The sequence below is a fragment of the Eurosta solidaginis genome, unplaced genomic scaffold, assembly GCF_040869045.1.
Source record: "Eurosta solidaginis isolate ZX-2024a unplaced genomic scaffold, ASM4086904v1 ctg00001203.1, whole genome shotgun sequence".
Taxonomy (NCBI): Eukaryota; Metazoa; Arthropoda; class Insecta; order Diptera; family Tephritidae; genus Eurosta; species Eurosta solidaginis.
Window position 1 is genome coordinate 7949 of NW_027137019.1, and position 72089 is coordinate 80037.

Genomic DNA, 72089 nt, shown 5'->3' on the forward strand with positions numbered 1-72089 from the left:
AGGTCTAAAATGCCTTTAGAGAAAATTTTTGTGGCTTGAGATGATTTCGGTATTCAGTAAACGAAAGTCACAAAAACAATTCACCATATCAACGAAATTCACCAAAAAGACAAAATAATATAGCATTGCATTTTGTCAACATAACGCTGTATTATGGCTGAGGTTTCGAAGACGCCGTTCACAATTTTGTATAGAAAATCTCTAAATGTGTAGGTTCGAATCTCAGAGGCGCCACATAGAGTTCAATGTTTTTTTTAAGTATTTTCTGTTTTTTAATTTTTTCTATGCCTATTTTAATTTGAGGAATAAAGTAACATATTTAAAGCGTTTTTCGCAAATAATTTTCATACGTTTTCTGAAATTTTCATGTTTGTGATCTGCCCCGGCCCAGCTCACAAATTAGTGATTGCTTTTATGAGGCTGGATACGCGAAACAGCTTACAGAATGGCGAATTGTCTCAAAAGTGATTTTCACTCCAAATAGTCTCTAATAGTGACTAGAGACGGCTTACTGAACTCAGCTGTTATCATATAAAAGTAGTAGACATTGAGATTTTAGTTCTGCTATTTTCAACGCAGAGTTATTAACACGCTTTTATTAGCTTGGCCTGTATGTAACGGAATCTTTGAGCTTAATTTTAACCGGTTTCAAGAAGTCTGATTAATTTGAAACTTTGCACACGTATCAAGTCTCGATGACAATGCATTAATGTGATGGTGTGTTGACATAAGGTCAACGGCCATAAGGTCAATTGGCCTTATTACCACTTTTAATAGCCATAAGTTTGATTGAAACTTTGCACACGTATCAAGGCTCGATGACAATGCAATAATGTGATGGTGGGTTCACATATGGTTAACGGACATAAGGTCAATTGAACTTGTGACCACCCCAAATGGCCATAGATTTGAAATCTTGCACATAATGCGAAAAACGCATTAATTTATTAATGATAGAAGTGTATGCATGGCATATCTACGAAAGAGCATACTGGAGCCCTTTTTAACACGCTTTTAATAGCTTGGTCTGTATCTTTCTATGTATCTATGTATCCATGTACGTATGTAACGGAATCTGGAGTGGAACGGAGAGACCCGGTAATGCAGAGCTCCGAACTCTGTTGCACCTTTTGAAGCATTTTAAGATAGGTACTTTTAGCTAGTGCAGGCCACCTGACCAAAGCACCATAAAGAAGAATCGGGCGCACAATTGCTGTGTAAATACAGTAGGTCACCTTAGCGGAGAATCCCCAGGAGGTGCCAATTGCCCTCTTGCAGGTGAACAGCTCTGCTGCTGCCTTCTTGGATTGCTCCACTATATGGTCACTCCATAATAGCTTCCTATCCAGAATGACTCCCAAATACTTGATTTGGTCGCTAAACGCTAAGAACGTGCGCCCAATTCTTCTCGATGTAAGATTTAGTACTATGTACCTCCTCGTGAAGAGAACAAGCTCGGTTTTATCCGGGTTGCCTTCCAAACCTGTGGCGGGTTGTACTCCTGGAGGAGCTCCAGGATGCCAGCTGGGTCCGTTGGCGTCACTGGAACCCATGCTCTATCCCTTGGTCGTGAGGGAATATCACGCGCCTCCACTACCTTGAGGCGCGCGCCCGGATATACCACCCCTATCAGCGTTACGGCGGCCCTATAGAGGTTGACCGACCTGGCGTCGTCACAGGCAATTAGCTTGACATTGCCCTGGAACCACCCTGCATCGGTGTAAGATGGCGGTGGACCAGGGTTGTCTTTTTAACCTTAACGGCCACCGTAGCGAGCGCGGCCTCGATCCACTTCCACTGTTGTTTCGGGATCCTGCCGTCTTCGCTGCTCTCGTCTATAATGCCAATGATCTGCCGACCCTTGGCAATTTCGGCGAAAGACCGCGTCCAGCCTTCCTGCGCCTTGGCCCTTTTCGGTGCCGTGGGGTTGGATTCATCCATGGACCGCTGGCGTTTCGAGATTTAATCACTCTCGACTAAAACTTTTAAAATTACTTGAACTAAAAAATTAAAAATAAATAATAGTTTAAAAAACACGCTTTTATAGCAAACCGAACTGAAAAATAAAAAATAATTTTCAATTAAAAAGAGTTTACATAACAGTAGTAGAAGGTAAAACAATCGTTTATAGTTAATAACCTCAAAATAAATTATAATAACATTTAAGTTATTAACAGAATAATTTAATTCACAGTAAAAAGCGTGGGGGGCTTGATATTGAATGTTACAATCATTCTATTGGCAAATATCTGAGAGGAAAATATGAAATGTAGTCAAATGCACCCCACGCTTTTTACTCTGACTTAAATTATTCTGTTTATAACTTAAATTTTATTATAATTTTATTTTGAGGTGATTAACTATAAACGATTGTTTTACCTTCTACTACTGTTATATAAACTCTTTTTAACTGAAAATTATTTTCTATTTTTTAGTTCGGTTTGCTATAAAATCGTGTTTTTTTTAGTTTTTTTAAACTATTATTTATTTTTTAACATAAAGTAAGGAGTAAAAAAATGATTAATGACTACATTTATAGTGTTTCATTTATTTTCATTGAGGAATAAATCGTAAAAATAAAAATCATGTTATTATAAATTATATGTGAAGCCCCATAAATAAAATGAGTGATAGAATGAACATTGGTTTATATATTACATTTTTAAAATAAAAAATCGCCTGTTAAAAAAGTAATAGAATGAATATTTGTTTGTATATTACATTAAAATGAAAATCTCCTGCTAAAAAAGGATCAAAACCTAACTACATATTTTCATTTTCGTATTTAACTACACTCCCATTTCTGATTCAGGATTTTGAGCAAATTTTGAAAAACTCCGACCATCATTCCTTCATTATACTTCATTCAAGTGCTTTCTTTCACTGAATTCGAGTGCCTTCCACTCTATTTGCAACATATCCTTAATTTAAGCTGCCAAACTATATAGTAAACAATGATTGACTGTTTTGATTTTCAGTGGCTGTCGCAAAATAATAACAAAGCAAACAACTCGTGCATTTGCCAAGAGCGAAATGACGCACTCTCTTTGGCTGTGAGTATATGTATCTCTTCACAAACACAAAATTGTTTTTGTTGGCCGGCTGTAGCTTGGGTTTGGCCATCGAAAAGTCTTATGCTTGTATTATTTGGAGGTTTTCATCAATTTAACCCAAAAGCAAAGGGATTTATTTATTAATAATTTGCTGACCAGTTTGGTATTTATTTGAATTTTATTAGGCTTTACTGGTCTAGTGTATTTAGTCCAAGTAAAAGCTCGTAATTTTTCTCCAATATCACCCTACGATTCGCCAAGCTCCTTGGCATCCTCAGGGGTATAATCTTTATTTTAAAAAAAAGTAACAAAAAACCAAACAAAAACAAACAGAAAATCAATTTTTGAAAACACATAAATCACTATAAGAAAATTGGTGCCAACTTACATAAAAAGTATTAGCTTAACGTGTAAACATCACACAACATAAAACAACAAACACTTAAAACTAAAAACATCCATCAGTACCATGGCCATTGGGTACTTTTGTCATACTAAAATGTCATAAATAAGCCCAATAGCTAGCAGCAATAAACTTGGTGTCTTCTTTTCTGTTCATCGTTCTCTCCCTTCTTTGTAATATATGTAAGCTTTCCAATGTGTATCTCGTATTTTCTCTCTTCTCCACGTCTATTATTGTTGCATTTTTTAGATCAAGTGTGTGTCCGTGTGTTAGTGCGTGTTGAGCAAGTGCAGTGCTGGTCTTCTTTTTTCTTATATCGGCGTCGTGCTCTGCCAGTCGGGTTCCTAGTGCCCGTTTCGTAGTTCCAACGTAGATTTTGTTGCAGTTCTCGTTGTCTCCACCTTTGCATGGAATTTCGTAAACCACGTTGTTTTGTTGGTGTGGTTGTATACGGCTTTTTGTACGTGTAAAAATGGTAGAGAGTGTGCGTTCGATTTGCATGCGAAAGATATGTTCGGTTTTTGTTTTTTCATGTCTTGATTGAAGTTTTCGTAAGCTTAGGAATGTATGTGACACTGTGGTATTGCTTTGTCTCCCTTGTGTTGTCAGCTGATGTTATTTCTTGCGCTCTGTTTACTTCTAATAATTTGTGTAGTATTAGGGATGTAATTAAGTGGCTCGGGTAATTATTGTTTAATAGTATACTGTATATTTTTGTTTTATTTTTTCCCCAGAACTGTTTGTGGCTTAACGTAAATATTTTGTGCATGAGGCTTTTTGCTGTATTTGCTTTGTATTTTTTGGGCTGCGAGGATAGAAAGTTTATTATTCTGTCGGAGGATATGGATTTAGAATACCAGTCCAGGACTATTTCGTTATTTTTCCTGTGATTAAAGGCCATCCAAATACGGGATCATCAAATTCTCTTCCTTCTCCATCGTAAATTTCAGTTTGTTGTGGTATCTGTTCAATGTGTTTAGAATTATGTCTAAGTCGTTTCGTTTGAAGATCGCAAAAACATCGGCCAAGTACTTTACTATAAATTTCAGCTGTATGTTGTGGGTTTTCTTCAGTGGGTTTCCCATTGGCATTCCGAAACTTTGTGTGAAAATTTGGTCATCATACATGAAGTAGTTGTTGTCGTTCAGGCAGAAGTTTAAAATTTTAAGGAACTTGTTTTTTGGTATCATTGAATGTATTTTGCTGAATTTGGTCATTATTATTTTGATGGCTAAGTATATTGGTATGTTGGTGAACAACGATACCACATCGAATGAGACCAGTACCAGACAACACCATCTCCGAACTGAAGCAAACCCACAACATACAACTGAAATGTATAGTAAAGTACGTGGACGATGTTTTTGCGATCGTCAAACGAAACGACTTAGACATAATTCTAAACACATTGAACAGATACCACAACAAACTGAAAATTACGATGAACTGGACATGTCATGATTGTCGTTCCGTAGAAAATGATATGCGAGCTTTTATGAGGCAAACTCAGAAAGAGTTCAACAACATTTTTATTGGGTTTCGTGACCTTAACGAAAGATTCAAAACGATGGAGGGTCACTTTTAAAAAATTGAAAAGTGATATCTGAATCCCCAAAACGAAAGAAATGTATGCCCAATAATGACTCCAACTTGTCTTCGAGTCAGGGGCAAAGCTGTCCTCCTACGAATGTCCCTTCAACCGCGTTGACTAATACGAACAGGCTAACCAAAGACGTTATGAACAATGCAGCTCAGGAATCTTCACAAGAATCTACACAAGGTTGTGTCGAGACTTCCAGTGAGACGATCTATGGCAAATTAAACGATGCACGAACTAATAGTGGTACTTTTGCGGCTGTTTGTTCTACGTCACCAATGTTGATTTCGCTGGACTCCCCAATTCATCCTACACCTCCACCGGTATCTTTAGCTCCAACAATAACAGTTACCGATACTGGGGTTTTGCTAGCGATACAAGTGTACCTGAAAAAAATAGTACGGGCTCGATAACCAACGCTATAACGGCCGCACCTTCCCAGCTCTCTGGTGCGCTATCCGCTACTCCTTTGCAGGTGACTGCCATGCCACGTAGGGCTGTATTTGTGTCCCGATTACACGCCTCGCTTACCGAAAATGACATTGCTCATTACGTTTGCTCTAAACTTGGTGTTGCACCCACTAGTAACATCAATGTGTATAAATTTAACTTTAAATATGAGAGAGACATCTCCTCATTTAAAATATCCCTTTCAGATGAATATTTCGATAAGGTACTTGATTCCTCTTTTTGGCCCAAGCATACTGTGGTTCACTTGTTCACGAGAAAGGCGAGGGCCGAACCTGTTTTATTACAGCCAAAAAACGGTATGACGAACACAGTAATTACAACACAAAGGTAATTGCTGATCTGTCCCGTCTTCTCATTAATTATCAAAATGTTCGTGGTTTACGATCAAAACTTGTTCCATTCTTCCTTAATTCTTTCAACTTTTCTGCACAAGTTGTAGCTTTTACGGAGACCTGGCTAAAGCCTGATAATTACAATTCTGAGGTTTTTTCAAATAAATATGCTGTTTATCGGCGTGATCGCATCTCTAGAGCGGGAGGTGTCCTTATTGCTGTTGAATCTAACCTATCATCTGAGTTGATTTCGCTGGACAATATCTCTCATATCGAATTCATAGCAGTTAGGCTTTCATTCGGTAGCTATAGCGTAATTGTTTGCTGTTCGTATATACCACCTCGTTCGGATATGGATGTTTATGCTAGTCATAGCTCGGCCATCTGTGATTTGCATTCGCAGTTGGGAGATAACGATCGACTTGTTGTTGTTGGTGACTTTAACTTGCCAACAGTTAGTTGGGTTAATATAAGTGATTCAAACTTTTTAACTCCCACTGCTCAACATGAGTTTCTCAATTGCTTGTTAGACTCATCTCTTTTACAGATTAACAATGTTCCAAATAGTGGAAATAAAATGCTGGATTTAGTATTTGTGGATGGCTCGGTGGGTACTGCCCTTACGCAAATACCACCTTTATCCCTCCCAGAAGACCCTCTTCACCCTACGCTAGAGATATCACTTGATATCAGTCTACCCCGTAGGATTCAAGTACAGTCTCGTCCCCGATCTAGATGCTTCTACAAAGCGAATTTCATTATGCTCAATGATCTGTTGGCTTCCCATGATTGGTCGGATCTCTATGCTTGCACTGATGTCGATTCGGCTATCTCTATATTTTACAGTACGCTTGATAGCTTCTTTGATACCTGCATTCCTACTCGCAATACCCTATGTTCGAATAAGCCCCCTTGGTTTTCAAGGCAACTTATCAGACTTAATAACATCAAATCTAGGCTTTATAAGAGGTTCAAGAAATCTGGAGCATCTGCAGACCTCTCTAAATATCTAATAGCTCGTTCTAAATTTCACCGTCTTAATCAGCTTTGTTATAAAAATTACTTGAGTTGTTGTAAAGCCCAATTTTTTAGAAATCCAAAAAAGTTTTACAGTTTCGTAAATTCAAAGCGGAAAACTTCTGGGTATCCTTCCTCATTAACCTTTGCAGGTAAAAAAGCTTGCACTGATGACGACGTTGCTGATCTATTTTGTGAGTTCTTTAAGTCCACGTATTCATCCAGTGGTTTTCATTCTGGTCAATATCCCTATCGCTTAGATAGCTCGAATTACATTAGGAATCCTGCTATTGATGGTAATATTGTTCTTCACAGTCTTCAATCTTTGAAGCCCACCTTTTCTTCGGGACCGGACGGTGTTCCTAGTTGCGTGCTTAGGTACTGCGCCGAAAACATGTATGAGCCTATTTTAAAATTATTTGAGCTATCTCTGGGATCTGCGTCATTCCCGGCACTTTGGAAACAGTCTTTTATTATACCCCTGCATAAAAAAGGTAGTAGGTCAAAAGTTGAAAACTACAGGGGTATTGCTAAACTTTCAGTCATTCCTAAAGTCTTTGAACAGATTGTCACCAATCAACTGCAATATCAGTGTTCTAGTCTTTTATCTCCATGTCAACACGGTTTTATTCGTCAAAGGTCTACCACTACAAATTTGCTTGTATTCACCTCTATAGTTATGGAAGGATTTTTAGCGAACAAGCAAACGGATGTCATCTACACGGACTTCAGCAAAGCATTTGATACCGTCAACCACGAGTTGCTTATTCATAAGCTTGATTTACTGGGCTTTCCGTTTCACCTACTAATGTGGCTGAAAAGCTATCTTTCTAACCGGACCCAAAAAGTCCTGTTCAAGTGCAATCTGTCGGAATCGTTCGGAGTTTCCTCCGGCGTACCCCAGGGAAGTCATCTAGGCTCTTTGCTCTTTGCCCTTTTCATTAATGACTTGCCACAGACAATATTATATTCCCATACTATAATGTATGCGGATGATGTAAAACTTTGCTACACTTACTGTCCTACCGATTTGAGTTCCTTGGATCTTCTTCAGGCCGACTTGGACTCGTTCCAATGTTGGTGCACAACAAATTTACTAGCTTTAAATTGCTCTAAATGTAAGCATATCACATTTCACCGAGTGAAGCCAGCATTGAAATCTTATGTAATAGATGGTACGCCTTTGGAGCGTATATCTATTGCAAATGATCTAGGTGTCCTTTTTGATCCGAAATTGAATTTTAACATGCATATTTCATCTATAGCCAACAAAGCGTTGGGTTTACTTGGATTTGTTAAAAGATGGGCTAAAGAGTTCGATGATCCGTACCTCACTAAGGTTCTTTACACATCGCTGGTTCGTCCAATACTCGAGTATTGCTCATGCGTTTGGTCCCCTGTTTCTCAAAAGCATATAAAGCGTCTTGAGTCAGTTCAAAAGCAATTTTTGATATTTGCATTGCGCGGCCTTAATTGGGACTCAAGTCTCCACCTTCCTCCATACAGAAGTAGACTTCTTCTTATTAACTTACCCACTCTGGAAAATCGGAGGATATTACTGGGGATATTGTTCATCCATAAGCTCATTATTGGAGAAATTGATTCCGCGGACCTCCTCAGCCTCCTCCTTGTTTTTTGCGGTTCCCCCTAGAGTATCCAGACACTACGTTCCTTTCTATTTACCCCTTTGTCGACTTTGCTAAAAATAATCCTCTTCTTATCTGGTGCGCGCACTACAATGACTTGTATAGCTGCATCAGTCTTGAATGTACTTTTGCCACTATACGTAATGCAATACTTGCTATCTAATTTAAGAGATACAAGCTAATTTAATTTGCCGGCATTTTATTCCTTCGATAAAAAACAGGAACTATCTCGCTTAAGGATGGAGGAACATTTATCAACATGTATCATTAAGAAGGAACAAGACAGTACTGTGTTGATTGGAATCTGGTGCATTCCAACAACGTAAAAAACATGCTTTTTCATGAGTCACTGACCGGAATCGTATGCATTCCGGCAGTATAATCTTATGGGTCAGGCGTCGAGCTGATTGGAATCCGGTGCATTCCAACAACACAGGTCATGTTACTTTTTATGCCTTGTGATGGCGTATCCTCATTACACTACTCTTAGCACTGCCGGATTCCCATGACATGCTGATTGGAATCTTGTTGCATTCCAACAGGGAGATTGGAATCCACTGCATTCCGAAATCATGCTGAGCGGAATCTGATGCATTCCGCCAGTATAAGATTTCGGCATAAGATCTTATTTCTGCTCATATTTCTTATTATTATTATATTCTGAAATTAAATAGTAATGTTCATTAATATTTCTTTGTTTGTAATATAACATTGTTGAAAGCTCGATATATCTTAAATTTTATCTTTTGAGTTGTATATTTATATATCTTTTATATTATTCAGTCGACCATAGTTTGTCGTCGACTTTAAATAATAAATAAATAAATAAATAAATAAATAAAGGAAGCGCTTTCCAAGGCAGTCGGTTCTATGTACCGGAGCGACACGGGATTTTTCCCGACCAAGGACTGTCATTTCAGTGTGACCCCATCTAATTTGTTTCGTCCCTCCCACAAATTGTCATCCTCCCAGCAGCTCCTTGCAGCAGCACTGCTCCATATTCTCTTACTCCGGGAAGGCATCGAATCCAATCCGGGTCCGTCTCCTGACCCCGGTCCTGAGAAATGGTTTTGCTGCATCTGCCGGAAAAGAATCTTTTTAGGACGGTCATACTCTGTTCAGTGTGTCTCGTGCAAGGGATGGTTGCATCGGACAGGTTGTTCTGGGCTTGATCCCAAAACCCGACGTCCACGTAACTTTTATAAATCTTTTGTGGCTCCTTGCTGTTCACGCCCAAGGGCGTCCTACGTAGTCTACGTCTAAGCGCCCCCCCCCCCCCCCCACCCACTACCTTCCAGCAGCCCCGCTGCTCAGCAAGCCACAACAAGTACCCGCTGCTGCTCGCGCCCCACGGCGCCAACAACTCAAACAGCTGCTACCACTCATAACTACAATCTTCGTTGTAGAGTCGGAAGCAATGCTGAGCAGCAGCCCCTGCCCCCGTCTTCTCCCCCCTCTTTTCCGGCAGCAATCGTGTAGGTCAGGGAAACAGACTCTTAGTCCCTACCTCCGTTTGCACCGTTTGCCAGCACAGAATATATATGTTTGCGACATCCGCCCAATGCAGCTCCTGCCTTGGGTGGTGCCACTTCCCTAGATGTTCTGGTCTCCGCGACGGCAACCCCCCGACGGGTTTCATCGCGCCATGTTGCCAGGCCGCAAACCCAAATCATCCGGGTACCCCAATGCTTGCCCAAGGACGCCCAGTCCTAGGGCCACAACAGCAATTGCGTCCTGGCCTTCCCCAACCCAGGCGTAGTCACCCGTCACTTACCCCCAGAGTGGCGACGTCCCCCCTTATGCACTTCAGAATTCTGCAGTTAAACTGTAATGGACTAACTGGGAAGATTACGGAGATAGTCGATTTCATGAAGCGGCACAACATCCGCATTGCTGCGATTCAAGAGACTAAACTCCCAGCAAGATCTGCATTGCAGACCTGCTCTGGGTATAACGTCCACAGGAAAGACCGCGAAAGCGGAAATGGAGGCGGTCTCGCGTTTTTCATACACCACTCTGTGCAATATTGTATATTTGATTCTGGCATCGACCGCAGGGACAATGTCTTAGAACGTCAAGGCCTATCTGTCCGGTCAGGCGATGCAAACCTAGAAATCATCAACATCTACATCCCTCCTGCCACCTGTTGCCCCAGTGGATACCGCCCTAATATCAGGGCCTTACTCACTGGCAACAATCGCATTATCTTAGGCGATTTCAATGCCCATCATGATCTATGGCATTCAAACTTGCGGGCGGACAGTAGGGGTGAGATGTTGGCGGATCAAATAGAAGAAACGACGTTCTGCACAATAAACGGAGACGCCCCCACACGTATGGTAGGAAGCTGTCACAGCTCGCCAGATATCTCAATCGTGAGCGCAGAACTCGTAAACTGCGTCAACTGGCAGCCGATGGTAACATTGGCATCCGACCACCTGCCCATACTTATTTCGCTTGAGCGTAACGCCGACTTCATCGTCACTGAAAAACGCACTTTCATAAACTTCAAAAAAGGAAAGTGGGAAGAATATAAATCTGCAACAGACAGCAGCTTTGCTGCCCTCCCTATCCCGACTGATGCCCGCCAAGGGGAGCGTGCCTTCCGTAATGTCATTAAATCCGCCTCGGCACATTTCATTCCCGCCGGGAGAATTCCCGAAATCCGGCCCACTTCCCGGCGGAGGCCGCAAACTTAGCGAGAGGACGTGACCTTATAAGACAGCTTGACCCAGGCGACCCCCAAATAAGGGATATAAACCAACTCATCAGATTGCTTGTAGATGAACACAAGCGGGCGAAATGGGAGGAGCACCTAAGAGGTTGTAACCTCTCTACCGGTGTGGGTAAACTTTGGTCCACCGTAAAGTCCCTATCGAATGCGACTTAGCACAAAGACAAAGTTTCCATCGCCTTTGGCGACAAAGTGCTGTCGGACGCGAAAAAATGCGCGAGCGCTTTCTGCCGACAATATATAATGCATCCTACGGTCGACAAAGATAGACGGGGAGCCAATAGACGCGCACATAAACACAAATTCAGCGCGTCACCAATCACCATCACCGCTAAAGAGGTTGAGGACGCCATTGGTCGTGCTAAACCATCCAAAGCAGTGGGCCCAGACGGCATAGCCATGCCGATGCCTAAAAACCTAGGGAAAGAGGGGTTCAAATATTTAGCACATGTCTTCAATCTGTCTCTTTCCACCTTTGTCATACCTGAGAAATGGAAAATGGCCAAGGTGGTCCCGCTACTAAAGCCTGGGAAAGCAGCTAACATAGGTGAGCCGTATCGTCCGATATCTCCCCTATCGGCAGTGGCAAAGACGCTTGAAGCCATTCTGCTCCCTTATTTCCAAGCAAATTTGCAGCTAGCCCCTCATCAGCATGGCTTCAGAAAACTCCGTAGCACTACCACCGCGCTGAATGCCATTAGCACCCAGATAAATTGCGGTTTAAATCAATACCCCACCATAGAACAGTACTCGTAGCGCTAGACCTATCATAAGCTTTTGATACGGTCAACCATGGCTCGTTACTGCAGGACCTGGAAGGGTCTACCCTTCCCCCATGTCATAAAAGGTGGACCGCAAATTATCTGGGTGGTCGGCAGGCATCGGTGCAATTTAGAAACGAAACATCAAAACCAAGGAGAATTAAACAGGGGGTGCCACAGGGTGGTGTCCTATCCCCACTTTTGTTTAATTTCTACATATCTAAGCTACCTTCACCACCAGAAAGTGTCACTATCGTTTCCTACGCCGATGACTGCACAATAATGGCCACAGGCCCAGGCCCAAAGATCGATGCGCTTTGCAATAAAATAAACGGCTACCTCCCTGATCTCTCCAGTTTTTTCGCCTAGCGAAACCTGGCATTACCACCGACTAAATCTTCCGCGAACTTATTTACAACATGGACGCCCCAAATGTCGACCATTTTGAACATCCACGTCGATGGCACTACGCTACCGACTGCCCGACACACCAAAATCTTGGGTGTGACGTTTGATCAGGATCTACATTTTGGTGAGCACGTAGCAGCAAATGCTCCGAGAATTCAGAGCCGTAACAAAATCCTCAAATCCCTCGCTGGCAGTACTTGGGGAAAAGATAAAGAAACGCTCATGACTACATACAAAGCAATTAGCCAGCCGGTTACGTGCTACGCGTCACCCATATGGTCGCCAAGCCTAAAAATCACCCACTGGAAGAAACTACAGGCCTGCCAAAATACTGCTCTCAGAATTGCCACGGGCTGTCTTCTTATGTCCCCAGAACACCATCTGCATAATGAGGCGAGAATACTCCCCATCAGGGAGAGAAATGAGATGCTGACCAAACAGTTCCTGTTGAATACCCAGAAACCTGGGCATCCCAACAGACATCTGATTGCTGAACCAGCACCGCCTAGGGGCTTAAGGAGTCATCTCCGTAAGCATTTTGAAGAAATACGGCACCTGAGAACCCAGCCGTATGAACTGAAAAAACACAAGCAGGTCCTTGGTGAACTCCATAAACAGGCGTCGGACCTTTATGCCGGGAATTGCCCGGTGAATCCAGTACTTAACGAAAATTATCCAAAACTTGCGGAAGAGGAACGCATACTCCCCAGGGAAACGCGTGCCACTCTTGCTCAACTTCGTTCTGGATACTGTAACAGGTTAAACTCTTACCTATCCAGAATCAACCCTGACATACAAAATGTATACCCCGCTTGCAATGTGTCCCCACATGACACCAACCATCTCTTCAATTGTAATGTGGAACCAACGCCTCTAACACCCCTTTCCTTATGGTCCACCGCTGTTGAAACGGCAAGTTTCCTTGGACTCCCGTTAGAGGATATTGATGACAATTTTTGATCGGTCGCGGCTATTAGGTGGGGCGACCATTGCTACAACAACAACAACAACATGGAGAAGGAAGAGAATTTGATGATCCCGTTTTTGGATGTCCTTATTCACAGGAAAAATAACGAAATAGTGCTGGACTGGTATTCTAAATCCATATCCTCCGGCAGAATAATAAACTTTCTATCCTCGCAGCCCAAAAAATACAAAGCAAATACAGCAAAAAGCCTCATACACAAAATATTTACCTTAAGCCACAAACAGTTCTGGGGAAAAAATAAAACAAAAATATACAGCATACTATTAAACAATAATTACCCGAGCCACTTAATTACATCCCTAATACAAAACAAATTATTAGAAGTAAACAGAGCGCAAGAAATAACATCAACTAACAACACAAGGGAGACAAAGCAATACCACAGTGTCACATACATTCCTAAGCTTACGGAAAACTTCAATCAAAACATGAAAAAACAAAAACCGAAGATATCTCTCGCATACAAATCGAACTGCACACTCTCTACCATTTTTACACGTACAAAAAGCCGTATAGAACCACACCAACAAAACAACGTGGTTTACGAAATTCCGTGCAAAGGTGGAGACAATGAGAACTGAAACAAAATCTACGTTGGAACAACGAAATGGGCACTAGGAACCCGATTGGCAGAGCACGACGCCGACATAAGAAAGAAGAAGACCAGCACTGCACTTGCTCAATACGCACTAATGCACGGACACACACCTCATCTAAAAAATGCAACAATAATAGACGTGGAGAAGAGAGAAAAGACGATATACGCATTGGAAAGCTTACACGTATTACAAAGAAGGGAGAGAACGATGAACAGAAAAGAAGACACCAAGTTTATTGCTGCTAGCTCTTTGGCTTGTTTGCGACATTTTAGTATGACAAAAGTACCCAATTACCATGGTACTGATGGATGTTTTTAGTTTTAAGTGTTTGTTGTTTTATGTTGTGTGATGTTTACACGTTAAGCTAATACTTTTTATGTAAGTTTGTCACCAATGTTCTTATAGTGATTTATGTGTTTTCAAAAATTGATTTTCTGTTTGTTTTTGTTTGGTTTTTTGTTACTTTTTGTTTAAAATAAAAATTATAATCCTGAGGATGCCAAGGAGCTTGGCGAAACGTAGGGTGATATTGGAGAAAAAGTACGAGTTTTTACTTGGAATAACTACACTAGACCAGCAAAGCCTAATAAAATTCAAAGTAAAGGGATTTAGTTTGTGAAAATGGAAAAAATAAAAAGCGCAGGGTGTTTATTTGCGCCAATACTTTCTTAAAAAAAAATTCAAAAAAATCGGTTTGGTACTTCTTGAGATTAGCCGTTCCAAACATTGTCCATATAAGCATATTTATATAACTAGTATAGATACCAATTTGAAAACCGAAAATTTGAAATTTTTGCAATTTTAGGCAAATCATAGAAACTAAAAAAAGACGGGCCAGGTTGAACAACCGGGTCAATAAAGACCCCACATACATTGTATGTGTCGTTAGTATTACCAGAATTAGTTTGAGACCAAACGAAAAAACCCAATTCAGGTGCCTGGACTAATGTTATAGAATAATCCCGTTCTCTTAGCAAACACTAGAAGTTTTCTAGGACATAGCTTAATTGCTGCCATGGGATCTGGCAACTCTGCCGCCGCTGATAGCTGGTGCCTTGACTTGGTGAGTGCAGGATACAAACACTGAGCGTGCTCAACAGTTTCTTTCTACAGCTCGCACTTCATGTGACGCCAGAAGACACTGTCCTGTTAGTATGCCATCGCGAGCATACAGTCTTCTCTCTTCAGAGATATGATCCACTTTGTGAATCTAACATCGTAAGCTTTGCACATGATCTTAGAAATTTTGCAGTCCTGCGCTTTTGCTCACGCCTTGCCTGCTTGACCATATCACATCTATCTCCTTTTGATTTCTCCCAAACTGATTGAGACGTCTATAGTCGATGTAGCGAGTGTTGCACCCTCCTTTGCCAACTCACCGGCGATTTCGTTACCTTCTATCCTTTATGACTGGGAACCCAGTATAGATGTACTGTCGTCCAATGCTTCTTTGCATTCCAGAATAGTTCTTGATGATTAATGCCTTAATCCGGCTCAATTGTGGCGCAAGAAATCTTTCAAAGCTCAGGCACGGGACCATATATTCCGTTTGACCGATATTAGATGGCGCTATATTGCTATGGCCATAAGGCCTGCACTTAAGCAGCCCGGGGTCTTAAGCCTTGTTGCAGTTGCTAACGCGATGTTTGTGGTCATTAAGTCTGCAGGCGGGATGAGTAGAATGCCATGCAATGCTGCTTTTGGGGTACTTTTTAGGGCTCCAGTTATGATAATTGTTGATACTCTCCATGCCCGCTCTATTTTCTGGTATACGTACTTTTTGTGTGGCTGTCCATCAAACAAGAACCCCATAGTAAAGTATGGGTTTGACAATTGCCGTAAATGTCCAAAGAGAGAGTTAAGGTGATAGGCCCCAAGTACATCCTAGCATCCTCTTGCATGCATACAGTGCCGCGGAAGCTTTCTTCACCCTCTCCTCCACATGGAGTTTCCACTACAACGTACTATCTAGTATAACTCCTAGATGCTTTGTGCTATATTTATACTCAGCGTGCTTCGCACACAGAGTATATTAACTTTGATTGGAAAACGGTTGGTTGTACAGGTATAAAGGAATCGAGATAGATATAGACTTCCATATATCAAAATCATCAGTATCGAAAAAAATTTGATTGAGCCATATCCGTCCGTCCGTCCGTCTGTCCGTTAACACGATAACTTGATTAAATATTGAGATATCTTCACCAAACTTGGTACACGAGCTTAGCTGGACCCAGAATAGATTGGTATTGAAAATGAGCGAAATCGAATGATAACCACGCCCACTTTTTATATAAAACAAATTGGAAAACACAAAAAACCTGATTAATTAGTAAATAATACACCTAGAATGCTGAAATTTGACATGTGGACTGATATTGAGACTCTTGATAAAAATTTGAAAAAAAATTTTTAAATGGGCGCGGCACCGCCCACTTGTGATAAAATCAATTTTACAAATATTATTAATCTTAAATCAAATTAAACCTATCGTAACAAAATTCGGCAGATAGGTTGCCTTTACTATAAGGAATGCTTTGAAGAAAAATTAACGAAATCGGTTAAAGACCACGCCCACCTTTATATAAATGATTTTTAAAAGGGTCGTGGACGAATAAAATAAGCTATATCTTTGCAAAAAAAAGAGCTTTATAACAATGGTAATTCATTTCCCAAGTGGATTTATAACAATAAATATGAAAAACTTCAAATTTTAAAACAATATAGCAATGGTATTTCGTTTCCCAAGTGGATTTATAACAATAAATAGGAAAAATTTAAAATTTTAAAAAATGGGCGTGGACCGTCCCTTTTATGACTAAGCAATTTTCTATATTTCGGGAGTCATAACTCGAAGAAAAATTAACGGATCTTAATAAAATTAGGTACACAAATTTTCCTAATAGCAAGAAATATTTCTAAAAAAAATGGACGATATCGGTTAAAGACCACGCCCACTTTTATATACAAGATTTTTAAAAGGTTCGTAGGCGAAAGTAATAAGTTATATCTTAGCGAAAAAGAGCTTTTGTATCAATACAATTTTACTTTCTAAATTGAATTATAACATTAAATTGGAATACACTTAAATTTGAAAAAATTGGTGTGGCACCGCCCCTTTTTTGTCTAAGCAATTTTCAATGTTTCGGGAGCCATAACTCGAAGAAAAATTTACATATCGTAACAAAATTGGGTACACATTTTTTCCTTGTAGCAGAAAATATTTCTAATAAAAATGGACGGGATCGGTTGAAGACCACGACAACTTAGATATAAAACAAGTTTAAAAGGTTTAAAAGGGTCATAGACTAGAATAATAACCTATAACTTAGCAAAAAATTGTTTTGAATCAATGATATTTCACTTATCTAGTTTATTGTAAGAGGAAATGGGGAGATTTTTTTTTTTAAACGGGCGGCGCCACGTGTTATGTAGAAAATTAATTTATCTGAAATGAAATGTGCTATTGTAGCTCACGCTGAGTATATAATGTTCGGTTACACCCGAACTTAGACACCTTTACTTGTTTTCTTGTAGGGTAACCCCTCCAAGCTAAGGCTTAATCCAATTAGAGACCTTATTTATTCATTTAGAAGTCTATGAAATACGGTCTTCTTACAGACTACAGCCTAGGGAATAAAATAATTAACCTTAAAAGTAGAAGTTCAATTACAAAACATAGTTCAAAATATTAATAAATTAGTTACTAGACATAGGGAAATCAGTCAATGAGAAATCAGTCGGAAGTTCGAGATCTTATTAAGCTCGTTAATAGCCCCAGCTATTGCTTTGCTGACAATATAGCTAATGTGTTTATTTAACAAAAATAAGAATTAAAAACAATATCGAGATCTTTAGTTTCACCTAGAGTATCCAATGAAGAGTCCCCAATCACATAGGATGTAGATATGATATTTTGAATTTTCGCGTAAGTAACCTTCAAACACTTCTTTGCGTTCAGTGAAAGATATGAATTCACACACCAGATGTGCAGTTTATTAATGTCACCCTGGACCTTAATCATATCACCTTGATTTTTAATGGTAAAATACATTTTTTATTAAATTGCTTGAAGCGGATATTTTGCAAAAGAGAAAAAATTGCATATGTCATTCATAAATAATACAAAGAGCAGCGGTCCTTATATGCTTCCTTGAGGAACTCCAGATCAAGCTAAAAAAAGTCGGGAGATAGCATTATCAACAGTGACCACACATCATCTATTAGACAGGTAAGATTTTATCCAATTTAGAAACTCTGAATGAAATCGCTAATTTGCTTGTTCGTTAATCCACAACAAGTGTGAGACTTTATCGAATGCCTTGGAAAAATCAGTATATATGCAGTCCATTTGGAACCCAGATACGAAAGATTCTAAACAGTATTCACTAAACTCTGCCAGATTGGTGATTGTAGAACGATTATGAAGGAAACCATGCCGGGAAGGTAGTATTAGACTCTTGGCTGCAAAATATACTTTCTCTTTTACAATTAACTCAAAAAACTTAGAGACTGTAGGCAACTTTGATATAGGCCGGTGATTAAAACGTTTTTATACTCAGCTGAACAGAGCTCACAGAGTATATTAATTTTGTTCGCATAACGAGAATCCGTAACGGCATAAACCAATCGAGATAGATATAGACTTCTATATATCAAAATGATCTGGGCGAAAAAAGAAATTCATTTAGCCATGTCCATCTGTCCGTTAACACGATAACTATAGTAAATTTTGAGGTATCTTGATGAAATTTGGAACGTAGCTTCCTGGGCACCCATCTCGGATCGCTATTTAAAATGAACGAAATCGGACTATAACCACGCCAACTTTTTCGATATCGAAAATTTCGAAAAACCGAAAAAGTGCGATGATTCTTACCACAGACAGATAAAGCGATGAAATTTGGTAGGTCAGTTGAACTTATGACGCAGAATAGAAAATTGGTAAAATTTTGGACAATGGGCGTGGCACCGCCCACTTTTAAAAGAAGGTAATTTAAAAGTTTTGCAAGCTTTAACTTGGCAGTCGTTGAAGATATCATGATGAAATTTGGCAGGAACGTTACTCCTATTACTATATGTACGCTTAATAAAAATTAGCAAAATCGGAGAAGGACCACGCCCACTTTTAAAAATTTTTTTTTTAAGTAAAATTTTAACAAAAAATGTAATATCTTTACAGTATATACGTAAATTATGTCAACATTCAACACCAGTAATGATATGGTGCAACGAAATACAAAAATAAAAGAAAATTTCAAAATGTGCGTGGCTCCGCCATTTTTCAGTTAATTTGTCTAGGATACTTTTAATGCCATAAGTTGAACAAAAATTTACCAATCGTCTTGAAATTTAGAAGGGGCATAGATTTTATGACGTTAACTGTTTTCTGTGAAAATGGGCGAAATCGGTTTAAGCCACGCCCAGTTTTTATACACAGTCTTCTGTCTCTCCTTCCACATGGCCGTTAACACGATAACTTGAGCAAAAATCGACATATCTTTACTGAACTTAGTTCACGTACTTATCTGAACTCACTTTATCTTGGTATAAAAAATGAACGAAATCCGACTATGACCACGCCCACTTTTTCGATATCGAAAATTACGAAAAATTAAAAAAATGCCATAATTCTATACCAAATACGAAAAAAGGGATGAAACATGGTAATTGGATTGGTTTATTGAAGCGAAATATAACTTTAGGAAAAACTTTGTAAGATGGTTGTGACACCTACCATATTAAGTAGAAGAAAATGAAAAAGTTCTGCAGGGCGAAATAAAAAACCCTTGAAATCTTGGCAGGTATTACATATATAAATAAATTAGCGGTATCCAACAGATGATGTTCTGGGTCACCCTGGTCCACATTTTGGTCGATATCTGGAAAACGCCTTCACATATGCAACTACCACCACTCCCTTTTAAAAGCCTCACTAATACCTTTAATTTGATACCAATATCGTACAAACACATTCTAGAGTCACCCCTGGTCCACCTTTATGGCGATATCTCGAAAAGGCGTCCACCTAGAGAACTAAGGCCCACTATCTTTTAAAACACTCTTTAGCATTTTTCATTTGATACCCATATCTTACAAACACATTCTACAGACACCCCTGGTCCACTTTTATAACGATATACCGAAAAGGCGTCCACCTATAGAAATAAGGCCCACTCCCTTTTAAAATACTCATTAATACCTTTAATTTGATACCCATATCGTACAAACACATTTTAGAGTCACCCCTGGTCCACCTTTATGGCGATATCTCGAAAAGGCGTCCACTTTTGGAACTAAGGCCCACTATCTTTTAAAACACTCTTTAGCATTTTTCATTTGATACCCATATCTTACAAACACATTCTACAGACACTCCTGGTTCACCTTTATGGCGATATATCGAAAAGGCGTCCACCTATAGAACTAAGGCCCACTTCCTTTTAAATAATTATTAACACCTTTCATTTAATAACCATATCGTACAAACACATTCTAGAGTCACCCATGGTCCACCTTTATGGCGATATCTCCAAAAGGCGTCCACTTATGGAATTAAGGCCCACTATCTTTTAAAGCACTTTTTAGAATTTTTCATTTGATACCCATATCTTACAAACACATGCTAGAGACACCCCTGGTCCACCTTTATGGCTATATCTCGAAAAGGCGTCCACTTTTGGAACTAAGGCCCACTATCTTTTAAAACACTCTTTAGCATTTTTCATTTGATACCCATATCTTACAAACACATTCTACAGACACTCCTGGTTCACCTTTATGGCGATATATCGAAAAGGCGTCCACCTATAGAACTAAGGCCCACTTCCTTTTAAATAATTATTAACACCTTTCATTTAATAACCATATCGTACAAACACATTCTAGAGACACCCCTGGTCCACCTTTATCGCGATATCTCGAAAAGGCGTCCACCTAGAGAACTAAGGCCCCCTTCCTTTTAAATAATTATTAACACTTTTCCTTTGATAACCATATCGTAGAAACACATTCTAGAGTCCCCCTCGGTCCACCTTTATGGCGATATCTCGAAAAGGCGTCCACTTATGGAATTAAGGCCCACTATCTTTTAAAGCACTTTTTAGAATTTTTCATTTGATACCCATATCTTACAAACACATGCTAGAGACACCCCTGGTCCACCTTTATGGCGATATCTCGAAAAGGCGTCCACCTATAGAACTAAGGCCCCCTTCCTTTTAAATAATTATTAACACTTTTCATTTGATAACCATATCGTAGAAACATATTCTAGAGTCCTCCGTTATCCACCTTTATGGCGATATCTCGAAAAGGCGTCCACCTACAGAACTAAGGCCCACTGCCTTTTAAAATACTCATCAACACCTTTCATTTCATTCCATTTCGTACAAACACATTCTAAAGTCACCCCTGATCCACCTTTGTGGCGATATCTCGAAAAGGCGTCCACCTTGTGAACTAAGGCCCACTATCTTTTAAAACACTCTTTAGCATTTTTCATTTGATACCCATATCTTACAAACACATTCTACAGACACTCCTGGTTCACCTTTATGGCGATATATCGAAAAGGCGTCCACCTATAGAACTAAGGCCCACTTCCTTTTAAATAATTATTAACACCTTTCATTTAATAACCATATCGTACAAACACATTCTAGAGTCACCCATGGTCCACCTTTATGGCGATATCTCCAAAAGGCGTCCACCTATAGAACTAAGGCCGACTTCGTTTTAAAATACTCATTAACATCTTTCGTTTGATACCCATACCGTACAAACACATTCTAGAGTCAACCCTGAGCCACCTTTATTGCGATATCTCGAAAAGGCGTCCACCTATAGAACTAAGGCCAACTGCCTTTTAAAATACTTATTAACACCTTTCATTTGATTCCCATATCGTACAAACACATTCTAGAGTCAACCCTGAGCCACCTTTATTGCGATATCTCGAAAAGGTGTCCACCTATAGAACTAAGGCCCACCTCCTTTTAAATAATTATTAACACCTTTCATTTGATACCCATAACGTACAAACACATTCTAGAGTCACCCTGGTCCACCTTTATGGCGATATCTCGAAAAGGTGTCAACCTATAGAACTAAGGCCCACCTCCTTTTAAATAATTATTAACACCTTTCATTTGATACCCATAACGTACAAACACATTCTAGAGTCACCCTGGTCCACCTTTATGGCGATATCTCGAAAAAGTGTCCACCTATAGAACTAAGGTCCACTTCCTTTTAAATAATTATTAACACCTTTCATTTGATACCCATAACGTAAAAACACATTCTAGAGTCCACCATGGTCCACCTTTATGGCGATATCTCGAAAAGGCGTCCACTTATGGAACTAAGGCCCACTACCTTTTAAAACCTTCTTTAGCATTTTTCATTTGATACCCATATCTTACAAACACATTCTACAGACACCCCTGGTGCACCTTTATGGCGATATCTCGAAAAGGTGCCCACCTATAGAACTAAGGCCCACTCTCTTTTAAAATACTCATTAGCATTTTTCATTTGATACCCATATCGTTCATACACATTCTAGAGACACCCCTAGTCCACCTTTCGGTTCCACCCGAACTTAGCCTTTCTTACTTGTTTTTATTGCCACTTTTGAAAATAGGATTGATGCAAGTAATTTTCCAGTCATCAGCGAAAATGCAGAAGACCTAGTGCTGAGACGTTTTTAAACAAACTCGCGGAAAATCCATTAAAATCAGTTGTATTAGATATTTTAAGTCTTAATGACATTGTTAAAGACATGCATGAAAACCTCATTCAATTTGAAGACTAAAATTAATAAATACACAAATGAGATTGAAATATTGAAATAATATATATATATATATATAAATTACTTACCTTTATACTTACCTTATACTATGATACCTATGTAACTTACACCTTTATGAAGTACTTAGCTTTATACTTACCAAAATATATACCTGAACTATCTTTATATTTACCTTTAAAATAATAACGCATCCTCACCCTGTAAGAAATTGTATATACTCACCTTTATATTGTTGAACATTTACCATTTATGTATAACCAAACACCGCTAGATATTGGAATGCAAAATACTTCCCTATTTACGTACATATTAATGCTAATATTGAAATGAATTATATACACAGAAGTTAGTTAAGCATAGACTATTAACGAAACAAGCTCCGCTATAATCGCCGCGTCCGCATCTCACGGCTCAGTTTGGAAAAGTTTATTATTATTTATTTGTATTATAAAGTAAAGTGAAAGTTTAATAAAAGTTCAAATTGTTGAAGAGCACAGGAAGTGCCAAAATATTGAATATTTAAAAGTGTTGAGCTTGAATTTGAATAGTTATCGCTAGTGCGTAGGCACTCGATTCCCCATCTCCCCAATTTGTGCGTCGGCACATTTAGTCCCAGATCCCCATATTTTATATTTAAACAGACATTTTCAGATAAAAGTATGAGAACCGAAAAATAGAGATAAATTACCTACGCCCACATTGTCGGTATATATATTTCTGTCATCAGGCTTAAAATTTGAGCTAAAAAACAGCACAAATAAATTTGCAACATCAGTGCAGTTACTCGCAGACTCATTATCAATAAAAACCGTAGGCGGAGTGCAACAGCTAGACTTTTTTGACTTGATGAAGCTCCAAGGAGTCATTAAGTATGAAGTTTCTATAAAGGAATTTATTTAAACAGCTAAACTCCTTTCAGTATTTTTGATATAGAAGGGAAAAAAATCACACTTCCAGTAGCCTTATATTAAAAAAAAAAATGTTTTTCTGATTTTTTATCATTTTCAACCGACGAATGTAAAAAGGTAGTGAAGAGATAGAAGCATCTTTGTTTTTAGGCAAGGAGTGCATTGCGGGCACCTCAGCATATAAAGCTTCATATTTAAGACTAAAGCGTCAGTTACCCACGAACGTACGTAGAATAAAAATAATTATTTAAATTTTTAAGTTAGACGGTTTTTCTGAAAACAATACTTACATTAAGTAGTAATAATACTAAAAGATAGAAAATAATTAGGTAGGTCCTAGGTAATAGTCATCACACTCCTCATCAATCTAGGGCGTTGATCAGACAATTAAATAAAAGCGTTGGACGCGTCAAATTTCTATTGATAGTCATAAGTAAGGCCAACTGAACCATAAACAGGTTATGATGCTACGCCTTACATTTTCAGAAATTTGACGCGCCCAACAAAAAAAATTTTTTTTAATTATTTTATTTTCTATCTTTTAGTATTATTATTACTTAATGTAAGTTGGTTATAGGGGTGGTAGAATAGTGTTATCTTTTTGGTTGTAGATGGTTGTACGGTGGCCGCGGATATGACTGCTGCGGTGATGTCGTGAGGATGGTGGCGATGGTGATACTGCGGCGGTGGCGAATGGAGTTGCTGCTGGCTTAACTTCAAAATGTCGGGGAAGACTGGTACTGCTTCCTGACACAACTTGCAATAGAAACTCGTTCCTTTTCTTGTAAGGAAACTACTTCTAACATACAAAAGGCACTTTGTAAAGTTAAAACGCATTATCTCTTTTAATTGGTGGAGGGGTTTCAATCCGATTTACAGTTTTCAATAAAACTGAACTGAACTGTTATACCTTGGCAAAACTTATGAGTCTTAAATATAACGGATTCATAATCTTAAATATAATTAATATCCATTAGATCAGGAGCGTGCGCAAGAATTGTCTATGGGGGCGAGGGTTTTGAACATATGGAAGCTCATAGTAAGCATCCGTTATTGTCAAGACTAGTTTTGCGATACAAATTAATAGAAACGGGAGTAAAGAGAAACATTTACCATATTTATTGGCTATCAGTCAACAAATGCACTCTTCCATCTACCACTATTTATGAAAAAAATTCAGTAGTTGTAAGCCCAAGTGGGGGGGTTTGAACAAGCATCTCGTACTAGGAGGTCTGAAACCTTTCCCCTGAAGGTGGCAGTCTGCAGCCCGGTTGTGCGTCGGTAGCTGGACTAGACCGAGAGATAGCTAGGAGAGAACGGGGTCGCACGATGGGGGCAGATGGTACCTGAGGGGGTACTGCTTGGCGACCAGGCCGGGGTGCCTGTGTATGACGTGAGGGTGCCGGGATTGATACGGCGGATTTTCCAGGCCGGGGTGCCTGCGTGCTGCGTGGAGCGCTTGGGGTAGCGTCCCGTCGATGGATTAGACTGTGATGCCGTGCTCCGCAAATCCTGCATCGATCGTGAGAGCTGCACTCGCAGGTGGCGTGTGATAAGGCCAAGCAATTGAGACAGAACTTGTGAGCTCGTGTGAGCATCCATCTCTGGGGTGGCTTCATTTTTTAAAAATAGCACAATTTCGGAGGGCGTGCTGACGTGTGAAAATCCGGCATCATCTATAGTCCGTTCGCAGTGTCGAGGTTCGGGACTCGTTGGGGTGGTTCGGATCGACGATCTCCGATCGCACTGGCCTTCGGGAATTCCGGTTGAGCGCGATCCATAGCGATCTGTAATTACAGTTGTAAATGCATTTTAGGTGAGAGAAATGTTAATGCAAGGAGTTTCAGTTGGCATTATGATGCGAATAACGACATGGGAGTGAAGATGCTGTTGTAGAAGTGGACAGAGGTGGTTCAGTGGTAGCTTGGTGGGCTTTCTGTGCGTGCCCTATCTAGGTTTCGCTTTGAGGGAGGAAACATAACTTTACAAGTGGGCGTTTGAGGGTGCCGGTTTGAGTGCGAACGTCGACAACGCGTATATGACCGTCTGGCCCTGGGTATAATTTTTCAACGCGTCCCAGACGCCACTCTGTCGGGGGAGTGAGTCGTCGTGAATACAAACGCATTCACCGACTTTGGGTTCTGTTTGTGGATTTTCCCCTTTTGTCTTTTCTGAAGATATTTGATGTAATCTTCTTTCCACCTTTTGCTGAATTGGTGATGGATGCTTTTTACCCTTTCCCATCGGTTCATAAAGGACAAATCTGCATGATCCACTTCCGGGATGGCAAGAACAGGGCAGCCTGTCAGGAAGTGGCCGGGGTGAGAGCAGCGAAGTCGGAGGGGTCTTGAGATACAGGTGAAATCGGGCGAGAGTTTAAGACCGCTTCTATCCTCACTAAGAAGGTAGTGAATTCCTCAAAGGTGAAGGTATGAGTTCCTGCAGTCCTTTTAAAATGGAATTTGAAACTTTTTACTGCGGCCTCCCACACACCACCCATATTGGGAGCACTGGGGGGAATAAACTGCCAATTAATACCTTGAGGGGAGTATTTCTGGATGACTTCTTGGGAGGCAGTTTTCAAAAAGTCGACAAATTCCTTTTCGGTTGCTCTCTTAGCTCCAATAAACCTTTTGCCATTATCGCTCATCATTTTCGCTGGGTATCCGCGACGTCCGACGAAGCGAGCGAACGCTGCGAGAAAAGCGTTAGTTGTTAGATCGGAGCGCAACTCAAGGTGGACAGATTTTGTATAGAAACAGACAAAAATGGCCACGTAATCTTTTAGTAGGGTGTGAGGCCTTACCATAGAGGCTTTTACGTGAAAAGGCCCCGCAGAGTCAACACCGGTGATAGTAAAAGGCGGAGCATAAGTGCACCGTTCCTGGGGCAACGCTGGGATGATTTGTGAGCGCATATGCTGCTTATGGAGAGTACAGGTCTTACATTGGAGTATACATTTCTTTATAAGAGGTTTGAGCCGAGGGATATAGACTTCCTGCCTTAGGCATTGTTGCAAGAGACGGGCCTCGGCGTGGAGAAATAGCTCATGCAGTAAATTAATACAAATAGTCGCGAATCGCGATTTTTCAGGGATGATGATAGGGTGTCGTTCATTAAAAGTCATGGTCGAATGGGCTAGTCCCCCATTCACCCGAAGCAGGCCATCTTTGTCGAGATATGGACTAAGAGCCAATAGGGGGCTTCGTTTGTCTATCACCTTGGAGTTTTCTAAACAGGCCCTTTCACGGGGAAATACGCGCGTTTGCGTCAAGGCTACAATCTTACATTTCGCTTTATGGAGATCATCGTAAGAGAGAGTGTAGGACGCGGAACGTGTGCCTCCGGTTCGATGACTCAGGTTGCGGGTTAATTTTAGGGCATACGCCATTACCCTAAGGGCTCGTCAAAAAGAGGAAAATCGGTCGAGAAAATCCGGTTCATCTTCCGTGACGAGTAGAGCTTCGACTCGGTGTACCTCCGGTGGGTTGGTGTTTCGTATAATTCGTTTTGGCCAGGCTTCCGGGGCAAAGTCAGCCACTCAGGGCCATTCACCCATAACGGGGATCTAGCCAATTCGATGTATTTACATACTCTAGTGCCCATGTCCCCTGGGTTGTTGCGAGTGCCGACATGTGTCCATGACGCATTTCCGACGAGATCCATTATTTCAGCGGTGCGGATAGATACAAAGGCCTTCCAAGTGTGGGGGCGTTTTTCCAGCCATGCTAAAACTATTTCCGAGTCAGACCATAGAATTACTTTTGTAATAGAGAGGTTCAGGTTTGACTGGATGACAGCCACTAGATGCGCCAAAAGAAGAGCCGCGCATAGTTCTAGCCTTAAGAGGGTGGAGGTGCGAAGGGGTGCAAGTTTACCCTTGGAAACCAAGGGATGAGAGGAGGTACTGGTACCGTGAGTGGTCCGAACATATATATTGGCGCAGTATGCCTTTTCTGAAGCATCACAGAATCCATGCATTTTACTTGGGGTTATCTTAATGTTTGAGGTACCGTACACATTTTTAGTGAATTGAGACCACTTTATGAGACGGAGGGGTTAAATTTCTTCATCCCAGTCGGCTCCGTCTATACAACACTCTTGGAGGAGAATCTTTGCCTGAATCATTATCGGCGTAAGCCACCCTGCGGGGTCAAAAAGTTTAGCGACAGAGGAGAGGATCTGACGCTTTGTCCTAGCAGATAAAAGGGGTATAAAGTCGACTGTATACGGGAAGGTGTCGGTGAGGGCGTTCCATCGAATGCCGCGAGGTTTGGCGTTACTCGTTTTCTCGAATTCTAGGAGATTTATGTCGAGCAAGTCCTCTTTGTCGATATCCTTCAGAATACTAGGGTGGTTGGCCGTAATTTTTCGTAATGGGAATCGTTCTGAACCGAGCGCTTAGATGACTTGAGAGAGAGACTGTTCAGCCGAGAGAATATGATGTCTACCAGAAAGAATGTCATCTACATACCTTTCCTTGGTCAAGACATGGACGGCTTTTGGGAAAGTTTCTTCTACATCTTTGTCCAGTTGGTAGTAGTAATTATGGCGAGGTAGAGGGCAGAGTTCACACCAAATGTGACTGTTTTCAGACGATAGTCTTTTATGGGGTCGCTCGGAGACGAGCGAAAGACGATCCTCTGATAGTCTCTGTCGTCTTCGTGCATTATGATTTGACGATACATTTTTTCTACGTCTCCGTTGAAAACAAACTGGTACGTCCTCCATTTCAGAATAAGGAGCATCAGATCCGGTTGGAGGTTAGGCCCGGTATAGAGAATATCATTAAGAGGATATCCTGATGTTGATTTTTTCGAGGCGTTTAATACGACCCTTACTTTCTGGGTTTTTTTCTAGGGTTTTATAACCGCATGATGGGGGAGATAAAACGAGGCGCATTTGCCTTCGTTGAGTTTTTGATGGGAGCCCGTTTCTTCCATATGATCGAGGGTGATGTATTCTTCTAATACACTATCATATAGTTCCTTGAGATTTCCTCTCCTGGGGAGGATTTCATCCCTACCTAAACATTGGCTGAGGGCCGAGGGGCGTGAATTGGATAAGGAGATCGCGTCAGGGAAGCTAGGCTTAAAGGGGAGCCTGAACACATAACGTCCATTATCCGCGGGGGTAGTTGTGCCTGTGTAATAATTTTCACAAAACTCATCTTCAGGAGTTTTGTCATTGAAGTTGGGTATTTCTTCCAATTCCCAAAACTTCCGTAGTAGGGAGCTTAGTTCGCTATTAGTTACCTCTGGGACTTGTATGGAGAAGGAGGTTACTTCCACGGACGTCTTGCCGCTGATGATCCATCCAAAGATCGTGTTCTGAGCTAACAGATGGCGTGAGAGCTTTTAAACACATTCCTTAATTATTTTGGGGATTATGTCACTACCTAGAACAAGATCTATTTGGGATGGAGAGTGACAATACGAATCCGCTAAGTTAAGGTGCGCCCATTTTGTTTAGAGCTCGTTGGCCTGTTGGAAGTTGGGGAGCATTTTCGTCAGCCGAGGTAATACTATCGCTTCCGCATTGATTTTTGTTTGCATGTCCGCGGAAACTAGGGTCAGGGAACACAGTTTATTTGAGGTTTGAACTACTTTCCCTCCCATGCCAGAGATTTCAAACTTGGAGGGTTTATAAGGGAGTCTGATCCTGTCTTGGGCTCTTGTGGAAATGAAGGTTCTTTCAGTTTTGAAAATCTCCCCTCTGTGTTCCACCGGGACGATAGCCGTGGGCAAAATTACTTTACAATCGGTTTCTGCACAGAACGATTGTACTTGGCTTTTCTGAGAGCAGGAAGGCTCTTCATCCATAAGATCAGCCTAATCCAGGGTTTTATCGGATGAGTTTATGGGGTTCGTCGTTGTGGTTTGGGAGGTTGTACTTTGCGCTCGGCAGGGTTGTCTCTTCGGCGTGGGTGAAGAGTCTTCATGAAGCACTGAGTTGTGCCGAACTCGACATTGATTGCAAGTTTGAGTGCTAGGGCACTCTTTCAACATGTGTGACTGGGAGAGGCAATTGAAACACATATTGTTTTCTTTGACAAACTTCCTGCAGTCAGAGGGAGAAAATTTCTTAAGTTTGAAACAATTTATTAAGGGATGAGAGGAGGTTTTGCACATTGAGCATTTGTACATTGTTCGATGCTCTAGACTGAGTCTGAGCTGTCGATCTATTTTGGAACGAATGTGACTGTTGAGATTTAAATGGCGGCCTAGTTTGAGGAGGAGTGAATTTTTTTTTACTTGGGTGCCATTGATCAACTCTTTCTACCACTTCGTATCGCGTTGTGAGGAACTGGCCCATTTGGGGCCAGTTGGGAAGTTCTCTTCTTGAGGTTAGATATTGCTCCCACAACGTGACTGTTTTTTGTGGGAGTTTAGAGGTAACCAGATAAATAAGTATGGAGTCCCAGTTATCTGTGGATACTTGTTGCGTGGCGAGAATTTGTAGGCAATTATTTGCCGACGATTGCAGCTTATGTATATCTTCACTGTTTTCCGTAGTGATAGTTTTTAAGTTCATCAGTGTCCGTATTTGATTATCTACGAGAATTCGTCTGTTCTCGTATCGGGACTTCAGGGCTTCCCACGCTAAAGCGAGTTGGCGTCAGTGAAGGGGAATTTATTGACTCTTTGAGCGGCCTTTCCTTGGGTTTTGTATCTGAGGTGATACAATTTTTGCGCTTGGGAGAGTTTGGGGGTGGTTATTGTAGACCGCTGTGAACATGTCACGAAATAAGGGCAATTTTTCACAACCACCATAAAATATTTCGGTACCGCAGGGAGGGATTTTTAGCGAAATACCAGAGTTGTTAGATGGACCTGTTGTGACGGTAGGGGCGCGGGTGCATTTGCTTGTTTAAGCAACTGGTCTTCGATCTGGGCTTTCGTGTCTTCATACGCTATGAGACAGGATCTGTATTTGCTATTAACAGATGTTGAAAAATCTTCGGGCAGGTCCTGTTCTGGGGTTTCGACAATTTTATCGAAGATGTGTTGGACTCTATTCCAGAATTTTTCTGTTTGAATTTTTTATATTGAGGGAAGACTCAGTGTTGTCTTGGAGGGACATCGACCTAAACCGAGCACAATATTGCATGAAATTGTCCGTTTCGGATATAAAGTTTTTGGGGGCGGACGAACCCTTGTTTTATTTGCTTTTAACTGGGTGTAAGGGAGTTGAGTTTAAATCTTCACGTTAATAGCAGGATAATAATTTTCAAAACCAAAGAAAAAGTTTATAAGTTGAATTTTATTTGAGGGGGTGACCGATCGAGTTTGACCACTTTGCCGCGTTTGCACTGTATTTAATTCGTATATGGGGGAGGATTAAATATACGTGGGAAAAATACAGTATGTATATATGTAAATATAATCAGTAATTATTTCTTAATTTCACTATCGATATTTTTGTGGACTGAATAAGGAGGGATACAGAGTGAAATAATAACTAACTTGGGGAAAGTTTAGCTTTGCAAGAGAGAGAATATATTTTTTAGACGCTAGTGTACGCGCCGAACCACTTTTGTACCACTTTTTTTTCAATATTTGTTAAAATGGGGACACGAGGTTTTGCAATATATTTAATTAGCGACTAGAGATGTTTTAATTTAAAGTGAGAAAATTTGAATTTATTTAGAGATTTGTCGCCATAAAATATAAGGGGTGCTTTTAGCAAGTGTGCCCACTGTAGCTAACTACTGAGTTTTTCTTATTTTGCTTTGCACATATACCGTACTGAGTTTTGCAATATATATACCCAGTGGGAAAACTCGTCTTGCATTACTTTTTTCAAGCATGAATACAATAATGAATTCCAATGCATACATACATACATGCCAATGTAAGCGAAGGGGTAAGGTGTTCTGTTTTATTTTATGCTCTTGCCGCTCATTCTATTTATTTTCTTCGCTGTGCCTGTGAAATTATGATTTTGTTTCCCGTTATTCTCTTTCTTATGAACTTTCTGATGCAGTCGATATGGATATTAAATATTCAGTAATTGTTTAGACGTGCGAAATGAAGAAACAAAACGGTGAATATTTATATTTGGAAATATTTCTATAGTGCATTTATTACTAAAAATTTAAACCAAATCTAAATTCAAAATGTATTCCAAACGCCATTGGCGCCGCTTAATAAAACAAGAAAAAGGAATCGATTTCGATTTGCGCGTGGGTGAAGAAACAGTGACTGAAGAAATTCGTGGAACAGTGGCTGAAGAAATAAGTGCAGTTGCAGCTCCTGAGTTATTGCAAGTAGAGGAAAATACCGAACATCATCTTAGATTGCCCCTGGAAGAAAAGCTTGCTTTATGGGCCGGCAAACATTCGGTAACAAGGACATCCTTGTTTTGACGATATTTTAGAGATATTCCGATCAGAAGGCTTTTCTTTATTAAATCTTCTAAAACATTAATGAGAATCGAGAAAGCCACATTACGCACAGTTGCGTCGGGGTTTTATATACACATTGGTATTCAAAAACAGTTGATGAAAATGTTCGAACTGTTTATAAATCGAAATAGTACAAGTTACTTGCTCCTCGATATTTATATTGACGGTGCTCCTCTATTTAAAAGCAGCAACGCATCATTGTGGCCCATATTAGGAAAAGTAGTTGGCGACACAAATGAAAACGTATTTACAATTGGAGTTTTTCTGGGCAATAAAAAGCCTTTTAATGTTTCATGTTATCTTCATGACTTTATATCGTAAATGCAAGCCTTGAAGGATGTGGGATTTTCAATCGATGGTAAACAGTTTTTTGTTTCAATCAGATGTTTAATTTGTGATGCGGCGGCCAGGGCTTATGTTTGCGGTACGGTTGGTTTAAATGCAAGGAATGGCTGCAGCAAGTGTATACAAACTAGGACGAGAGTTAACAATACCACCATTTTCAATACTGCTGTAGTACAACCTAGGTCTGATGAAGATTTTAAACTTCGTAGATATGGAAACTACCACAAGCCAATGCCAGACAGCTGCTTATCTCTCGAAACAATAGGTATTAAAATGGTTACACAATTTCCATTGGAGCCAATGCACCTGGTTGATCTAGGAATTGTAAAGAAAATGTTGAACTCTCTATTAGAGGGTCAAAATAAGAATTTTAAACTAAGACCGGAGAGTAAAAATATTACATCTTCGCGACTTCTTTCCTTCGTTCCTTATATTCCAGATGAATTCGCACGTAAACCTAGAAGCCTTGAAGAGTTACGGAGGTGGAAGGCCACTGAGTTCCGCCAGTTTTTACTATATACGGGAATTGTCGCATTCATTGCTCCTGTAGGCTGCTCTCTGTCAAGGAAACTTATCAGGATAACTTAGAAGTTGCTACAAACATGATAAAGCACTTCGTTGAATTATTCCCAGATATATATCATGAGAATTTAGTCAATTATAATGCACATTCCCTTCTTCACCTCACGCAGTGTATTAAAGAAACTGGGTTTATAAATTCATTTTCAGCATATCCGTTCGAAAATTATATGCGAAAAAAAAGCCTTCGAAAATTTTAGAACAGATCTACAACAAAGTAACAAGGGAAGTGTTTGAGATAAAAATGGAGGAACTAACAAAAAAAAGGTTGAACAAATATGGAAAGGTCATTGGGATTCAAACACCAACATATCTTCTTAATCTTAAGCCTAAAAATAAATATTGCTTGCTAAAAACAGGTATAGCAATTGCAATTCAATCCTTTGGATCAGATGGACAAGTTCTTTATGGAAAACGATTGCTAAACTGCCAAACATTTTTTGCCGAACCTTTGAACTCGTCGGATATATTTAACATTTTTGTATCAGATTCAGAAAACTCTGTAGAGGAAATTTTAAATTTAGATTTGGTTTTATACAAACTCGTGCGGTTACCGTATGAAAATACACATATTTTCATTCCTATTATTCACACCAGGAAATTTTAAAATACAAACAATGAGTAAAAGAAAGAAATTTAGCTGCGCTCCAATGCGAGAGTCTTCTAATAATACAAATATCAATACAGGTAAGAGGGTTGTAAAATCATTTTCATTTCGTCTATTCACGTGACAATTATTATCAATTTATTTGTTTAAAAATTATTTCCGTCAAAGGAAATTTTGTTTTTCTAATAGAGTAAAAAACATAACCACATAAGCAGATAAGCTGAGAAGACGCCTACGTGAATAGCCCAATTATAAAGTTCCTTTAACCGTTTACTATTTTTCAGTTCATAGTTTCAGATTCAGAAACATCTACAATTGCAGCATTAAAGAATGACATTCGAATCCTTAAAGGTGATATGTTATTACAGTTATAGTTATTATTCTTATTGTCAAACTGAGGGAAATGGCTTGCCCGTTGTGTCAATTTCGCGATTGAAACTGACATATTTCAAGCCAAGTTATGGACGTGGTAACATAGATTTCCCTCAGTGCAATGATTATTATTATTATTTTAATTATTGCTTTCATTACTAGTAATATTATTTTATTTTAATGCAGAAAATGTAGCAGAATGTAAGACAATGCTTCAGCAATTAATCAATACCCAGGGAAAATCTAACATTATGTTGACGGAAATCAGCACCCAAAAGCATTAACGCACAATATTTCCCATAAAATCTTTGGGCGAACTTAGAAAGGTCGATGAAGATATTGGTGAAAATCCGGACAAATATGTATGTAAATTTTTACGTAAATAATTAATATTCACTTATTGCTTACAAATATGTGGCTATCTTGAAGAGCATAATAGGTCAGCAGAAATATTTCTGCAAACGGTTTTCAAATATTGTCAGCGGCGATGTCATATTAAAACTAAATTACGACGGTGTCAAAAACATGATTCCATTCAAAGATTTTCAAAAACTAAATAATGCATTATTTGGTGAGTAGTTTGCACATAGTAATTATTTAAACTATTTTAAGCTCTTTTTTCATAGAATGCCTTAAAACGGAAGGATATGATGAGAAAAGCTACATTGCAGACATAAGAAATGTCATCAAACTCTTTATGGGCGTCATTTCAAGAAGCAATCCATACTAAAAAAATCAAGTAGGTCAACTGAAAACAAACTTTTTGTACAAGACATTTACTGAACAGACCTTGTCCCGTTGAAGGAAAACCTCTCTTAACCTTTTCCTCTAACTATCTTTTTTCTGTTCTCTTTATATATTACCTACATAGATAGGTATATACATACATACGTGTGTAAATTTTGATCAATATTTATAGAAAGATAAATGAAATAATTTTAATTTGTGTGTATTAAATTTACTTGAAATATAATAATTTTGAATGTATCATTTCTTTAAACTCCTAAACACATCTTTTCTTGCACCAAAGGTAATGCAAGGGGTAATGTATCGCTTCATTATTACAATTTCATACTTGAAACAAAAAGCTTCTTGGAATGTATCATTTCGTTCAATTTCATCGATATATTATTTCTTGCACAAGGGGTGATGTATCATTTCATTATTACAATTTCATACATGAAAGAAAATGCTACTTGGAATGTGTCCTTTCGTGTAACTTCATAACACATCTTTTCTTGCGTGAAAGGTAATGCATTGGGTCATGAATTAAGCTACACATTACTTTCCTAGGACATGGACTGCGTTAAAATTCATCGAAGATGTAAGGTTTAGAATAGATGAACTTATGCATTACCATGCATTACCTTTTCCACTGGGTATATATATATATAACATATATATATATTAGGGCGGGTCGATTTAAAAATCGCTCATTGCTCTGTGCAAATCGTATTCTAGGGATCAAAATAAGAAATTTTACCGAAGGAACCATACCTCTAAAACGAATTCTGATGTGCCCCCCCCCCCCCCCCACCCCTTTGGATCGAACTTTTGGGTAGGGGCAATTTCAATTCTACCTTCTGTGTCTTGTGGTGGCTTAAAAAAAAAACAACACAAGCAATTTTACGATCTGCAATTGTGTCACGGTGATACCTTCATTTTTTAAAACGGTTGAATAAAAAACCCACACAACTATATTTACGACATGCAAATGCATCACAGTGATGCCTTGGTTTTAAAAGGGGGTTGTAAAAACGCTACATTTACATTTGTTCTAACTAAATAAATTTCTAAAGAGAACAAGTAAGGAAGGTTAAGTTCGGGTGTAACCGAACATTACATACTCAGTTGAGAGCTATGGTGACAACATAAGGGAAAATAACCATGTAGGAAAATGAACCGAGGTTAATCCTGGAATGTGTTTGTATGACATGTGTATCAAATGAAAGGTATTAAAGAGTATTTTATGCGGGAGTGGGTCATAGTTCTATAGGTGGACGCCATTTAGGGATATCGCCATAAAGGTGGATCAGGGTTGACTCTAGAATTTGTTTGTACGATATGGGTATCAAATGAAAGGTGTTAATGAGTATTTTAAAAGGGAGTTATCCTTAGTTCCATAGGTGGATGCCGTTTCGACATATCGCCATAAAGGTGGACCAGGGGTGACCCTAGAATTTGTTTGTACGATATGGGTATCAAATGAAAGGGGTTAATGAACATTTTAAAAGGGATTGGACCTTATTTCTATAGGTGGACGCCTTTCCGAGATATCGCCATAAAGGTGGACCAGGGGTGACTCTAGAATGCGTCTGTACAATATGGGTATCAAACGAAAGGTGTTAATGAGTATTTTAAAAGGGCGTGGGGTTTAGTTTGTTTGTACGATATGGGTATCAAATGAAAAGGGTTAATGAGCATTTTAAAAGGGAGTGGGCCTTAGTTCTATAGGTGGATGCCTTTTCGAGATATCGCCATAAAGGTGGACCAGGGGTGACTCTAGAATGCTTTTGTACAATATGGGTATCAAACGAAACGTGTTAATGAGTATTTTAAGAGGGCGTGGGGCTTAGTTCTATAGGTGGACGCCTTTTCGAGATATCGCCATAAAGGTGGACCAGGGGTGACTCTAGAATGCGTCTGTACAATATGGGTATCAAACGAAAGGTGTTAATGAGTATTTTAAAAGGGAGTTATCCTTAGTTCCATAGGTGGATACCGTTTCGACATATCGCCATAAAGGTGGACCAGGGGTGACTCTAGAATGCGTCTGTACAATATGGGTATCAAACGAAAGGTGTTAATGAGTATTTTAAAAGGGCGTGGGGTTTAGTTTGTTTGTACGATATGGGTATCAAATGAAAAGGGTTAATGAGCATTTTAAAAGGGAGTGGGCCTTAGTTCTATAGGTGGATGCCTTTTCGAGATATCGCCATAAAGGTGGACCAGGGGTGACTCTAGAATGCGTTTGTACAATATGGGTATCAAACGAAACGTGTTAATGAGTATTTTAAGAGGGCGTGGGCCTTAGTTCTATAGGTGGATGCCTTTTCGAGATATCGCCATAAAGGTGGACCAGGAGTGACTCTAGACTTTGTTTGTACGATATGGGTATCAAATGAAAGGTGTTAATGCGTCTTTTTAAAAGGGAGTGGGCCTTAGTTCTATAGGTGTTCGCCTTTTCGAGATATCGCATAAAGGTGGACCAGGGGTGACTCTAGAATATGTTTGTACGATATGGGTATCAAATGAAAGGTGTTAATGAGTATTTTAAAATGGCGTGGGGCTTAGTTCTATAGGTGGACGCCTTTTCGATATATCGCCATAAAGGTGGATCCGGGCTGACTCTATAATGTGTTTGTACGATATGGGTATCAAATTAAAGGTATTAATGAGGCTTTTAAAAGGGAGTGGTGGTAGTTGCATATGTGAAGGCGTTTTCCAGATATCGACCAAAATGTGGACCAGGGTGAACATCATCTGTTGGATACCGCTAATTTATTTATATATGTAATACCTGCCAAGATTTCAAGGGTTTTTTTATTTCGCCCTGCAGAACTTTTTTTCTTCTACTTAATATGGTAGGTGTCACAACCATTTTACAAAGTTTTTCCTAAAGTTATATTTCGCTTCAATAAACCAATCCAATTACCATGTTTCCTCCCTTTTTTCGTATTTGGTATAGAATTATGGCATTTTTTTAATTTTTCGTAATTTTCGATATCGAAAAAGTGGGCGTGGTCATAGTCGGATTTCGTGAATTTTTTATACCAAGATAAAGTGAGTTCAGATAAGTACGTGAACTCAGTAAAGATATGTCGATTTTTTCTCAAGTTATCGTGTTAACGGCCATGCGGAAGGAGAGACGGATGACTGTGTATAAAAATTGGGCGTGGCTTCAACCGATTTCGCCCATTTTCACAGAAAACAGTTAACGTCATAAAATCTATGCCCCTTCCAAATTTCAAGAGGATTGGTAAATTTTTGTTCAAATTATGGCATTAAAAGTATCCTAGACAAATTAACTGAAAAAGGGCGGAGCCACGCCCATTTTGAAATTTTATTTTATTTTTGTATTTCGTTGCACCATATCATTACTGGTGTTGAATGTTGACATAATTTACTTATATACTGTAAAGATATTAAATTTTTTGTTAAAATTTTACTTAAAAAAAATTTTTTTTTAAAAGTGGGCGTGGTCCTTCTCCTATTTTGCTAATTTTTGTTAAGCGTACATATAGTAATAGGAGTAACGTCCTTGCCAAATTTCATCATGATATCTTCAACGACTGCCAAATTAAAGCTTGCAAAACTTTTAAATTACCTTCTTTTAAAAGTGGGCGGTGCCACGCCCATTGTCCAAAATTTTACCAATTTTCTATTCTGCGTCATAAGTTCAACTCACCTACCAAATTGCATCGCTTTATCTGTCTTTGGTAATGAATTATTGCACTTTTTCGGTTTTTCGAAATTTTTGATATCGAAAAAGTGGGCGTGGTTAAAGTCCGATATCGTTCATTTTAAATAGCGATCTGAGATGAGTGCTCAGAAACCTACATACAAAATTTCATCAAGATACCTCAAAATTTACTCAAGTTATCGTGTTAACGGACGGACGGATCCTGATGATTTTGATATATGGAAGTCTATATCTATCTCGATTCCTTTATACCTGTACAACCAACCGTTATCCAATCAAACTTAATATACTCTGTGAGCTCTGCTCAACTGAGTATAAAAATAAACTCCAAAAAGAAAAAACATAGGCATTTCAAAGTGGGATTTTTCAAAATTTGCCCCTACGACCGAAAGGGGGGACATTAGAATTCGTTTTAGAGGTATGGTTCCTTCGGCAAAGTTTCTTATTTTGATCCCTAGAATATGATTTTCACAGAGCAATGGCCGATTTTTTTTCCTCCCCACAAATCGACCCGGCCTAATATATATATATATATGTATATATACGAAATGGTATGTGCAGGTTTTGGCGGGAAACTGAGCAATTTTGGCGGGAAATTTCAACTTTTGGCGGGAAATTACGAATCCCCGAGAATCAAATTTTCCTTTAATTTTATCGTTTATGTGCCTAGTGGCGACGAAGGAGCACTGGTTATAGGGGTGGCAAAATAGTGTTACCTCCTTTTTAGTGGCCGCGGTTATGGCTGCTGCGGTGATGTCGTGAGGATGGAGGCGATGGAGATACAGCGGCGGTGGCGAATGGAGTTGCTGCTGGCTTAATTTCACAATGTCGGGGAAAACTGATAGTGCTCCTTTTGCACAACTTGCAATAGTAATTCGTTCCTTTTCTTTTAAGGAAACTACTTCTCACATACAAAAGGCACTTTGTAAAATTAAAACGAATTATCTCTTTTAATTGGTGGAGGGTTTTCAATCCGATTTACAATTTTCAATACAATTTTTCTTAGGTCACTCCGGGATGGTTAAATTCTAGCCTGAATAATAATACGACAAGAAATGTCAACAATATACATATATATATGTACATGCAAAACCCATCTGTCAACTCATGGATGGGTTTGCAAGAGCGGCGAAGTGTGAGCTATTGTTACGAATATTAGCAAAACTAAGGGGTGCTGCTATCTCTAAGCCGATGCTAAGCAGTGACGTGAATGCACATCAATAATTCAATCATCATGTATCTGCATAAACGAAACAATAACTGCGTCTACATATATGTACCATGTACGTATACCAGCAGCGGAAAGTCAATGTACAAATACATGCATATATCTGAGATACTCCTATAAGTATGCAATGAGGAAAACTATAAAATTGTGCAATTGTAGTTACAGCTGAGATGTTTGAGAGCTAATGGACTAGTAGATTCTGGAAGCGCCTAGAATATGCGAATGTTAAAATCAACGAGTATAAAAGGCTACAGATGTAGAGGCGCTGGAATTCAGTTTGATTTGAGTTGTCAAGCAGTTTCGATTAAGACGATATCTAGCGAGCAATATCAGTATTATTTTGGATAGTAAAGTTTCATTTGAGCTATCAATCAGTTTGGTTATTAAGCAAGCTATTCGTTGAGTGTTATTGTGAAGTACTTTAATAAAGGCCATTTTGCATTATTAAATATTGGAGGTATTTATACAACAGTTTAGTGGTTCGAACTCAGCAGAAGATTGCAAATAAAAGGATTTGCAGTAAATTCGTTACAATTGGTGTCAGAAGAGGAATTGTTGAATAAATTCCAGAGGACAACAAGGACATGGCAAAGTTCAGTGAATTGCAGATCCAGCAACGGAAGAAGGAGTTGGAGAGCCGTGTATTGAATACAAGCGGCGTTAAACTTGAACTTCAGGCACGGCTACGAGAGGCAACGGAAGCAGAAGGAATTGATGTGGAAGAGTATGTCTTTCATCTTGATGGCGAGGAGACAACAAAAATTGAAGAGAAAAACGAAACATCGCAGACGATTACCAGCACAGACTTGAACATGATTTTAGCTGCAATATCTGCTCAAACATCGACAGTGTCATCTCAACTGGAAGAGCAGAAGACATATATGGCATCACAGCTAGAAACGCAGAAGACACATATTGCAGAAATGTCGTCAGAAATAACATCGAAGATAGAAGCACAAGAAACGCGTATATTCGAAATGTCGTCGCAAATGTCATCTCAGCTGGAATCGCAGGAGAACCGTATAACAGCGAAGATTGAAGCACAAGAGGCACGGATATCCGAAATGCCGGCGCAAATTTCCACAGATATCATCGCAGATCTCTGCTCAACTGGAAGAGCAAGAAGAACGTATTTCCTCGAAGTTAGAGGAGCAATATACATAAATTTTACAGTTTGAAGAAAAAATCGAGGCCGAGGTGGATGCTTTGAGAGGACGTATCGAGCAGTTGCAACTAAATCGCCCAGCAGTTTCAACGAGTAATCCAAAGGTAAAAACACCATCCTTTGTCGGTTCTGTTCCTTTCCAGGTCTTTAAGCTACAATTTGAGAAGACCGCAACAGTGAACAACTGGAATGCTGAAGTTAAAGCTGCTGCATTGTTCGTAGTTTTAAAAGGACCAGCTGCGGAAATCTTACAGACCATCCCAGAGTACGAGCGGAACAACTACGAAACATTGATGAGCGCTTTAGAGAGACGTTACGGAAGCGAGCCTAGGAAACAGATATTCCAAATTAAGTTGCAAAACCGCTACCAAAAAGCAAATGAGACATTGCAGGGGTTTGCTTCAGATATTGAAAGATTAGCTCATCTTGCAAATGCGGACGCACCCGTGGAATACACTGAAAGGGTAAAAATCCAGAGCTTCATAAATGGCAAACGAGATGTGGAAACGAAGCGGGCTACATATGCAAATCCAAAACTAACATTTTCTGAAACGGTATCCCATGCACTGACTCAAGAAACAGCGTCGCTTTTGAGTAAGCCCGCATTCAAAGCACGCCGTGTGGAAATATAAAGGCCAGAGTGGGTAGACGCAATATTGGAGGCGCTGAAAGGATCGCAAAAGCGGAGTGAAAAAGTTATCAAATGCTTCAAATGCGGGAAGCCCGGTCACATTGCCCGTCATTGCGATCTTGATCCTAGTAGTTCCAACAATGTGGGTGGCCGTAAACGCAAAGCTGGCGGAAATGAGCAAGAGCGTGTCGGATGTAAAGAACGAAAACTTGCCCCGGCTATTGAATGGCCTGTGATATCTGTGTCGCAAATTGGAAGGAAATCAAGCAGTCTTACCATCAGAGGGAGTGTGGATGGTAAAGAGCCTGTACTGACTGTAGATACGGGGGCATCTCATTCCTTAATTCGATCTGACTTGATCAACAGGAGAGTAAAAACGTTACCTGGAGCAAGGTTGTGTACGGTCACTGGCGAGTATAACCAAGTCCAAGGAGAAGTGGTATGTGAGGTATTAATTGGAAAGGTCATGGTTCTACACAAATTCATTGTGGCGGAGATTGTTGATGAAGTCATATTGGGAGTGGACTTCTTAGTTGACCATGACATCAGGATCGATATGCGGAGAAAAATTATGCGCTATAAGAACCAGGAAATACCCCTTAACTTTAGTTTGGAAAAAGGGTTCAGTAGTAATCGAGTACTGGTGGAGAAGACTCGACATAAACCACGGAAGTCAAAGGCAAAGGTTAATAGGTCGAATGGGTCAAATAAAACAACACCAAAAGTACCTGCGAGAGAAACACTGGCATTGACAAAACCTAAAAGACGCAGGAAAACGAAGCAACGAATTTCCCAGAAAAAATGCGAGGTTAGTTTCAAGCCAGAGCGCACTACTGTTGTGAAACGTGGGAACGATGCTGAGTATGCGAAACCAATCCGTCAAGCACAAGCTCTACGAAGTAGTTCATTGGCTCAGCAACAGAGTGCGAGGGAACGATCCAGGATAATGAGTAGTAAGATGAAACACAGGTACGACAAGGAAAATAAGTTGGAAGGTTTCCAGGAGGGAGATTTGGTACTGCTATACAACCCTCACCGGCGGAAAGGTGTTCCATTCAAATATCAGTGCAGTTGGGAAGGCCCTTACAGAGTTGTGGAGACGATCAGTGATGTCGTCTACCGCATACAAGCAATTGGGAAATCACGAAATAGAAGAGTGGTACATTTGGCGATGCTAGCAGCGTTTAGATCGAGAGATTTGTCTGATCGGGACGATCAGACTTAGGTGGAGGGCGGTGTTACGAATATTAGCAAAACTAAGGGGTGCTGCTATCTCTAAGCCGATGCTAAGCAGCGACGTGAATGCACATCAATAATTAAATCATCATGTATCTACATAAACGAAACAATAACTGCGTCTACATATATGTACCATGTACGTATACGAGCAGCGGAGAGTCAATGCACAAATACATGCATATATCTGAGATACTCCTATAAGTATGCAATGAGAAAAACTATAAAATTGTGCAATTGTAGTTACAGCTGAGATGTTTGAGAGCTAATGGACTAGTAGATTCTGGAAGCGCCTAGAAGTTGCGAATGTTAAAATCAAAGAGTATAAAAGGCGACAGATGTAGAGGCGCTGGAATTCAGTTTGATTTGAGTTGTCAAGCAGTTTCGATAAAGACGATATCTAGCGAGCAATAGCAGTATTATTTTGGATAGTAAAGTTTCATTTGAGCTATCAATCAGTTTGGTTATTAAGCAAGCTATTCGTTGAGTGTTATTGTGAAGTACTTTAATAAAGGCCAATTTGCATTATTAAATATTGGAGTTATTTATTCAACAGTTTAGTGGTTCGAACTCAGCAGAAGATTGCAAATAAGAGGATTTGCAGTAAATTCGTTACACTATTATACGCCTTGGCAAAACTTATGAGTCGTAAATATAATGGATTCATAATCTTAAATATAATGAATATACATTAAATAATAATGTAGTATATGTAGCATATTTAGTAAATACTTATATGTACGTAGAAGCTATATCTATAATATCAGTATAAATTCAGTTCAAATTCAGGGCTTTAAAATATTTATAAAAAAAATACGAGGTTGATGAAGTTGGCTGTTGATGACTGTCGCTTAAACATAAGTATTGCTTTCAATAAAACCGTTTAACTTAAAATTTTTTTTTATTTATTTTATTATACTGAAATTTCACTAGCATAATTTGAATTTATGTGCTCCAAAGTATTTTGACGTCTCTTCTAACGGGACTAGGATTTTTATACTGAAATTTCACTAGCAACATTTGAACTTATGTGCCCCAAAGTATTTTGGCGTCACTTCTACCGGGAAATGAATTTTTGTAATAAAATTTCACTAACAAAATTTGAACTTATGTGCTCCAAAGTATTTTGACGTCTCTTCTAACATGACTAGAATTTTTATACTGAAATTTCACTAACAAAATTTGAACTTATGTGCTCCAAAGTATTTTGAGTTCACTTCTACCGGGAAATGAATTTTTTTAATGAAATTGCACTAACAAAATTTGAACTTATGTGCTCCAAAGTATTTTGACGTCTCTTCTAACGGGACTAGAATTTTTATATTGAAATTTTTCTAGCAAAATTTGAACTTACGTGTTCCAAAGTATTTTGATGTCACTCCTACCGGGAAATGAATTTTTTACAGAAATTTCACTAACAAAATTTGAACTTATATGCTCCAAAGGATTTTGATGTCACTTCTACCGGACTGTATATAATATTTGTTCAAAGAGCCAAATCGGACGGACAAGTACGAGTTTTTTGAATATCTCAATTTGTCGACACCTAGCGTGAATTTTTGAAGTTTACTTCTATAGCGGCATGCATTTGAGAAAAACTGTAATGAAATTGGAAGACAACAACCATATGAATGTTGTTGTTGCGAAGCGACAACCACACCACACTCATATAGCAAAAGCACCATAGACAATCTTAAGTACGGCAGTTGACATGAAAATGAAAGCGTTAATATGGCTCATGTGGTAAGCGTGCGAACGAGCATGCAAAGGTCGTGGGTTCGACGTTGTCTACTGTTTCTAATTTTTTTTTTTAAGTATAAAATCACCATTCTTTTATTTGAGAGTTAAAAACCACACTCCGGTGCCAGAGAGTTAAAAGCTAATTATAAAATCACCATTCTAACACACAATAACGACTCATAAGTCACAAGGCGGTACATTTGGTGAGATCGTCTACCAGTATGATAAATCACATGCTCAACAGCTACTATAAGTCGCATTATAACGAGTAACATCGATCCAAGGGCTTCATCTTGTCTCAAAAAAAAAATGATACAACATTTTATCACGGCCGGAGACCAACAGTATCCACAATTGAGTTGCGAGCTGACTCTAGAATGCGTCTGTACAATATGGGTATCAAACGAAAGGTGTTAATGAGTATTTTAAAAGGGAGTTATCCTTAGTTCCATAGGTGGATACCGTTTCGACATATCGCCATAAAGGTGGACCAGGGGTGACTCTAGAATGCGTCTGTACAATATGGGTATCAAACGAAAGGTGTTAATGAGTATTTTAAAAGGGCGTGGGGTTTAGTTTGTTTGTACGATATGGGTATCAAATGAAAAGGGTTAATGAGCATTTTAAAAGGGAGTGGGCCTTAGTTCTATAGGTGGATGCCTTTTCGAGATATCGCCATAAAGGTGGACCAGGGGTGACTCTAGAATGCGTTTGTACAATATGCGTATCAAACGAAACGTGTTAATGAGTATTTTAAGAGGGCGTGGGCCTTAGTTCTATAGGTGGATGCCTTTTCGAGATATCGCCATAAAGGTGGACCAGGAGTGACTCTAGACTTTGTTTGTACGATATGGGTATCAAATGAAAGGTGTTAATGCGTCTTTTTAAAAGGGAGTGGGCCTTAGTTCTATAGGTGTTCGCCTTTTCGAGATATCGCATAAAGGTGGACCAGGGGTGACTCTAGAATATGTTTGTACGATATGGGTATCAAATGAAAGGTGTTAATGAGTATTTTAAAATGGCGTGGGGCTTAGTTCTATAGGTGGACGCCTTTTCGATATATCGCCATAAAGGTGGATCCGGGCTGACTCTATAATGTGTTTGTACGATATGGGTATCAAATTAAAGGTATTAATGAGGCTTTTAAAAGGGAGTGGTGGTAGTTGCATATGTGAAGGCGTTTTCCAGATATCGACCAAAATGTGGACCAGGGTGAACATCATCTGTTGGATACCGCTAATTTATTTATATATGTAATACCTGCCAAGATTTCAAGGGTTTTTTTATTTCGCCCTGCAGAACTTTTTTTCTTCTACTTAATATGGTAGGTGTCACAACCATTTTACAAAGTTTTTCCTAAAGTTATATTTCGCTTCAATAAACCAATCCAATTACCATGTTTCCTCCCTTTTTTCGTATTTGGTATAGAATTATGGCATTTTTTTAATTTTTCGTAATTTTCGATATCGAAAAAGTGGGCGTGGTCATAGTCGGATTTCGTGAATTTTTTATACCAAGATAAAGTGAGTTCAGATAAGTACGTGAACTCAGTAAAGATATGTCGATTTTTTCTCAAGTTATCGTGTTAACGGCCATGCGGAAGGAGAGACGGACGACTGTGTATAAAAATTGGGCGTGGCTTCAACCGATTTCGCCCATTTTCACAGAAAACAGTTAACGTCATAAAATCTATGCCCCTTCCAAATTTCAAGAGGATTGGTAAATTTTTGTTCAACTTATGGCATTAAAAGTATCCTAGACAAATTAACTGAAAAAGGGCGGAGCCACGCCCATTTTGAAATTTTATTTTATTTTTGTATTTCGTTGCACCATATCATTACTGGTGTTGAATGTTGACATAATTTACTTATATACTGTAAAGATATTAAATTTTTTGTTAAAATTTTACTTAAAAAAAATTTTTTTTTAAAAGTGGGCGTGGTCCTTCTCCTATTTTGCTAATTTTTGTTAAGCGTACATATAGTAATAGGAGTAACGTCCTTGCCAAATTTCATCATGATATCTTCAACGACTGCCAAATTAAAGCTTGCAAAACTTTTAAATTACCTTCTTTTAAAAGTGGGCGGTGCCACGCCCATTGTCCAAAATTTTACCAATTTTCTATTCTGCGTCATAAGTTCAACTCACCTACCAAATTGCATCGCTTTATCTGTCTTTGGTAATGAATTATTGCACTTTTTCGGTTTTTCGAAATTTTTGATATCGAAAAAGTGGGCGTGGTTAAAGTCCGATATCGTTCATTTTAAATAGCGATCTGAGATGAGTGCTCAGAAACCTACATACAAAATTTCATCAAGATACCTCAAAATTTACTCAAGTTATCGTGTTAACGGACGGACGGATCCTGATGATTTTGATATATGGAAGTCTATATCTATCTCGATTCCTTTATACCTGTACAACCAACCGTTATCCAATCAAACTTAATATACTCTGTGAGCTCTGCTCAACTGAGTATAAAAATAAACTACAAAAAGAAAAAACATAGGCATTTCAAAGTGGGATTTTTCAAAATTTGCCCCTACGACCGAAAGGGGGGACATTAGAATTCGTTTTAGAGGTATGGTTCCTTCGGCAAAGTTTCTTATTTTGATCCCTAGAATATGATTTTCACAGAGCAATGGCCGATTTTTTTTCCTCCCCACAAATCGACCCGGCCTAATATATATATATATATGTATATATACGAAATGGTATGTGCAGGTTTTGGCGGGAAACTGAGCAATTTTGGCGGGAAATTTCAACTTTTGGCGGGAAATTACGAATCCCCGAGAATCAAATTTTCCTTTAATTTTATCGTTTATGTGCCTAGTGGCGACGAAGGAGCACTGGTTATAGGGGTGGCAAAATAGTGTTACCTCCTTTTTAGTGGCCGCGGTTATGACTGCTGCGGTGATGTCGTGAGGATGGAGGCGATGGAGATACAGCGGCGGTGGCGAATGGAGTTGCTGCTGGCTTAATTTCACAATGTCGGGGAAAACTGATAGTGCTCCTTTTGCACAACTTGCAAAAGTAATTCGTTCCTTTTCTTTTAAGGAAACTACTTCTCACATACAAAAGGCACTTTGTAAAATTAAAACGAATTATCTCTTTTAATTGGTGGAGGGTTTTCAATCCGATTTACAATTTTCAATACAATTTTTCTTAGGTCACTCCGGGATGGTTAAATTCTAGCCTGAATAATAATACGACAAGAAATGTCAACAATATACATATATATATGTACATGCAAAACCCATCTATCAACTCATGGATGGGTTTGCAAGAGCGGCGAAGTGTGAGCTATTGTTACGAATATTAGCAAAACTAAGGGGTGCTGCTATCTCTAAGCCGATGCTAAGCAGTGACGTGAATGCACATCAATAATTCAATCATCATGTATCTGCATAAACGAAACAATAACTGCGTCTACATATATGTACCATGTACGTATACCAGCAGCGGAAAGTCAATGTACAAATACATGCATATATCTGAGATACTCCTATAAGTATGCAATGAGGAAAACTATAAAATTGTGCAATTGTAGTTACAGCTGAGATGTTTGAGAGCTAATGGACTAGTAGATTCTGGAAGCGCCTAGAATATGCGAATGTTAAAATCAACGAGTATAAAAGGCTACAGATGTAGAGGCGCTGGAATTCAGTTTGATTTGAGTTGTCAAGCAGTTTCGATTAAGACGATATCTAGCGAGCAATATCAGTATTATTTTGGATAGTAAAGTTTCATTTGAGCTATCAATCAGTTTGGTTATTAAGCAAGCTATTCGTTGAGTGTTATTGTGAAGTACTTTAAAAAAGGCCATTTTGCATTATTAAATATTGGAGTTATTTATACAACAGTTTAGTGGTTCGAACTCAGCAGAAGATTGCAAATAAAAGGATTTGCAGTAAATTCGTTACAATTGGTGTCAGAAGAGGAATTGTTGAATAAATTCCAGAGGACAACAAGGACATGGCAAAGTTCAGTGAATTGCAGATCCAGCAACGGAAGAAGGAGTTGGAGAGCCGTGTATTGAATACAAGCGGCGTTAAACTTGAACTTCAGGCACGGCTACGAGAGGCAACGGAAGCAGAAGGAATTGATGTGGAAGAGTATGTCTTTCATCTTGATGGCGAGGAGACAACAAAAATTGAAGAGAAAAACGAAACATCGCAGACGATTACCAGCACAGACTTGAACATGATTTTAGCTGCAATATCTGCTCAAACATCGACAGTGTCATCTCAACTGGAAGAGCAGAAGACATATATGGCATCACAGCTAGAAACGCAGAAGACACATATTGCAGAAATGTCGTCAGAAATAACATCGAAGATAGAAGCACAAGAAACGCGTATATTCGAAATGTCGTCGCAAATGTCATCTCAGCTGGAATCGCAGGAGAACCGTATAACAGCGAAGATTGAAGCACAAGAGGCACGGATATCCGAAATGCCGGCGCAAATTTCCACAGATATCATCGCAGATCTCTGCTCAACTGGAAGAGCAAGAAGAACGTATTTCCTCGAAGTTAGAGGAGCAATATACATAAATTTTACAGTTTGAAGAAAAAATCGAGGCCGAGGTGGATGCTTTGAGAGGACGTATCGAGCAGTTGCAACTAAATCGCCCAGCAGTTTCAACGAGTAATCCAAAGGTAAAAACACCATCCTTTGTCGGTTCTGTTCCTTTCCAGGTCTTTAAGCTACAATTTGAGAAGACCGCAACAGTGAACAACTGGAATGCTGAAGTTAAAGCTGCTGCATTGTTCGTAGTTTTAAAAGGACCAGCTGCGGAAATCTTACAGACCATCCAGAGTACGAGCGGAACAACTACGAAACATTGATGAGCGCTTTAGAGAGACGTTACGGAAGCGAGCCTAGAAACAGATATTCCAAATTAAGTTGCAAAACCGCTACCAAAAAGCAAATGAGACATTGCAGGGGTTTGCTTCAGATATTGAAAGATTAGCTCATCTTGCAAATGCGGACGCACCCGTGGAATACACTGAAAGGGTAAAAATCCAGAGCTTCATAAATGGCAAACGAGATGTGGAAACGAAGCGGGCTACATATGCAAATCCAAAACTAACATTTTCTGAAACGGTATCCCATGCACTGACTCAAGAAACAGCGTCGCTTTTGAGTAAGCCCGCATTCAAAGCACGCCGTGTGGAAATATAAAGGCCAGAGTGGGTAGACGCAATATTGGAGGCGCTGAAAGGATCGCAAAAGCGGAGTGAAAAAGTTATCAAATGCTTCAAATGCGGGAAGCCCGGTCACATTGCCCGTCATTGCGATCTTGATCCTAGTAGTTCCAACAATGTGGGTGGCCGTAAACGCAAAGCTGGCGGAAATGAGCAAGAGCGTGTCGGATGTAAAGAACGAAAACTTGCCCCGGCTATTGAATGGCCTGTGATATCTGTGTCGCAAATTGGAAGGAAATCAAGCAGTCTTACCATCAGAGGGAGTGTGGATGGTAAAGAGCCTGTACTGACTGTAGATACGGGGGCATCTCATTCCTTAATTCGATCTGACTTGATCAACAGGAGAGTAAAAACGTTACCTGGAGCAAGGTTGTGTACGGTCACTGGCGAGTATAACCAAGTCCAAGGAGAAGTGGTATGTGAGGTATTAATTGGAAAGGTCATGGTTCTACACAAATTCATTGTGGCGGAGATTGTTGATGAAGTCATATTGGGAGTGGACTTCTTAGTTGACCATGACATCAGGATCGATATGCGGAGAAAAATTATGCGCTATAAGAACCAGGAAATACCCCTTAACTTTAGTTTGGAAAAAGGGTTCAGTAGTAATCGAGTACTGGTGGAGAAGACTCGACATAAACCACGGAAGTCAAAGGCAAAGGTTAATAGGTCGAATGGGTCAAATAAAACAACACCAAAAGTACCTGCGAGAGAAACACTGGCATTGACAAAACCTAAAAGACGCAGGAAAACGAAGCAACGAATTTCCAGAAAAAATGCGAGGTTAGTTTCAAGCCAGAGCGCACTACTGTTGTGAAACGTGGGAACGATGCTGAGTATGCGAAACCAATCCGTCAAGCACAAGCTCTACGAAGTAGTTCATTGGCTCAGCAACAGAGTGCGAGGGAACGATCCAGGATAATGAGTAGTAAGATGAAACACAGGTACGACAAGGAAAATAAGTTGGAAGGTTTCCAGGAGGGAGATTTGGTACTGCTATACAACCCTCACCGGCGGAAAGGTGTTCCATTCAAATATCAGTGCAGTTGGGAAGGCCCTTACAGAGTTGTGGAGACGATCAGTGATGTCGTCTACCGCATACAAGCAATTGGGAAATCACGAAATAGAAGAGTGGTACATTTGGCGATGCTAGCAGCGTTTAGATCGAGAGATTTGTCTGATCGGGACGATCAGACTTAGGTGGAGGGCGGTGTTACGAATATTAGCAAAACTAAGGGTGCTGCTATCTCTAAGCCGATGCTAAGCAGCGACGTGAATGCACATCAATAATTAAATCATCATGTATCTACATAAACGAAACAATAACTGCGTCTACATATATGTACCATGTACGTATACGAGCAGCGGAGAGTCAATGCACAAATACATGCATATATCTGAGATACTCCTATAAGTATGCAATGAGAAAAACTATAAAATTGTGCAATTGTAGTTACAGCTGAGATGTTTGAGAGCTAATGGACTAGTAGATTCTGGAAGCGCCTAGAAGTTGCGAATGTTAAAATCAAAGAGTATAAAAGGCGACAGATGTAGAGGCGCTGGAATTCAGTTTGATTTGAGTTGTCAAGCAGTTTCGATAAAGACGATATCTAGCGAGCAATAGCAGTATTATTTTGGATAGTAAAGTTTCATTTGAGCTATCAATCAGTTTGGTTATTAAGCAAGCTATTCGTTGAGTGTTATTGTGAAGTACTTTAATAAAGGCCAATTTGCATTATTAAATATTGGAGTTATTTATTCAACAGTTTAGTGGTTCGAACTCAGCAGAAGATTGCAAATAAGAGGATTTGCAGTAAATTCGTTACACTATTATACGCCTTGGCAAAACTTATGAGTCGTAAATATAATGGATTCATAATCTTAAATATAATGAATATACATTAAATAATAATGTAGTATATGTAGCATATTTAGTAAATACTTATATGTACGTAGAAGCTATATCTATAATATCAGTATAAATTCAGTTCAAATTCAGGGCTTTAAAATATTTATAAAAAAAATACGAGGTTGATGAAGTTGGCTGTTGATGACTGTCGCTTAAACATAAGTATTGCTTTCAATAAAACCGTTTAACTTAAATTTTTTTTTATTTATTTTATTATACTGAAATTTCACTAGCATAATTTGAATTTATGTGCTCCAAAGTATTTTGACGTCTCTTCTAACGGGACTAGGATTTTTATACTGAAATTTCACTAGCAACATTTGAACTTATGTGCCCCAAAGTATTTTGGCGTCACTTCTACCGGGAAATGAATTTTTGTAATAAAATTTCACTAACAAAATTTGAACTTATGTGCTCCAAAGTATTTTGACGTCTCTTCTAACATGACTAGAATTTTTATACTGAAATTTCACTAACAAAATTTGAACTTATGTGCTCCAAAGTATTTTGAGTTCACTTCTACCGGGAAATGAATTTTTTTAATGAAATTGCACTAACAAAATTTGAACTTATGTGCTCCAAAGTATTTTGACGTCTCTTCTAACGGGACTAGAATTTTTATATTGAAATTTTTCTAGCAAAATTTGAACTTACGTGTTCCAAAGTATTTTGATGTCACTCCTACCGGGAAATGAATTTTTTACAGAAATTTCACTAACAAAATTTGAACTTATATGCTCCAAAGGAATTTTGATGTCACTTCTACCGGACTGTATATAATATTTGTTCAAAGAGCCAAATCGGACGGACAAGTACGAGTTTTTTGAATATCTCAATTTGTCGACACCTAGCGTGAATTTTTGAAGTTTACTTCTATAGCGGCATGCATTTGAGAAAAACTGTAATGAAATTGGAAGACAACAACCATATGAATGTTGTTGTTGCGAAGCGACAACCACACCACACTCATATAGCAAAAGCACCATAGACAATCTTAAGTACGGCAGTTGACATGAAAATGAAAGCGTTAATATGGCTCATGTGGTAAGCGTGCGAACGAGCATGCAAAGGTCGTGGGTTCGACGTTGTCTACTGTTTCTAATTTTTTTTTTTAAGTATAAAATCACCATTCTTTTATTTGAGAGTTAAAAACCACACTCCGGTGCCAGAGAGTTAAAAGCTAATTATAAAATCACCATTCTAACACACAATAACGACTCATAAGTCACAAGGCGGTACATTTGGTGAGATCGTCTACCAGTATGATAAATCACATGCTCAACAGCTACTATAAGTCGCATTATAACGAGTAACATCGATCCAAGGGCTTCATCTTGTCTCAAAAAAAAATGATACAACATTTTATCACGGCCGGAGACCAACAGTATCCACAATTGAGTTGCGAGCTGAATTTGAAAGGCTTAACTTGAGTCGACTTGAAAAAATTGAAAATGTATTATATGATTTTATAAATACGAGAAATGGGGTGTCATTATTCACTTTTAATTGCCACGCCGAGACATGGATTGATAATGATACGTCTTTAGACATTCCCAATTTCGATAAAGTAATCCAATTTAAAATACCATATACAAGAGCTGGTGGGGTTGCAATCTACCATAACACACATGACCGGGGTAGTGTTGTTACTCCACAAACAACACTCAACGCAAAACAATTGGAATCAATGTCCGTTCATATTTCTAAGGTGGGAAAAATATGTGCTTGTCAGAGTACATTGGGTAACAACAAAACAATTGTAATTGTAGCAATTTATATTTCTCCCAATAAAGCAATAACTAAAATTATTGAATTCATCCACGAGGGTTTAATAAAATATAGCACAAAAGACTTTCAATGTAAATTTTGCCTCGGATACATCGATCTCATTAATTGAATTTCTCGCCACCAAATTTAATTTAAAGCTTTGCAGCAGTCGCACTGAATCTACAACGCGATCAAAAACAGCAATTGGCGCCGTGTTTCAAAGGAACATTGATCAAATCGAAACTAAGACATATGTTTCATATTTTAGTTATCATAAGCCACTTGTATCTTTTGTAGAAATTTGATTAACAATAATAAAATTAAAAGTCTAAAAATATTCCTTAGTTTAATTTAAAGAGGGTTACTCTTCAGAATTACCGATATCTGTCAACAAACAGATTTTCAGAGTATAAAATCACCATTCATTTATTTCAGAGTTTTTAGAGTATAAAATCACCATTCCTTTATTTCAGAGTTTATAATTCAAAACACCACACTCATATAGCAGCTAGTGATTCTTTGTATGTATATGTGTGTGTGGAATTTTACGAACACGCAACACTCATATAGCAAAAGCACCATAGACAATCTTAAGTACGGCATTTGACATGAAAATGAAAACGTCTATATGCCACATGTGGTAAGCGTGCGAATGAGCCCGCAAAGGTCGCGGGTTCGAGGCTGGCTACTTTTTCTAATTGTTTTTTTTTTCATATATTTCTTTTTTTATCTTTAATATATGTTTTTTTTAATCATTTAGTGCGAAACGTCACTTACATCATAACTGCATTTGATTTGTCTTTGTAATGGAATTTATTACGGTTGTGATATTTTGTGAGAAATAGAATTATCGATATCTGTAAACAAATGAATTTTCATAATTTTGTTGGTTACGTTTAGGGACCGATATGCCGGAAGATAACAACCGCGCTCGTGATAGACGGCGAAATGCTAAATTAAAGAAGAAAACTTCCCCTGGGTTTGCACCGCACACACTTATTTTTCTTTTTTCTAAAGCTGTTTCTTTTTCTGTACGTCAAATATGATTTCCAAATATGAGCCAAATCGGACCACAAATACGATTTTTGTGAATATCTCGATCCTTGCGCCACCCAGCGGCGATTTTTTTCAATAGGTCGCTTTCCATTCTTGTATATATTATGTGTTCCAAATATGAGCGACATCGGACCACAAATACGATTTTTGTGAATATCTGGAACCTTGCGCCACAAAGCGGGGATTTTTTTCTTATTATTGCATTGTCATCGGGTTCTGAACTATATTCCAAGCTTGTAGCTTATCGGGAAGTTACTTAAATTTTAATTACAAAATTCGCGCTGGCCGGCCGGCCGTGCAGCCTGTCAAGTCAACATATATATAACAGTTTAAAAAACCGTGTCAGCTGACACGACCTAACTTATGAGTGTGCAGTGTAAACGAAAACTCACCGACGTTGAACGTACGTACGTACGTAGCCCGTAACGTAGAAGTCAAATCAATTTAGATTTTTTCCGTAAGAACGTGTCAGCTGATCGCTCTCTCACATGACAGAGTTGCCTATTAAATATTTTGTGTGCTATGTTTGGACCGTTTGCAGTTAATATACAAAACGGCCTAATGATTGTTTCAAATTTTGTTGAAAAATCTCGAAATTATTATATGAAATTGCAGGTTACAAATAAATGGAATAGAAATTCGTATTCAGTATTTGTTTCTGCCATTTACACCACTGAAAATTGTAATTCCAAAAGTTGATGTTTGCATAAGCATGCATGCAAACTGGGCAATGGCAACAGTGCTTTGCTGTAAACAATACACACACATATATGTTATGTACATATACACAGACGCACACATCGATTCCTAAGGGCTTGAGGGCAGTCCACGTAATTTCAAAAAGAGAATGTTGGTAGTATATATGTAATGCTGCTATATTGCTACAAAAACTAGGTACATCAGAGTACCGATATGTTGCTGTTTAAACGTTTTTGTTTTTGTGTTCAATAATCGAATGTACCTAAATTTAAAATTTTTCTTGTCACACTTACGCTGCTACAATCACAAAAATAGTGAAATAATTATTCGCGCTCACTCCACACATATTATTATTCTCTTTATTTAGTCGTCATTGAACAAGCCACTGATGACCTGATATGAAACTTCTCGCTCTCTGAGAAAAGGTTCATTTTAATAATATTAGGGCTGATTACATTCACGACGGCGGTGTAGCAGCCACATCTGTCATATTATTTTTATACTCAGTTGAGTAGAGCTCACAGAGTATATTAACTTTGACTGGATAACGGTTGGTTGTACAGGTATAAAGGAATCGAGATAGATATAGACTTCCATATATCAAAATCATCAATATCGAAAAAAATTTGATTGAGCCATGTCCGTCCGTCCGTCCGTTAACACGATTATTTGAGTAAATTTTGAGTTATCTTGATGAAATTTGGTATGTACGTTCCTGGGCACTCATCTCAGATTGCTATTTAAAATGAACAATATCGGACTATAACCACGCCCACTTTTTCGATATCGAAAATTTCTAAAAACCGAAGAAGTGCGATAATTCATTACCAAAGACGGATAAAGCGATGAAACTTGGTAGGTGGGTTGAACATATGACGAAAAAGAGAAAATTAATAAAATTTTGGATAAGGGGCGTGGCACCGCTCACTTTTAAAAGAAGGTAATTTAAAAATTAATATCTTTACAGTAACTTATGTCAACTTTCAACTCCAGTAATGATATGGTGCAACAAAATACAAAAATAAAAGAAAATTTAAAAATGGGCGTGACTCCGCCCTTTTTCATTTCATTTGTCCAGGATACTTTTAATGCCATAAGTCGAACAAAAATTTACCAATCCTTGTGAAATTTGGGCGAAAATCGGTTGAAGCCACGCCCAGTTTTTATACACAGTCGACCGTCTGTCCTTCCGCTCGGCCGTTAACACGATAACTTGATATCGAATATCTTTATTAATCGATATATCTTTACTAAACTCAGTTCCCGTACTTATCTGAACTCACTTTGTATTGGTATAAAAAATGGCCGAAATTAGACTGTGACCACGCCCACTTTTTCGATATCGAATATTTCGAAAATTGAAAAAAATGCCATAATTCTATATCAAATACAAAAAAATGGATGAAACATGGTGATTGGATTAGTTTTTTGACGCAAAATATAACTTTGGAAAAAACTTTGTAAAATGGGTGTGACTCCTACCATATTAAGTACAAGAAAATGAAAAAGTTCTGCAGGGCGAAATCAAAAGTCCTTGTAATCTTGGCAGGAATACTATTCGTGGTATTATATATATGTATAAATAAATTAGCGGTACCCGACCGATGATGTTCTGGGTCACCCTGGTCCACATTTTGGTCGATATCTCGAAAACGCCTTCACATATACAACTACCACCACTCCCTTTTAAAACCCTTTATTCCTTTAATGTGATACCCATATCGTACAAACACATTCTAGAGTCACCCCTGGTCCAACTATAGAACTGAGACCCACTCCCTTTTAAAATACTTATTAACACCTTTCGTTTGATACCCATATTGTGCAGACGCATTCTAGAGTCACCCCTGGCCCACCTTTATGGCGATATCTCGAAACGGCTTCCACCTATAAAACTAAGGCCCACTCCTTTTAAAATACTCATTAACACCTTTCATTTGATACCCATACCGTACAAACAAATTCTAGAGTCACCCCTGGTCCACCTTTATGGTGATATATTGAAAAGGCGTCCACCTATAGAACTAAGGCCCACCTTTTAAAATACTCATTAACACCTTTCATTTGATACTCATATCGTACACAAAAATTCTAGAGTCAGCCCTGGTCCACCTTTATGGCGATATCCCTAAATGGCGTCCACCTATAGAACTATGGCTCACTCCCTCTTTAAATACTCTTTAATACCTTCCATTTGATACACGTGTCATACAAACACATTCCAGGGTTACCCTAGGTTCGTTTTCCTACATGGTGATTTTCCCTTATTTTGTCTCCATAGCTCTCAACTGAGTATGTAATGTTCGGTTACACCCGAACTTAGCCTTCCTTACTTGTTACAAATGTTCTTATCAGCGTCGCCATTTTCGGCGCGACAGAGCAGACCGGAAATCAATCACGAAAGCTGTTGTAGCCACCCTGCAAAAATCGCGAGTACTCCATGCATGCATGTATGGTGTACTCGCTATGGACCAACCGAGTGCTCCAAAATTAATTACAATTCATACAAAAAATATACTCTAGCTCTGCGGAGTACCCACAGTCCAAAAAACATCGTGTAGTGATTAAAATCGCTAAAAACGAGCAATGATCGGCTTATAAAATGTTAGTGTAGAAACACGAGTTGGTCCAGTGGTGCATTACAGCGGAGTATAATGGTAAGTACTCCAGTGGTGCATATGATCCAACGATTTTTGCAGGGCAGATTAAACCTAATTCTATTTTTGGGAAGCGACAGTGAGTGGCGTCCTTTTTATTTTGTCAATAAAAACTAAAATAGAAGTAAATAACAGATAATAAAAGCTGAAATCATTCTTTTGGGCTTTTTTTTAAGCATAATTAATGTTTTTTTCTAAATTTTTCGCTACTAGTTGCTGTGATTTATATTGGTTGCTTTCAAAGCAATCAAAAGGCTACGGTTGCGTCAAGCTTTGCTTTATTGTGGTTGTGGTCTGTAGGCGCCGTGTCGAATGTGGTCAGCCCTATTGGCCATAGGTGCCATCATCCTCAAAATCAAATGTGGGCACTTCAGAATAATTTTGGGGTATTTTACATAGTAAAGGTTTAATTTATGATTTTCACCGAAAATTTATTCTAAATTATCAAATGGGATATCAAAAAACTCGAATTAATGCCAGGATTACAAATCCGAAGCAAAAATAGCTCTTTTTCATCGAAGGGCTGCTCACGAAAAGAATTTTGGTAGCAACTTTCGATTTTTGAAAAAGTTGGCTTCTTAACCTTCGAATTGATGTAAGTTGATGGTGAAGGCTATGATTTTGAGGCGCGTTAGGACATCCCATTTTTGACAGCTGAGATAAATTGTACGTATACGTATAGGTTAACGCAACATGTTTCATTAACTGCTTTTTGCGGACGACAACGCAGATACTTCACCAAGTTTTATCTTGTTGCCTTCTTTAAAATAACACTGGATCTAATATCGTAATCTAATATATAAAGTTCTTGTGTCACGGTGTTAGCAGCATAGCTCCTCCGAAACGGCTAAACCGATGAAATTTGGTGAGCATACTGGGTAGGTCTGAGAATCGGCCAACGTCTACCTTTTTTCGCTAGGTGGCTAGGGTCTTGAGATCAAAACGTGGACCTGGGTATTCCTGGGATGTGTTTGTACAATATGAATATCAAATGGAAGCTGTTTATGAGTACTTTGATAGGGGATATTTTTCGTACCCCTTGGTGACTAGGGTCTCAAAATATAGGTCAAAACGTGGACCCGGGTACCCCTAGACAGTGTTTGTACAATATGGATATCAAATGAAAGCCGTTGACGAGTGCTTTAGTTCAGGGTGGTTTTCATACCTATTGGTGACTCGGTTCTCTTGATATCGGCCAAAACGTGGGCCCGTATACCCCTACACAGTGTTTATACAATATGGATATCAAATGAAAGCTGTTGATGACTGCTTTAGTACAGGGTAGCTTTCATACCTGTTGGTGACTAGAGTCTCGAGATATAGACCAAAATATGGACCTGGGTAACCCTTGGATGTGTTTGTAAAATATGGGTATCCAATAGAATCTTTTGATGTTAGCTTAAGGGCCATTTTTTCATCTAGCCTTTAATTTTACCTTTCACTTTATCCTGCTTACAAGTGAGTTTTCGTTTGCTCAAATTCTTTAAATTACCGGCCGGAAAAATTTAGCGGCAGCTCATCTGCCCTTTAAAATTAATTTTTAGCTTTTAACGTAAAAAAAAAGATCTAATCAAATAGAGGTGCCAGTGAGATTCGAACCGCTGTGACTTATCAGGTTCAGCGGCAACAATATATTCTTTACTTAGGTTTAAATTAAAGCATATTATGTCAAGCTTAAAAGTATACAACAAAAAAAAAAATAGCACGCTTTTAATGTGAACGTATTACAGTGACGTTGCGAAATCTAAATCAAATGCAAGCTTCATTTCACAGGGCACATGAGAAACCGAAAATCGTTAAAGTTGACTTTAAAGTGAGGAATAGCTTACCTGCCCGGTAAGTTAGTTGAACTTTATTGGGTGGATGACAGATGGATTTAGACCTAAATATTGACTAGGGCTACCAGTGGATGGGTGTTTACGATATGGATATCAAATGAAAGGGGTGTTATATCGGGTAGGTCTGATAATCGGTCAACAAATATCTAGGTATGGTCTCATACATGTTAAGGGTAGTCCACCAGTTATTTTATTATTTTTTGGCAAAATTTTTTAAATTTTTTTATGATACAGAATTCAAAATTACATACAACCATGAAGTTTTTTTCTGCAAGTGGAACAGGAACCCACCTATTTCAAGAAATTTATTATAAGGAAATTATTACAAGGAAGAGAAAGAGGTAGAGATAGAAGAAAAGGAAGAAGAGGAAGATGACGAGGAAGGGGAAGGGAATGAGGAAGAGGAAAAGGAAGACGAAGACAACGAAGACAAAGAAAAAAGAAGAGGAAGAGGAAGACGAAGACGAAGAGGAAGTGGAAGACGAACAGTAAGAGCTTATATATAAACTAAAATTTTTTTGCTAAGATTACTACTTTTATTTTGTGATGACTCTAGTGTGCAAATATGCAGTTTGTTATATGCTACTTTAAGCGCCGTTTTCTCATCAATACAATAAAGTCCAATTAACTTAGCGGGCAGATAAATTATTCCTCACTTTAAAGTTAACTTTAACGATTGTCGTTTTCTCATCTGCCCTGTAAATTAAATTTTGCTTGTGATGAACAAACGTCAACATCAGGAAGAGGAAGGCGAAGACGCAGAGGAAGAGAAAGCCGAAGGCGAAAACGAGGACAAAGAGAAAGTGGAAAGGGAACAATTAGAGGTTGTATATAAACTTAAATTTTTTTGTTAAGTTTACTATTGTGATGACTGTAGTCTGCAAATATACAGTTTGTTATTTCCTACTTGAAGGGCCGTTTTCTCATCAATCCAATAAGTTCACTTAATTTACCGGGCAGATAAATTATTCCTCACTTTAAAGTTTCCTTTAACGATTTTAATTTTCTCATCTACCCTGTAAATTTAATTTAAAAACAACTTGAGCAAACGAAAATTTACTTATAGGTAGGGCAAAGTAAGCGCAAAAACTCAAGGCTAAATAGAAATTGGGAACATTCAGTTTGAATTAAATATTATTTTAAATATGTACGCGTTGTAATACGGAATAGTGAATGTTGTATGTATTATCAATTTTTTTGTGCAACTATAGTGTTAATTTTACTATTGTCGAGAATTTATCCTTAATTTGCAGTGCACTAATTCTTCATTAAAAAAAATTTATATCAAACAAGTAAGGAAGGCTAAGGTCGAGGGTAACCGAACATTACATACTCAGCTGAGAGCTTTGGAGACAAAACAAGGGAAAATCACCATGTAGGAAAATGAACCTTTGGTAACCCTGGAATGTGTTTGTATGACATGGGTATCAAATGGAAGGTATTAAAGAGAATTTTAAAAGGGAGTGGCCATAGTTCTATAGGTGGACGCCATTTCGGGATATTGCCATAAAGTTGGACCAGGGGTGACTCTAGAATGTGTTTGTATCTTCCTGCCAAGATTCCAAGGGCTTTTGATTTCGCCTTGCAGAATTTTTTCATTTTCTTGTACTTAATATGGTAGGTGTCACACCCATTTTACAAAGTTTTTTCTAAAGTTATATATTGCGTCAAGAAACCAATCCAATCAACATTTTTCATCCCTTTTTTCGTATTTGGTATAGAATTATGGCATTTCTTTTCATTTTTCGTAATTTTCGATATCGAAGAAGTGGGCGTGGTCATATTCGGATTTCGGCCAGTTTTTTACCAATATAAAGTGAGTTCAGATAAGTACGTGAACTAAGCTTAGTAAAGATATATCGATTTTTGCTTAGGTTATCGTGTTAACGGCCGAGCGGAAGGACAGACGGTTGACTGTGTATGAAAACTGGGCGTGGCTTCAACCGATTTCGCCCATTTTCACAGAAAACAGTTATCGTCATAGAGTGTATGCCCCTACCAAATTTCACAAGGATTGGAAAATTTTTGTTCGACTTATGGCATTAAAAGTATTCTAGACAAGGGCGGAGCCACGCCCATTTTGAAGTTTTCTTTATTTTTGTATTTTGTTGCACCATATCACCACTGGAGTTGAATGTTGACATAATTTGCTTATATGCTGTAAAGATATTCAATTTTTTGTTAAAATTTGACTTTCAAAATTTTTTTTTAAAAGGGGCGTGTTCTTCATACGATTTTTACTAATTTTATTTACCTTATTTATCCTTGTTTATTTATTACCTTATTTACTTAACCTTTATGTTAAATTACCTTCTTTTAAAAGTAGGCGGTGCCACGCCCATTGTCCAAAATTGGACTAATTTTCTGTTCTGCGTCATAAGTTCAACCCACTTACCAAGTTTCATCGCTTTATCCGTCTTTGGTAATGAATTATCGCACTTTTTTGGTTTTTCGAAATTTTCGATATCGAAAAAGTGGGCGTGGTTATAGTACGATATCGTTCATTTTAAATAGCGATCTGAGATGAGTGCCCAGGAACCTACATACCAAATTTCATCAAGATACCTCAAAATTTACTCAAGTTATCATGTTAACGGACAGACGGACGGACGGACCGACAAGGCCCAATCAAATTTTTTGTCGATACTGATGATTTTGATATATGCAAGTCTATATCTATCTCGATTCCTTTATAACTGTACAACCTACCGTTATCCAATCAAAGTTAATATACTCTGTGTGCAAAGAACACCGAGTATAAAAACCTACGTGTACATGTTTAATAAATATTATTATTTTATTATTGTGAAAGGTAAGTCGAATCGTGAGCAAACGAAAGCAAATACAAAATTGAGTAACAATTTTTCACAAATAAGTATTTTAACTTGATTTATATTTCTGTTTTATGTACAGTCAACAATGCCTGCAAGACGCATAGGGTCCAATTTGAGTCGTCGAACAATTCAACATAGAAACCATGAAAATAGGAGAGCACAAAGATCAAGAGAACAAGTCCAACGAAACAATGCAGATGCGCGTATAAGCATGGCGCAGTCGCGTACATCACAAGCACAAGAGAGACGAGATGAACGAAACGAACAAAGACGATTAGAACGGAGAGACACGTGCAGATTCGAAATCGGCAGACGTAGAGCAAATGACCAACACCGCCAACATGGTCATCGAACATTTACATCAAATTCATTTCTTCGACTAGCATTCCAGTATGAGCCTGATGTTGAATACTACACTCATTCCAAAGTTGCCAATAGTACTTTGGACAAGGAATGCCAGCATTGCCATGCACTTAAATTTAAAAATGAGCCAGCCGGGATGTGTTGCTCATCCGGAAATTTCAACTAATGGAAATTGAAACTCCATCCGAACCATTGCATGGCTTACTCATGGGTACAGATCCAGATTATAGCCTGTTCTTGAAGTCAATTCGCACATTTAATGCATGTTTTCAAATGACATCATTTGGAGCAACAGAAATAATTCAGAATATTTCTGCGAACGGTGAACATCTTAATTCAACGTTTATAATAAACCAATGGAGTTGTAAAATATTTTTTAAATATTTTTACGTTAAGCTCAAACTTTTTTCTCAGAACCCCTGAAGTCTTAATCGTTGGAGTGTTATCGTTTTGGAGTGAAAGCCATCATAACAGTGGAGAAGTCATCATACCTCTGTCACGCTCGTCCTGAAATATAGGAAACATTGCCGTCGTTGCTGAAGGACAACAACGGAGGAAGCTTCGTTCACCGGAGGATTGAAAGGCATAGAGGAGGAACTTAGTTTTTTCCGGCAGCTTCATGGCTCTGCGAATGCAGATTGGAATCAGCAAAAAACTATGCTGCAAAATTAGCATTTATATCTCTTGTCTCTTCAAATTTTTCACATCACCGGACTTGACACTGATTTAATGTACATACGTTCATATTGCTCACTCTACACATATTATTATTCTCTTTCTTTAGTCGTCATTGAACAAGCCACTGATGACCTGATATGAAACTTCTCGCTCTCTGAGAAAAGGTTCATTTTAATAATATTAGCGCTGATTACATTCACGACGGCGGTGTAGCCGCCACATCTGTCATATTATTTTTATACTCAGTTGAGTAGAGCTCACAGAGTATATTAACTTTGACTAGACCAAAATATGGACCTGGGTAACCCTTGGATGTGTTTGTAAAATATGGGTATCCAATAGAATCTTTTGATGTTAGCTTAAGGGCCATTTTTTCATCTAGCCTTTAATTTTACCTTTCACTTTATCCTGCTTACAAGTGAGTTTTCGTTTGCTCAAATTCTTTAAATTACCGGCCGGAAAAATTTAGCGGCAGCTCATCTGCCCTTTAAAATTAATTTTTAGCTTTTAACGTAAAAAAAAAGATCTAATCAAATAGAGGTGCCAGTGAGATTCGAACCGCTGTGACTTATCAGGTTCAGCGGCAACAATATATTCTTTACTTAGGTTTAAATTAAAGCATATTATGTCAAGCTTAAAAGTATACAACAAAAAAAAAAATAGCACGCTTTTAATGTGAACGTATTACAGTGACGTTGCGAAATCTAAATCAAATGCAAGCTTCATTTCACAGGGCACATGAGAAACCGAAAATCGTTAAAGTTGACTTTAAAGTGAGGAATAGCTTACCTGCCCGGTAAGTTAGTTGAACTTTATTGGGTGGATGACAGATGGATTTAGACCTAAATATTGACTAGGGCTACCAGTGGATGGGTGTTTACGATATGGATATCAAATGAAAGGGGTGTTATATCGGGTAGGTCTGATAATCGGTCAACAAATATCTAGGTATGGTCTCATACATGTTAAGGGTAGTCCACCAGTTATTTTATTATTTTTTGGCAAAATTTTTTAAATTTTTTTATGATACAGAATTCAAAATTACATACAACCATGAAGTTTTTTTCTGCAAGTGGAACAGGAACCCACCTATTTCAAGAAATTTATTATAAGGAAATTATTACAAGGAAGAGAAAGAGGTAGAGATAGAAGAAAAGGAAGAAGAGGAAGATGACGAGGAAGGGGAAGGGAATGAGGAAGAGGAAAAGGAAGACGAAGACAACGAAGACAAAGAAAAAAGAAGAGGAAGAGGAAGACGAAGACGAAGAGGAAGTGGAAGACGAACAGTAAGAGCTTATATATAAACTAAAATTTTTTTGCTAAGATTACTACTTTTATTTTGTGATGACTCTAGTGTGCAAATATGCAGTTTGTTATATGCTACTTTAAGCGCCGTTTTCTCATCAATACAATAAAGTCCAATTAACTTAGCGGGCAGATAAATTATTCCTCACTTTAAAGTTAACTTTAACGATTGTCGTTTTCTCATCTGCCCTGTAAATTAAATTTTGCTTGTGATGAACAAACGTCAACATCAGGAAGAGGAAGGCGAAGACGCAGAGGAAGAGAAAGCCGAAGGCGAAAACGAGGACAAAGAGAAAGTGGAAAGGGAACAATTAGAGGTTGTATATAAACTTAAATTTTTTTGTTAAGTTTACTATTGTGATGACTGTAGTCTGCAAATATACAGTTTGTTATTTCCTACTTGAAGGGCCGTTTTCTCATCAATCCAATAAGTTCACTTAATTTACCGGGCAGATAAATTATTCCTCACTTTAAAGTTTCCTTTAACGATTTTAATTTTCTCATCTACCCTGTAAATTTAATTTAAAAACAACTTGAGCAAACGAAAATTTACTTATAGGTAGGGCAAAGTAAGCGCAAAAACTCAAGGCTAAATAGAAATTGGGAACATTCAGTTTGAATTAAATATTATTTTAAATATGTACGCGTTGTAATACGGAATAGTGAATGTTGTATGTATTATCAATTTTTTTGTGCAACTATAATGTTAATTTTACTATTGTCGAGAATTTATCCTTAATTTGCAGTGCACTAATTCTTCATTAAAAAAAATTTATATCAAACAAGTAAGGAAGGCTAAGGTCGAGGGTAACCGAACATTACATACTCAGCTGAGAGCTTTGGAGACAAAACAAGGGAAAATCACCATGTAGGAAAATGAACCTTTGGTAACCCTGGAATGTGTTTGTATGACATGGGTATCAAATGGAAGGTATTAAAGAGAATTTTAAAAGGGAGTGGCCATAGTTCTATAGGTGGACGCCATTTCGGGATATTGCCATAAAGTTGGACCAGGGGTGACTCTAGAATGTGTTTGTATCTTCCTGCCAAGATTCCAAGGGCTTTTGATTTCGCCTTGCAGAATTTTTTCATTTTCTTGTACTTAATATGGTAGGTGTCACACCCATTTTACAAAGTTTTTTCTAAAGTTATATATTGCGTCAAGAAACCAATCCAATCAACATTTTTCATCCCTTTTTTCGTATTTGGTATAGAATTATGGCATTTCTTTTCATTTTTCGTAATTTTCGATATCGAAGAAGTGGGCGTGGTCATATTCGGATTTCGGCCAGTTTTTTACCAATATAAAGTGAGTTCCGATAAGTACGTGAACTAAGCTTAGTAAAGATATATCGATTTTTGCTTAGGTTATCGTGTTAACGGCCGAGCGGAAGGACAGACGGTTGACTGTGTATAAAAACTGGGCGTGGCTTCAACCGATTTCGCCCATTTTCACAGAAAACAGTTATCGTCATAGAGTGTATGCCCCTACCAAATTTCACAAGGATTGGAAAATTTTTGTTCGACTTATGGCATTAAAAGTATTCTAGACAAGGGCGGAGCCACGCCCATTTTGAAGTTTTCTTTATTTTTGTATTTTGTTGCACCATATCACCACTGGAGTTGAATGTTGACATAATTTGCTTATATGCTGTAAAGATATTCAATTTTTTGTTAAAATTTGACTTTCAAAATTTTTTTTTAAAAGGGGCGTGTTCTTCATACGATTTTTACTAATTTTATTTACCTTATTTATCCTTGTTTATTTATTACCTTATTTACTTAACCTTTATGTTAAATTACCTTCTTTTAAAAGTAGGCGGTGCCACGCCCATTGTCCAAAATTGGACTAATTTTCTGTTCTGCGTCATAAGTTCAACCCACTTACCAAGTTTCATCGCTTTATCCGTCTTTGGTAATGAATTATCGCACTTTTTTGGTTTTTCGAAATTTTCGATATCGAAAAAGTGGGCGTGGTTATAGTACGATATCGTTCATTTTAAATAGCGATCTGAGATGAGTGCCCAGGAACCTACATACCAAATTTCATCAAGATACCTCAAAATTTACTCAAGTTATCATGTTAACGGACAGACGGACGGACGGACCGACAAGGCCCAATCAAATTTTTTGTCGATACTGATGATTTTGATATATGCAAGTCTATATCTATCTCGATTCCTTTATAACTGTACAACCTACCGTTATCCAATCAAAGTTAATATACTCTGTGTGCAAAGAACACCGAGTATAAAAACCTACGTGTACATGTTTAATAAATATTATTATTTTATTATTGTGAAAGGTAAGTCGAATCGTGAGCAAACGAAAGCAAATACAAAATTGAGTAACAATTTTTCACAAATAAGTATTTTAACTTGATTTATATTTCTGTTTTATGTACAGTCAACAATGCCTGCAAGACGCATAGGGTCCAATTTGAGTCGTCGAACAATTCAACATAGAAACCATGAAAATAGGAGAGCACAAAGATCAAGAGAACAAGTCCAACGAAACAATGCAGATGCGCGTATAAGCATGGCGCAGTCGCGTACATCACAAGCACAAGAGAGACGAGATGAACGAAACGAACAAAGACGATTAGAACGGAGAGACACGTGCAGATTCGAAATCGGCAGACGTAGAGCAAATGACCAACACCGCCAACATGGTCATCGAACATTTACATCAAATTCATTTCTTCGACTAGCATTCCAGTATGAGCCTGATGTTGAATACTACACTCATTCCAAAGTTGCCAATAGTACTTTGGACAAGGAATGCCAGCATTGCCATGCACTTAAATTTAAAAATGAGCCAGCCGGGATGTGTTGCTCATCCGGAAATTTCAACTAATGGAAATTGAAACTCCATCCGAACCATTGCATGGCTTACTCATGGGTACAGATCCAGATTATAGCCTGTTCTTGAAGTCAATTCGCACATTTAATGCATGTTTTCAAATGACATCATTTGGAGCAACAGAAATAATTCAGAATATTTCTGCAAACGGTGAACATCTTAATTCAACGTTTATAATAAACCAATGGAGTTGTAAAATATTTTTTAAATATTTTTACGTTAAGCTCAAACTTTTTTCTCAGAACCCCTGAAGTCTTAATCGTTGGAGTGTTATCGTTTTGGAGTGAAAGCCATCATAACAGTGGAGAAGTCATCATACCTCTGTCACGCTCGTCCTGAAATATAGGAAACATTGCCGTCGTTGCTGAAGGACAACAACGGAGGAAGCTTCGTTCACCGGAGGATTGAAAGGCATAGAGGAGGAACTTAGTTTTTTCCGGCAGCTTCATGGCTCTGCGAATGCAGATTGGAATCAGCAAAAAACTATGCTGCAAAATTAGCATTTATATCTCTTGTCTCTTCAAATTTTTCACATCACCGGACTTGACACTGATTTAATGTACATAAGTTCATATTGCTCACTCTACACATATTATTATTCTCTTTCTTTAGTCGTCATTGAACAAGCTACTGATGACCTGATATGAAACTTCTCGCTCTCTGAGAAAAGGTTCATTTTAATAATATTAGCGCTGATTACATTCACGACGGCGGTGTAGCCGCCACATCTGTCATATTATTTTTATACTCAGTTGAGTAGAGCTCACAGAGTATATTAACTTTGACTGGATAACGGTTGGTTGTACAGGTATAAAGGAATCGAGATAGATATAGACTTCCATATATCAAAATCATCAGTATCGAAAAAAAATTTGATTGAGCCATGTCCGTCCGTCCGTTCGTACATCTGTCCGTTAACACGATAACTTGAGTAAATTTTGAGGTATCTTGATGAAATTTGGTATGTAGATTCCTGGGCACTCATCTCAGATCGCTATTTAAAATGAACGATATCGGACTTAACCACGCCCACTTTTTCGATATCGAAAATTTCGAAAAACCGAAAAAATTCGATAATTCATTGCCAAAGGCGGTTAAAGCGATGAAACTTGGTAGATGGGTTGACGTATGACGCAGAATAGAAAATTAGTAAGATTTTGAACAATGGGCGTGGCACCGCCCACTTATACAGAAGGTAATTTAAAAGTTTTGCAAGCTGTAATTTGGCAGTCGTTGAAGATATCATGATGAAATTTGGCAGGAACGTTACTACTATTACTATATATGTGCTAAATAAAAATTAGCAAAATTGGATGAAGAACACGCCCACTTTTAAAAAAAATTTTTTAAATTCAAATTTTAACAAAAAATTTAATATCTTTACTGTATATAAGTAAATTAAATTAAAATTCAACTCCAGTAATGATATGATGCAAAAAATACAAAAATAAAAGAAAATTTCAAAATGGGCGTGGCTCCGCCCATTTTCATTTAGTTTGTCTAGAATACTTTTAATGCCATAAGTCGAACAAAAATTTACCAATCATTCTCAAATTTGGTAGGGGTATAGATTCTATGACGGTAACCCTTCTCTGTGAAAATGGGCGAATTCGGTGGAAGCCACGCCAAGTTTTTATACACAGTCCACCGTCTGTCCTTCCGCTCGGCCGTTAACACAATAACTTGAGCAAAAACCGATATATCTTTACTAAACTTAGCCCACGTACTTATCTGAACTCACTTTATCTTGGTGTAAAAAATGGCCGAAATCCGACCATAACCACGCCCACTTTATCGATATCGAAAATTACGAAAAATTAAAAAAATGCCATAATTCCATACTAAATACGAAAAAGGGATGAAACATTGTAACTGTATTGGTTTATTGATGCAAAATATAACTTTGGAAAAAACTTTGTAAAATGGGTGTGACTCCTACCATATTAAGTACAAGAAAATGAAAAAGTTCTGCAGGGCGAAATCAAAAGTCCTTGTAATCTTGGCAGGAATACTATTCGTGGTATTATATATATGTATAAATAAATTAGCGGTACCCGACCGATGATGTTCTGGGTCACCCTGGTCCACATTTTGGTCGATATCTCGAAAACGCCTTCACATATACAACTACCACCACTCCCTTTTAAAACCCTTTATTCCTTTAATGTGATACCCATATCGTACAAACACATTCTAGAGTCACCCCTGGTCCAACTATAGAACTGAGACCCACTCCCTTTTAAAATACTTATTAACACCTTTCGTTTGATACCCATATTGTGCAGACGCATTCTAGAGTCACCCCTGGCCCACCTTTATGGCGATATCTCGAAACGGCTTCCACCTATAAAACTAAGGCCCACTCCTTTTAAAATACTCATTAACACCTTTCATTTGATACCCATACCGTACAAACAAATTCTAGAGTCACCCCTGGTCCACCTTTATGGTGATATATTGAAAAGGCGTCCACCTATAGAACTAAGGCCCACCTTTTAAAATACTCATTAACACCTTTCATTTGATACTCATATCGTACACAAAAATTCTAGAGTCAGCCCTGGTCCACCTTTATGGCGATATCCCTAAATGGCGTCCACCTATAGAACTATGGCTCACTCCCTCTTTAAATACTCTTTAATACCTTCCATTTGATACACGTGTCATACAAACACATTCCAGGGTTACCCTAGGTTCGTTTTCCTACATGGTGATTTTCCCTTATTTTGTCTCCATAGCTCTCAACTGAGTATGTAATGTTCGGTTACACCCGAACTTAGCCTTCCTTACTTGTTACACATGTTCTTATCAGCGTCGCCATTTTCGGCGCGACAGAGCAGACCGGAAATCAATCACGAAAGCTGTTGTAGCCACCCTGCAAAAATCGCGAGTACTCCATGCATGCATGTATGGTGTACTCGCTATGGACCAACCGAGTGCTCCAAAATTAATTACAATTCATACAAAAAATATACTCTAGCTCTGCGGAGTACCCACAGTCCAAAAAACATCGTGTAGTGATTAAAATCGCTAAAAACGAGCAATGATCGGCTTATAAAATGTTAGTGTAGAAACACGAGTTGGTCCAGTGGTGCATTACAGCGGAGTATAATGGTAAGTACTCCAGTGGTGCATATGATCCAACGATTTTTGCAGGGCAGATTAAACCTAATTCTATTTTTGGGAAGCGACAGTGAGTGGCGTCCTTTTTATTTTGTCAATAAAAACTAAAATAGAAGTAAATAACAGATAATAAAAGCTGAAATCATTCTTTTGGGCTTTTTTTTAAGCATAATTAATGTTTTTTTCTAAATTTTTCGCTACTAGTTGCTGTGATTTATATTGGTTGCTTTCAAAGCAATCAAAAGGCTACGGTTGCGTCAAGCTTTGCTTTATTGTGGTTGTGGTCTGTAGGCGCCGTGTCGAATGTGGTCAGCCCTATTGGCCATAGGTGCCATCATCCTCAAAATCAAATGTGGGCACTTCAGAATAATTTTGGGGTATTTTACATAGTAAAGGTTTAATTTATGATTTTCACCGAAAATTTATTCTAAATTATCAAATGGGATATCAAAAAACTCGAATTAATGCCAGGATTACAAATCCGAAGCAAAAATAGCTCTTTTTCATCGAAGGGCTGCTCACGAAAAGAATTTTGGTAGCAACTTTCGATTTTTGAAAAAGTTGGCTTCTTAACCTTCGAATTGATGTAAGTTGATGGTGAAGGCTATGATTTTGAGGCGCGTTAGGACATCCCATTTTTGACAGCTGAGATAAATTGTACGTATACGTATAGGTTAACGCAACATGTTTCATTAACTGCTTTTTGCGGACGACAACGCAGATACTTCACCAAGTTTTATCTTGTTGCCTTCTTTAAAATAACACTGGATCTAATATCGTAATCTAATATATAAAGTTCTTGTGTCACGGTGTTAGCAGCATAGCTCCTCCGAAACGGCTAAACCGATGAAATTTGGTGAGCATACTGGGTAGGTCTGAGAATCGGCCAACGTCTACCTTTTTTCGCTAGGTGGCTAGGGTCTTGAGATCAAAACGTGGACCTGGGTATTCCTGGGATGTGTTTGTACAATATGAATATCAAATGGAAGCTGTTTATGAGTACTTTGATAGGGGATATTTTTCGTACCCCTTGGTGACTAGGGTCTCAAAATATAGGTCAAAACGTGGACCCGGGTACCCCTAGACAGTGTTTGTACAATATGGATATCAAATGAAAGCCGTTGACGAGTGCTTTAGTTCAGGGTGGTTTTCATACCTATTGGTGACTCGGTTCTCTTGATATCGGCCAAAACGTGGGCCCGTATACCCCTACACAGTGTTTATACAATATGGATATCAAATGAAAGCTGTTGATGACTGCTTTAGTACAGGGTAGCTTTCATACCTGTTGGTGACTAGAGTCTCGAGATATAGACCAAAA